Source organism: Bufo gargarizans, chromosome 2 (assembly GCF_014858855.1).
Source record: "Bufo gargarizans isolate SCDJY-AF-19 chromosome 2, ASM1485885v1, whole genome shotgun sequence".
NCBI classification, from domain to species: domain Eukaryota; kingdom Metazoa; phylum Chordata; class Amphibia; order Anura; family Bufonidae; genus Bufo; species Bufo gargarizans.
In genome coordinates this window covers 244,806,173-244,878,261 of record NC_058081.1, presented here as the reverse complement: position 1 = coordinate 244,878,261, position 72,089 = coordinate 244,806,173, and the positions used below count along the sequence as shown (strand labels likewise).

The 72,089-nt window shown below is 44.3% G+C and overlaps 1 protein-coding gene and 1 long non-coding RNA gene across 2 annotated transcripts; both read left to right on the top strand.

Annotated features, from left to right (window-relative positions):
* Nucleotides 1-35,393: 35,393 nt before the first annotated feature.
* Nucleotides 35,394-37,676, top strand: LOC122928391. The gene is made up of 3 exons (XR_006387881.1): nucleotides 35,394-35,488; nucleotides 35,568-35,684; nucleotides 37,656-37,676. It is a non-coding gene; the product is annotated as an uncharacterized LOC122928391 (long non-coding RNA).
* Nucleotides 37,677-37,783: 107 nt separating this feature from the next.
* On the top strand, nucleotides 37,784-41,530 carry LOC122925813 (P2X purinoceptor 7-like). Its single transcript, XM_044277169.1, has 3 exons — nucleotides 37,784-37,811; nucleotides 39,488-39,849; nucleotides 41,341-41,530. Exons 2-3 carry the CDS (start codon nucleotides 39,539-39,541, stop codon nucleotides 41,528-41,530), a joined length of 501 nt encoding a protein of 166 aa, XP_044133104.1. The 5' UTR covers nucleotides 37,784-37,811; nucleotides 39,488-39,538.
* Nucleotides 41,531-72,089: the final 30,559 nt, after the last annotated feature.

Below are 72,089 nucleotides of genomic sequence, written 5' to 3'. Positions count from 1 at the left end.
GATTTTTCATTTTTGCATTTTCGTTTTTCACTCCCCGCCTTCTCATAGTCCTAATTTTTTTATTTTTTCATTCACATAGCCTTATGAGGGCTTATTTTTTGCGGGACAAGTTTTACTTTCTAATGGCACCATTTATGGTTGCATACCATGTAGTAGGAAGCAGAAAAAAAATTCCAAATGGGGTCGAATTGGGAAAAAACGCAATTCTGATAACGGTTTTTATTTAATTTTTTTACACTGTACACTATGCAGTAAACTTGACCTGTTATCTTCATTCTCCAGGTCAGTACGGTTACAACGATACCACACTTGTATCGTTTTTCAGGTCAGTACAGTTACAACGATACCACAATTGTATAATTTTTCTTGCGTTTCAATACAGATTTTTTTTAAACCTTTGAAGAAAAAATAATGTTTTTTTATAACCATATTTTGACCTCTATCACTTTTTTGTGGTTATGTGTACGGGGCTGTGTGAGGGCTAATTTTTTGCAGGACGATCTGTTCTTTTCAATGATACTAATTTGAAGTGTGTGCGACTTTTTGATCACTTTTTATAAAAAAAAATATTAGGTAGTTGAAGTGACAAAAAATGGCAAATTGGCTGTTTTTATTTTTTTCCCGTTACGCCATTTGCTGTATGCCATTAATATTGTTATATTTTAATAGTATGGGAATTTTCGCATGCGGCGATGACCATAATGTTTATTTTTTTATTTTAAGGAAGGGAGGGGATTTGAACTTTTCTTTTTTTTATTTCTTTTTTCTTTACTTTTTTTTATTTTTTTGTCCTTGGGTGACAATAGCTGGCAATCAGTAGATTGCCTATTGTGTTCATTGATGTCTACATAGACAACATTGAACACTTCATTTGCACTATACCAATACAATGCTGCCACCTAGTGGCCTGTATGGGTATAGTCATCTAATAGGCACCGAAGCCTGCTTGAGGCCTATTAGATCAATGTAACAGGTTCCCCGATCTCAGCTGGGGAACGCTGTTACTGGAGCGGAAGTGAGCGACTTCCGCTTCCGGACTGCGCAGATCCCGTAGTCACATTTGACCACAGCATCTGAAAGGGAAAACGTATGCGATCAGCCTTAAGGCTGATCACATACATGTGCCATGGGCGCCATGTTTGGGGACCGGACTTCCGCCTTACATGTATGGCGGAGGTCCTTAAAGGGTTAAGTTATACATGCAAAGCCTATTTAGATATAATATTAATGCATTATATTGGAGATATTCCAATGGACATGTCCAGACCTGTCTGGACGCACTCAGGCTGATGTCAGCAGTAAGTATATAAGGCAAGCAGGGCAGATTTTTGATAAAGTGATCTGTTGAAGTGCTATCAGTTTTGAAACTTAAGATGGATAAATGCAAATGTGTTAATGATCCAGACAATTTCTGCAACATATGTGGCAAATACACTACTTATGATCAGCGCAAGAATCTGACAAAGCGAGTGCATCTTGCAACTTGGGATGCATTTGTGCTTGTAGTGCAGAACTTCCTTGGGAACAGACAAGCTGCAAACTATGCAGAATTAGTAGACAACATGCTTACAGCATATGAACAACTTGGCTGCCGAATGTCATTGAAAGTGCATGTCTTACATTCCCATTTTGACTTTTTCACACCTAATTTGGGACATGTAAGTGACGAACATGAAGAGCGGTTCCATAAAGACATTTCTATAATAGAGAACAGGTATCAAGGCCGCTGGAATCCCAACATGATGGGGGACTACTGCTGGTTTTTGCAACGGGAAAATATGACGGTTCATAAACGCAAAAGCAGATGCCTGAAGCACTTTTAACAGTACTAGGCCTTGCTCAAGTAAGACTTTTAAACTGAAAAACAAGACTTTTTGAAATTTTGTTATTACTTTGTTATTACTTTTTCATACACTGTTTACTACACAAACTTTGATGTAGATCAGGTAATTGTTGGAGTAAATCTTGTTCTGTTCAAAATTATTCAATGCTTTCCAAGTGCTTAATTATTCTGCAACAATCTTAGCTCTGCTATGCTGTAGCTTTCTCAGCTCTGCTATGTTAGCTGGGTTAAATAGGAACCTTTCGTCTTCTGCTGGAACTTAGTTTAGCTGTAGTCTGTCTCTTACTTTATCTTTGGTCCTAGGAACTTCTTCCTAGCTTCAAGCTCTCTTAGCTTGAGGTTAAGGCAATGCAAGCCAAGGAGGGGACAAGCAAGCGTGTAGACTTCAGAGGCTGGGCCTCGGGGCCTAACAGAGCAGACAGTGCTCTGATAGCCAACACGCAACCTTTCCCCAGGAGTGGGTAGGCTAAACTCACCAACTCTCCCTTCGGAGGGTAGATTAGACTGACTCACTAACACTAAAACTCCTCCCTCTCTAGAGAGGGCTGGAAGGAACTAGAAGGTTTTTCTCCAGGAAAACTATCTCTGCATATATCGCTGCCACCTGCTGGTAGACCAGGCACATTACACCTCAACATAACAAGTTTCATAGGTGCCAAAGAGTGGTAATGGCGCTCTGGGTTGTTACATGTACACATACATATTGTAGATCATACTTGTTAACTCTCCAGAAAGGTCAGGGATGGTTGTTCTGAAGTAGAGAAAAAAGGCTGCTTTATTTTACAATATGGTGCAGCTATGAGCTGGAATACCACACACAACCTATAGACAGGTGTGGACAGCCCCTTTAAGAAGAGGCAGTTAGGTACTTTAAAAGTCTCTCTTGAAGTAAATGCAGCTGAGCTGCAAAACCACACATAACGTGTGGACAAGCGTGCCACTATATTTTGGAAGTATTTAAAAAAAAACACGGCACTCTATAGATGCTTTTAAGCTTCTTATTTTATTTTACTTCATTAGTCTTATTCTTATCCATCGATGAAAATTCATAATTAGCCACTTTGTTCACGGCCTGGTGCATAAATAGGCAAAAATCAGAATAAGGCCTCATGCACACGACAGTATTTTTTCACTGTCCGCAAAACGGGGTTCCGTTGGTCCGTGATCCGTGACCGTTTTTTCGTCCGTGGGTCTTCCTTGATTTTTGGAGGATCCACGGACATGAAAAAAAAGTCGTTTTGGTGTCCGCCTGGCCGTGCGGAGCCAAACGGATCCGTCTTGAATTACAATGCAAGTCAATAGGGACGGATCCGTTTGACGTTGACACAATATGGTGCCATTTCAAACGGATCCGTCCCCATTGACTTTCAATGTAAAGTCTGGAGTTCTTTTATACCATCGGATTGGAGTTTTCTCCAATCCGATGGTATATTTTAACTTGAAGCGTCCCCATCACCATGGGACGCCTCTATGTTAGAATATACTGTCGGATATGAGCTACATCGTGAAACTCAGATCCGACAGTATATTCTAACACAGAGGCGTTCCCATGGTGATGGGGATGCTTCAGGTTAGAATATACAAAAAAACTGTGTACATGACTGCCCCCTGCTGCCTGGCAGGTGCTGCCAGGCAGCAGGGGGAAGACCCCCCCCCCCTGTTTTTAACTCATTGGTGGCCAGTGGGCCCCTCCCCTCCCTCTTTTGTAATAATAGCATTGGTGGCAGTGTGCGCCCCCCCTCCCTCCCTCTATTGTAATAATAGCATTGGTGGCAGTGTGCGCCCCCGCCCCCCCCCCCTCCCTCCCTCTATTGTAATAGCATTGGTGGCAGTGTGCGCCCCCCCCCTGCCTCTATTGTAATAATAGCATTGGTGGCAGTGTGCGCCCCCCCCCCTCCCTCCCTCTATTGTAATAATAGCATTGGTGGCAGTGTGCGCCCCCCCTCCCTCCCTCTATTGTAATGATAGCATTGGTGGCAGTGTGCGCCCCCCCCCCCTCCCTCCCTCTATTGTAATAATAGCATTGGTGGCAGTGGAGTAGAAGCATCATACTTACCTGGCTGCTGGCTGCTGCGATCTCTGTGTCCGGCCGGGAGCTCCTCCTACTGGTAAGTGACAGGGCTGTGCGGCGCATTGCTGTCACTTACCAGTAGGAGGAGCTCCCGGCCGGACGCAGACATCGCAGCAGCCAGCAGGTAAGTATGAATCTTCTACTATTGCTAAGGCTAAGTAACCATGGCAAGCAGGACTGCAGTAGCGTCCTGGTTGCCATGGTTACCGATTGGAGCCCCAGCGATTAAACTGGGACTCCGATCGGAACTCCGCTGCCACCAATGATCTGGGTGGGGGGGGGAGAGAGGGGAGGCCGCACACTGCCACCAATGTAATAAAACAATAGAGGGAGGAAGGCGGGGGGGGGCGCACACTGCCACCAATGTATTAAAACAATAGAGGGAGGAGGGGGGGGCGCACACTGCTACCAATGTTAATGCAATAGAGGGAGGGAGGGGGGGGCCGCACACTGTGCCACCAATGCTATTATTACAATAGAGGGAGGGGGGGGGGGGCGCACTGGCCATCAATGAAATTTAAACTGGGGAGGGAGGGGGGTCTGCCCCCTGCTGCCTGTCAGCCCGGATCTCTTACAGGGGGTTATGATAGCACAATTAACCCCTTCAGGTGCAGCACCTGAGGGGTTAATTGTACGGATCACGGCCCCCTGTAAGAGATCGGGTGCTGCCAGGCAGCAGGGGGCAGTCATGGGAACGCCTCTGTGTTAGAATATACTGTCGGATCTGAGTTTTCACGAAGTGAAAACTCAGCTATGAAAAAGCTTTTATGCAGACGGATCTTCGGATCCGTCTGTATGAAAGTAACCTACGGCCACGGATTACGGACATGGATGCTAATCTTGTGTGCATCCGTGTTCTTTCACGGACCCATTGACTTGAATGGGTCCGTGAACCGTTGTCCGTCAAAAAAATAGGACAGGTCATATTTTTTTGACGGACAGGATACACGGATCATGGTCTCGGCTGCAAAACGGAGCATTTTCCGATTTTTCCACGGACCCATTGAAAGTCAATGGGTCCGCGAAAAAAAACGGAAAACGGCACAACGGCCACGGATGCACACATCGGTCGTGTGCATGAGGCCTAAGGCTACTTTCACACTCGTGTTTTGTGCGGATCCGTCTTGTATATGCACAGACGGATCCGCACCAATAATGCAAACGCTTGTATCCTTTAATAACAGATCCGTTTGCATTATTCATAAAAAAAAAGTCTAAGTCTAAACGGATCCGTCTTGACTTACAATGGGTGAGGTTATATACAGTATATTAATCCCTGAAGCTGATACAGGATCAACAAGTTGTTAATAATTCTGATCCTGTATCAGCTTCAGGGATTAATATACTGTATATAACCTCACCCATTGTTGGATGTTTTCTTTATACTTTGGCGATGCAGCAACATACTGATATATACATATATATGCATGTCACAACCCCGATCATGCCTACACCCCTTTATGCATTCTTGCCCTTATGATAAGACCATTCCCGTTATTCTTACCTAATATCTTACTGTTTGGATCCCACAGATGTCTTGCCCTACCTCAACCATTTTCACCAGGGATGACCCCCACCATCTTACTCCTCATTGCCATATTATTTTTATCATGTATCATCTGATTATGCTAATCATGTACCGCCAGACTATTTGAATTTGTAATCATGTATACTCTTGAATTATTAATTATGTATTCTCTGGAAACATGTATTCTCTGCGATCATATCATGATATCATGTTATACTCCCTACAATATATAATGACACCTATTATGTACCCCCCTCTTTGTATATATTATTCTGATTTTTGCCTATTTATGCACCATGCCGTGAACAAAGTCTAGGATTAGACCGAAACGTTGGCCAGTGGTTAATTATGAATTTTCATGGATGGATAAGAAAAAGAATAAGACTAATAAAGTAAAATAAAATAGGAAGCTTAAAAGCATCTATAGAGTGCCGTGTTTTTTTTAAATATTGACATGTCATTTACCACTAAGCACTGCCTATTCTCTAAAGGAGTGCCGTTCAATTCTTTCCTCAACTATATTTTGGAAGAACCCCAGCCGATCAGCTTTTTTGGGACAGCTCTCAGATCCGATACACAATAGACTTGTTTACATGATCAGTAGAGTTGAGCGAACACCTGGATGTTCGGGTTCGAGAAGTTCGGCCGAACATCCCGGAAATGTTCGGGTTCGGGATCCGAACCCGATCCGAACTTCGTCCCGAACCCGAACCCCATTGAAGTCAATGGGGACCCGAACTTTTCGGCACTAAAACGGCTGTAAAACAGCCCAGGAAAGGGCTAGAGGGCTGCAAAAGGCAGCAACATGTAGGTAAATCCCCTGCAAACAAATGTGGATAGGGAAATGAATTAAAATAAAAATTAAATAAATAAAAATTAACCAAAATCAATTGGAGAGAGGTTCCATAGCAGAGAATCAGGCTTCACGTCAGCCACCACTGCAACAGTCCATTGTCATAAATTTAGGCCCAGCACCCAGGCAGAGGAGAGAGGTCCCGTAACAGAGGATCTGGCTTCATGTCAGCAGAGAATCAGTCTGCATGTCATAGCAGAGAATCAGGCTTCACGTCAGCCACCACTGCAACAGTCCATTGGCATATATTTAGGCCTAGCACCCAGGCAGAGGAGAGAGGTCCCGTAACAGACAATCTGGCTTCATGTCAGCAGAGAATCAGTCTGCATGTCATAGCAGAGAATCAGGCTTCACGTCAGCCACCACTGCAACAATCCATTGGCATATATTTAGGCCTAGCACACAGGCAGAGGAGAGAGGTCCCGTAACAGACAATCTGGCTTCATGTCAGCAGAGAATTAGTCTGCATGTCATAGCAGAGAATGAGGCTTCACGTCACCCACCACTGCAACAGTCCATTGGCATATATTTAGGCCTAGCACACAGGCAGAGCAGAGAGGTCCCGTAACAGACAATCTGGCTTCATGACAGCAGAGAATCAGTCTGCATGTCATAGCAGAGAATGAGGCTTCACGTCACCCACCACTGCAACAGTCCATTGGCATATATTTAGGCCTAGCACACAGGCAGAGGAGAGAGGTCCCGTAACAGAGAATCTGTCTTCATGTCAGCAGAGAATCAGTCTGCATGTCATAGCAGAGAATGAGGCTTCACGTCAGCCACCACTGCAACAGTCCATTGGCATATATTTAGGCCCAGCACCCAGGCAGAGGAGGGAGGTCCCGTAACAGAGAATCTGTCTTCATGTCAGCAGAGAATTAGTCTGCATGTCATAGCAGAGAATGAGGCTTCACGTCAGCCACCACTGCAACAGTCCATTGGCATATATTTAGGCCCAGCACACACACAGGCAGAGGAGAGAGGTCCCGTAACAGAGAATCTGGCTTCATGTCAGCAGAGAATCAGTCTGCATGTCATAGCAGAGAATGAGGCTTCACGTCACCCACCACTGCAACAGTCCATTGGCATATATTTAGGCCTAGCACACAGGCAGAGCAGAGAGGTCCCGTAACAGACGATCTGGCTTCATGTCAGCAGAGAATCAGTCTGCATGTCATAGCAGAGAATCAGGCTTCACGTCAGCCACCACTGCAACAGTCCATTGTCATAAATTTAGGCCCAGCACCCAGGCAGAGGAGAGAGGTCCCGTAACAGACAATCTGGCTTCATGTCAGCAGAGAATTAGTCTGCATGTCATAGCAGAGAATCAGGCTTCATGTCAGCCACCACTGCAACAGTCCATTGGCATATATTTAGGCCTAGCACACAGGCAGAGGAGAGGTTCATTCAACTTTGGGTAGCATCGCAATATAATGGTAAAATGAAAATAAAAATAGGATTGAATGAGGAAGTGCCCTGGAGTCCAATAATATATGGTTATGGGGAGGTAGTTAATGTCTAATCTGGACAAGGGACGGACAGGTCCTGTGGGATCCATGCCTGGTTCATTTTTATGAACGTCAGCTTGTCCACATTGGCTGTAGACAGGCGGCTGCGTTTGTCTGTAATGACGCCCCCTGCCGTGCTGAATACACGTTCAGACAAAACGCTGGCTGCCGGGCAGGCCAGCACCTCCAAGGCATAAAAGGCTAGCTCTGGCCACGTGGACAATTTAGAGACCCAGAAGTTGAATGGGGCCGAACCATCAGTCAGTACGTGGAGGGGTGTGCACACGTACTGTTCCACCATGTTAGTGAAATGTTGCCTCCTGCTAACACGTTGCGTATCAGGTGGTGGTGCAGTTAGCTGTGGCGTGTTGACAAAAGTTTTCCACATCTCTGCCATGCTAACCCTGCCCTCAGAGGAGCTGGCCGTGACACAGCTGCCTTGGCGACCTCTTGCTCCTCCTCTGCCTTGGCCTTGGGCTTCCACTTGTTCCCCTGTGACATTTGGGAATGCTCTCAGTAGCGCGTCTACCAACGTGCGCTTGTACTCGCGCATCTTCCTATCACGCTCCAGTGCAGGAAGTAAGGTGGGCACATTGTCTTTGTAGCGTGGATCCAGCAGGGTGGCAACCCAGTAGTCCGCACAGGTTAAAATGTGGGCAACTCTGCTGTCGTTGCGCAGGCACTGCAGCATGTAGTCGCTCATGTGTGCCAGGCTGCCCAGGGGTAAGGACAAGCTGTCCTCTGTGGGAGGCGTATCGTCATCGTCCTGCCTTTCCCCCCAGCCACGCACCAGTGATGGACCCGAGCTGCGTTGGGTGCCACCCCGCTGTGACCATGCTTCATCCTCATCCTCCTCCACCTCCTCCTCATCCTCGTCCTCCTCGTCCTCCAGTAGTGGGCCCTGGCTGGCCACATTTGTACCTGGCCTCTGCTGTTGCAAAAAACCTCCCTCTGAGTCACTTCGAAGAGACTGGCCTGAAAGTGCTAAAAATGACCCCTCTTCCTCATCCTCCTCCTCCTCCTCCTGGGCCACCTCCTGTTCCATCATCGCCCTAAGTGTTTTCTCAAGGAGACATAGAAGTGGTATTGTAACGCTGATAACGGTGTCATCGCCACTGGCCATGTTGGTGGAGTACTCGAAACAGCGCAACAGGGCACACAGGTCTCGCATGGAGGCCCAGTCATTGGTGGTGAAGTGGTGCTGTTCTGTAGTGCGACTGACCCGTGCGTGCTGCAGCTGAAACTCCACTATGGCCTGCTGCTGCTCGCACAGTCTGTCCAGCATGTGCAAGGTGGAGTTCCACCTGGTGGGCACGTCGCATATGAGGCGGTGAGCGGGAAGGCCGAAGTTACGCTGTAGCGCAGACAGGCGAGCAGCGGCAGGATGTGAACGCCGGAAGCGCGAACAGACGGCCCGCACTTTATGCAGCAGCTCTGACATGTCGGGGTAGTTGTGAATGAACTTCTGCACCACCAAATTCAGCACATGCGCCAAGCAAGGGATGTGCGTCAAATTGGCTAGTCCCAGAGCTGCAACGAGATTTCGCCCATTATCACACACCACCAGGCCGGGCTTGAGGCTCACCGGCAGCAACCACTCGTCGGTCTGTTGTTCAATACCCCGCCACAACTCCTGTGCGGTGTGGGGCCTGTCCCCCAAACATATGAGTTTCAGAATGGCCTGCTGACGTTTACCCCGGGCTGTGCTGAAGTTGGTGGTGAAGGTGTGTGGCTGACTGGATGAGCAGGTGGAAGAAGAGGAGGAGGAAGCCGAGAAGGAGGAGGTGGCAACAGGAGGCAAAGAATGTTGCCCTGCGATCCTTGGCGGCGGCAGGACGTGCGCCAAACAGCTCTCCGCCTGGGGCCCAGCTGCCACTACATTTACCCAGTGTGCAGTTAGGGAGATATAGCGTCCCTGGCCGTGCTTACTGGTCCACGTATCTGTGGTTAGGTGGACCTTGCTACAGATGGCGTTGCGCAGTGCACACTTGATTTTATCGGATACTTGGTTGTGCAGGGAAGGCACGGCTCTCTTGGAGAAGTAGTGCCGGCTGGGAACAACATACTGTGGGACAGCAAGCGACATGAGCTGTTTGAAGCTGTCTGTGTCCACCAGCCTAAATGACAGCATTTCATAGGCCAGTAGTTTAGAAATGCTGGCATTCAGGGCCAGGGATCGAGGGTGGCTAGGTGGGAATTTACGCTTTCTATCAAATGTTTGTGAGATGGAGAGCTGAACGCTGGCGTGTGACATGGTTGAGACGCTTGGTGACGGAGGTGGTGGTGGTGGTGTTGGTGGTACATCCCCTGTTTGCTGGGCGGCAGGTGCCAACGTTCCTCCAGAGGCGGAGGAAGAGGCCGAGGCGGCAGCAGCAGAATAGGCCGAGGCGGCAGCAGCAGAAGAGGTAGCAGGGGGAGCCTGAGTGACTTCCTTGGTTTTAAGGTGTTTACTCCACTGCAGTTCATGCTTTGCATGCAGGTGCCTGGTCATGCAGGTTGTGCTCAGGTTCAGAACGTTAATGCCTCGCTTCAGACTCTGATGGCACAGCGTGCAAACCACTCGGGTCTTGTCGTCAGCACATTGTTTGAAGAAGTGCCATGCCAGGGAACTCCTTGAAGCTGCCTTTGGGGTGCTCGGTCCCAGATGGCGGCGGTCAGTAGCAGGCGGAGTCTCTTGGCGGCGGGTGTTCTGCTTTTGCCCACTGCTCCCTCTTTTGCTACGCTGTTGGCTCGGTCTCACCACTGCCTCTTCCTCCGAACTGTGAAAGTCAGTGGCACGACCTTCATTCCATGTGGGGTCTAGGACCTCATCGTCCCCTGCATCGTCTTCCACCCAGTCTTGATCCCTGACCTCCTGTTCAGTCTGCACACTGCAGAAAGACGCAGCAGTTGGCACCTGTGTTTCGTCATCATCAGAGACATGCTGAGGTGGTATTCCCATGTCCTCATCATCAGGAAACATAAGTGGTTGTGCGTCAGTGCAGTCTATGTCTTTCACCGCTGGGGAAGGGCTAGGTGGATGCCCTTGGGAAACCCTGCCAGCGGAGTCTTCAAACAGCATAAGAGACTGCTGCATAACTTGAGGCTGAGACAGTTTCCCTGGTATGCATGGGGGTGATGTGACAGACTGATGGGGTTGGTTTTCAGGCGCCATCTGTGCGCTTTCTGCAGAAGACTGGGTGGGAGATAATGTGAACGTGCTGGATCCACTGTCGGCCACCCAATTGACTAATGCCTGTACCTGCTCAGGCCTTACCATCCTTAGAACGGCATTGGGCCCCACCATATATCGCTGTAAATTCTGGCGGCTACTGGGACCTGAGGTAGTTGGTACACTAGGACGTGTGGATGTGGCAGAACGGCCACGTCCTCTCCCAGCACCAGAGGGTCCACTAACACCACCACGACCATGTCCACGTCCGCGTCCCTTACTAGATGTTTTTCTCATTGTTATGGTTCACCACAACAACAAATATATTATTTGGCCCAATGTATTGTATTCAAATTCAGCGGGATATAAATTTGAGGCCTAGTATTTAGGCGCTGGGTGACCGGTATGGATTTAGTGACAGAATTAGACTTGGAAATGCACAGAAGCGTGTGTGTGAAGTTATTCTGAATGACCCAATGTGCACCTTGAATATTATATACCCTTTTTGGGATAGATTTCAAATAGCTCTGATATAGCAGGAACCACTAAATTATGAAATTGCTAAATTGGGAATTGTACTTCAACCCAGAACAAAAAATGTGCTTTGACGGGCACTAAATAACTTTCCCAGCTACAACAGTACAGCGGTAACGAGAGATTTAGAGGGATTTAAATTTGAGGCCTAGTATTTAGGCGCTGGGTGACAGGTATGGGTTTAGTGACAGAATTAGACTTGGAAATACACAGTAGCGGGTGTGTGTGAAGTTATTCTGAATGACCCAATGTGCACCTTCAATATTATATACCCTTTTTGGGATAGATTTCAAATAGCTCTGATATAGCAGGAACCACTAAATTATGAAATTGCTAAATTGGGAATTGTACTTCAACCCAGAACAAAAAATGTGCTTTGACGGACACTAAATATCTTGCCTAGCAACAACAGTACAGCGGTGGGTAACGAGAGATTTAGAGGGATTTAAATTTGAGGCCTAGTATTTAGGCGCTGGGTCACCGGTATGGATTTAGTGACAGAATTAGACTTGGAAATGCACAGAAGCGTGTGTGTGAAGTTATTCTGAATGACCCTATGTGCACCTTCAATATTATATACCCTTTTAGGCCCCATGCACACGGCCGTTGTTCACAGCCGTGTGCGGGCCGTGGAACCGCGGCCTGGATCCCTCCTGAGAGCAGGAGCGCACGGCGTCACTGGTTGCTATGACGCCGTGCGCTCCCTGCTGCCGCCGCAATACAGTAATACACTGGTATAATCTATACCAGTGTATTACTGTACTGTGCCGGCAGCAGGGGGCGCACGGCGTCATAGCAACCAGTGACGCCGTGCGCTCCTGCTCTCAGGAGGGATCCAGGCCGCGGTTCCACGGCCCGCACACGGCTGTGAACAACGGCCGTGTGCATGGGGCCTTAGGGATAGATTTCAAATAGCTCTGATATAGCAGAAACCACTAAATTATGAAATTGCTAAATTGGGAATTGTACTTCAACCCAGAACAAAAAATGTGCTTTGACGGACACTAAATATCTTGCCCAGCAACAACAGTACAGCGGTGGGTAACGAGAGATTTAGAGGGATTTAAATTTGAGGCCTAGTATTTAGGCGCTGGGTGACAGGTATGGGTTTAGTGACAGAATTAGACTTGGAAATACACAGTAGCGGGTGTGTGTGAAGTTATTCTGAATGACCCAATGTGCACCTTCAATATTATATACCCTTTTTGGGATAGATTTCAAATAGCTCTGATATAGCAGGAACCACTAAATTATGAAATTGCTAAATTGGGAATTGTACTTCAACCCAGAACAAAAAATGTGCTTTGACGGACACTAAATATCTTGCCCAGCAACAACAGTACAGTGGTGGGTAACGAGAGATTTAGAGGGATTTAAATTTGAGGCCTAGTATTTAGGCGCTGGGTCACCGGTATGGATTTAGTGACAGAATTAGACTTGGAAATGCACAGAAGCGTGTGTGTGAAGTTATTCTGAATGACCCTATGTGCACCTTCAATATTATATACCCTTTTAGGGATAGATTTCAAATAGCTCTGATATAGCAGAAACCACTAAATTATGAAATTGCTAAATTGGGAATTGTACTTCAACCCAGAACAAAAAATGTGCTTTGACGGACACTAAATATCTTGCCCAGCAACAACAGTACAGCGGTGGGTAACGAGAGATTTAGAGGGATTTAAATTTGAGGCCTAGTATTTAGGCGCTGGGTCACCGGTATGGATTTAGTGACAGAATTAGACTTGGAAATGCACAGAAGCGTGTGTGTGAAGTTATTCTGAATGACCCTATGTGCACCTTCAATATTATATACCCTTTTAGGGATAGATTTCAAATAGCTCTGATATAGCAGAAACCACTAAATTATGAAATTGCTAAATTGGGAATTGTACTTCAACCCAGAACAAAAAATGTGCTTTGACGGACACTAAATATCTTGCCCAGCAACAACAGTACAGCGGTGGGTAACGAGAGATTTAGAGGGATTTAAATTTGAGGCCTAGTATTTAGGCGCTGGGTGACAGGTATGGGTTTAGTGACAGAATTAGACTTGGAAATACACAGTAGCGGGTGTGTGTGAAGTTATTCTGAATGACCCAATGTGCACCTTCAATATTATATACCCTTTTTGGGATAGATTTCAAATAGCTCTGATATAGCAGGAACCACTAAATTATGAAATTGCTAAATTGGGAATTGTACTTCAACCCAGAACAAAAAATGTGCTTTGACGGACACTAAATATCTTGCCCAGCAACAACAGTACAGCGGTGGGTAACGAGAGATTTAGAGGGATTTAAATTTGAGGCCTAGTATTTAGGCGCTGGGTCACCGGTATGGATTTAGTGACAGAATTAGACTTGGAAATGCACAGAAGCGTGTGTGTGAAGTTATTCTGAATGACCCTATGTGCACCTTCAATATTATATACCCTTTTAGGGATAGATTTCAAATAGCTCTGATATAGCAGAAACCACTAAATTATGAAATTGCTAAATTGGGAATTGTACTTCAACCCAGAACAAAAAATGTGCTTTGACGGACACTAAATATCTTGCCCAGCAACAACAGTACAGCGGTGGGTAACGAGAGATTTAGAGGGATTTAAATTTGAGGCCTAGTATTTAGGCGCTGGGTCACCGGTATGGATTTAGTGACAGAATTAGACTTGGAAATGCACAGAAGCGTGTGTGTGAAGTTATTATGAATGACCCTATGTGCACCTTCAATATTATATACCCTTTTAGGGATAGATTTCAAATAGCTCTGATATAGCAGAAACCACTAAATTATGAAATTGCTAAATTGGGAATTGTACTTCAACCCAGAACAAAAAATGTGCTTTGACGGACACTAAATATCTTGCCCAGCAACAACAGTACAGCGGTGGGTAACGAGAGATTTAGAGGGATTTAAATTTGAGGCCTAGTATTTAGGCGCTGGGTCACCGGTATGGATTTAGTGACAGAATTAGACTTGGAAATGCACAGAAGCGTGTGTGTGAAGTTATTCTGAATGACCCTATGTGCACCTTCAATATTATATACCCTTTTAGGGATAGATTTCAAATAGCTCTGATATAGCAGAAACCACTAAATTATGAAATTGCTAAATTGGGAATTGTACTTCAACCCAGAACAAAAAATGTGCTTTGACGGACACTAAATATCTTGCCCAGCAACAACAGTACAGCGGTGGGTAACGAGAGATTTAGAGGGATTTAAATTTGAGGCCTAGTATTTAGGCGCTGGGTGACAGGTATGGGTTTAGTGACAGAATTAGACTTGGAAATACACAGTAGCGGGTGTGTGTGAAGTTATTCTGAATGACCCAATGTGCACCTTCAATATTATATACCCTTTTTGGGATAGATTTCAAATAGCTCTGATATAGCAGGAACCACTAAATTATGAAATTGCTAAATTGGGAATTGTATTTCAACCCAGAACAAGAAATGTGCTTGAACGGACACTAAATAACTCGCCCAGCTACAGCACTAGGGACAGATTTAGCTGGATAAATGCACTTGGTGTGACAGCTTCACCCTGATGTAGGCTTTAGCCAAAAAACAACCACACCATTGAGGGTTAAATGCACTTGGTGACAGGCGCAGCTTGCCCCTGATTTTGTATATGGCCAAAAAATGAACAGACTATTGCTGGTTAAATGCACTTGGTGTGACAGCTTCACCCTGATGTAGGCTTTAGCCAAAAAACAACCACACCATTGAGGGTTAAATGCACTTGGTGACAGGCGCAGCTTGCCCCTGATTTTGTATATGGCCAAAAAATGAACAGACTATTGCTGGTTAAATGCACTTGGTGTGACAGCTTCACCCTGATGTAGGCTTTAGCCAAAAAACAACCACACCATTGAGGGTTAAATGCACTTGGTGACAGGCGCAGCTTGCCCCTGATTTTGTATATGGCCAAAAAATGAACAGACTATTGCTGGTTAAATGCACTTGGTGTGACAGCTTCACCCTGATGTAGGCTTTAGCCAAAAAACAACCACACCATTGAGGGTTAAATGCACTTGGTCGCAGCTTGTGCTGGCGCACCACAAGACACAAAATGGCCGCCGATCACCCCAGAAAAATGAGACTGACAAACGGTCTGTGCAGCCTAAAAACAGTGAGCAATTGAGGATCAGCAGCTCAATGATCCACAGCTGCAGATCGATCAGTTAATCAAGTCCTTTGGAGGAGTTAATCTGCCTAATCTCGCCCTACTGTCGCAGCCGCAACCTCTCCCTACGCTAATCAGAGCAGAGTGACGGGCGGCGCTATGTGACTCCAGCTTAAATAGAGGCTGGGTCACATGGTGCTCTGGCCAATCACAGCCATGCCAATAGTAGGCATGGCTGTGATGGCCTCTTGGGGCAAGTAGTATGACGCTTGTTGATTGGCTGCTTTGCAGCCTTTCAAAAAGCGCCAAGAAAGCGTCACAAAAGCGCGAAGAAAGCGACGAACACCGAACCCGAACCCGGACTTTTACGAAAATGTCCGGGTTCGGGTCCGTGTCACGGACACCCCAAAATTCGGTACGAACCCGAACTATACAGTTCGAGTTCGCTCATCCCTAATGATCAGCTGTTTTCCAAAGGGAAATAAGTAACATAATTAGCACCAAAATCCTCTCATTTGGAGTAGATTTAGGCTGCGTCTACACAACGACATTTGTCATGCGACAATAAGTAGCACGACAGATAGGGCACAACTACACTGCAACATTTGTAGTGCAACATTTTGTTGCACCAATGTCGCGCGACAATTTTTATAATCGCAGTCTATGGTGTCGCACTGCAACATGCTGTGACTGCGACGCAACAGTCGCAGAAAAATCCATCTCAAATGGATTTTCTGCGACTGTTGCGTCGCAGTCGCAGCATGTTGCATGTTGCAGTGCGACACCATAGACTGCGATTATAAAAATTGCCGCGTGACATTGGTGCAACAAAATGTCACGTGACAAATGTCGTTGTGTAGACGTAGCCTTAGACTTTAGGAGTCTGGGAACTGATAATAAGTGCCTTATTGCTAATGGTCTCACTACTGGAACCACAACTGAACTGAATGTGTTGCTTAACAATGGCCCTTAGGCACAATAGGCATTATATCAGTTATTTAAATAACTGACATAATACACTGGAATACAGTAGTATTCCAGTGTATTATATGAATGATCACAAGATCGCACTTTAAGCCACCTAGTGGGACATAGAAAAAAGTTAATAAGTGTTTGGAAAATAAAAAATTTTATGCAAACATGTTTATGTAAAAATCTACAAAAAAACTATACATAATTGTATCGCTGCATCCATAATGACCCATACAATAAAATTATTACATTTTTATCCTGTACAGTAAACAGTGTTGAATTTTTCGATTTTCTCGACATCTTATCCAAAAATCATGGAAAGTCACTATCGTTTAAAGACAAACTGAAAAACCATAATGAATTATAACATTTATAAGTGACACATTTTTATAGCTTAATATACTCATATAATTCCATTAGCAGCCTTGAAGAAGTTAATTACAACCACAATGACCTGCTCAAGTACCACTAGCCTCAAAAGAAATAATAGACACTTTTATTTTTTTTCCAGGTACACTGGAAAAAGCTCCCTATTTCTATGGATTGTTCAGGATTTTCTGGTGGGTTGGCAACCCTGAGAGTGAACAGAGTATGGTGTAGGAAGGCGCAAGGGTCCGTCATTGACGGAAAGTATGTGTCACTGAGGTTCCTGGCCTCGGTAAGGTAAGAGGCGGTAGTTTGAAGTGTCAGCGGCAGTTAGTGCTGATTGACACTGTTTTCTGTTTAGTATGGCTGCAAAGCCGATACGGGACTGCTCTTACTGGGAGTAGCCAAAGTGCTGGGTGGGTGGCTTCTCCCCACGCTCCAGGCCGGGCCTTGATGTGGTATATAAAAGCACAGGCAGCACTGTGAGGTGGTGTGGATTTTGTTTGTGTGAATAAACACTGAACTGTTTAAGTTAAAGATTTTGTTTTTGCTTCTGTACTGCGTCTGCCAATCTGCCTACCAGAGAGAATCCCCACAAAGGCTACATGCACACTGTCAGTTTTTCATTGCCATTTTTCATGGCCGTTAGATTTGGCCATGAAAAATAAATGAATTTAATTGGCTTTTTTAAATAACAGCCTGCAGTGCTCTCAGTACACAGTTAGGTAAACAGCCATTACACTGACATTTTTAATTGTCATGTGCATGTACCGTAAGTAATAAAAAAATAAAAAATATATATCAGTAATGAAAATTAAAACTCATGTAAAAAAAAAGCCCTCATACAGCTCCAGCAATAGAAAAATAAAAATGTCATGGGTCTTTGAATGCAGCAACACAAGAAAAATAATTTTGCGATTTTCACGCAACGCACAGGTGATGCGTGAAAATCACTGCTCGTGTGCACAGCCCCATAGAAATAAATTGGTCCGGATTCAGTGCGGGTGCAATGCGTTCACGTCATGCATTGCACCCGCGTGGAAAACTTGCTCGTGTGAAAGGGGCCTAAGTCCGCCTAAAAGGTTCCCACTGACATCATAATACACAGTGCAATATATAAGCAATAAAAGAATCACATGTCAAAGTCCACTTGTTGGACTAATAAATTGTTAAAATAAGAATGAAATAAAGTTTTAGTAAAAAAATAATAATCTCAGTTACAAAAATGTGTGATATTTGGTATCACTGCATCCGTAACCACCTGCACTATACAATTATCATGTAATTTATACCACACATTGAACACCGTATAAAAAAAAACTCCAAAACCCCAGAATAGCAGTTTTTTGCTTCTTCACCACAAAAATTGAATAAAAAGCAATCAAAAAGCGTTATGTACCCCAAAATAGTAACAATGAAAATTACAAGTCGCTCTGCAAAAATCAAGCCCTCACACAGCTTTAGGCCTCATGCACACGGACGTTTTTTTTGCGGTCCGCAAAAACGGTTTCCGTTGTTCCGTGATCCGTGTCTGTTTTTTCTTCCGTGGGTCTTCCTTGATTTTTGGAGGATCCACGGACATGAAAAATGAAAAAAAAATCTAAGTCAAGTTTGCCTTTGAAATGATAGGAAAAAACGGATCACGGACACGGATGCGGATGACAATCTTGTGTGCATCCGTGATTTTTCACGGACCCATTGACTTAAATGGGTCCGTGAACCGTTGTCTGTGAAAAAAATAGGACAGGTCATATTTTTTTCACGGACTGGAAACACGGATCACAGACGCGGATGCCAAACGGTGCATTCTCCGATTTTTCCACGGACCCATTGAAAGTCAATGGGTCAGCGAAAAAAAAAAACGGAGAACGGAATAACGGCCGCGGATGCACACAACGGTCGTGTGCATGAGGCCTTATAGAAAGAAACAGAAAAATGTCTTGGGATTTAGTGAAGCAAAAGCATTTTTTTTAGTATAACGTCAAAAAATATATGTATTTGGCATAGCAGCAATCAGACTGACCAAGAGAATAAAGTTATATATATTATGTTATTTATACTACAAAGTGTATGGTGCAAAATTTAACATGCAATAACTCAATGGCGGTATTGCAGTTTTTTTTTCCCCATCCATGAAGCGTTAATAAAAGTTAGGACTCGTGCACACGACCGTATGTATTTTGCGGTCCGCAAACAATACGGATGACATCCGTGTGCATTCCGTATTTTGCAGAACAGCTGGCCCCTAATAGAACAGTACTATCCCTCTTAGGCACCAGGATCCAAGTGTAACTGCTACCTCTATATAAATATATATATTAGTTAAAATAACTTATGTCACTTTGAAGCAATTAATCTTGAGAACTGACAGATTCATCATGACAGAATGTTGTTATCTGCTCAAGTTTACTTCACAAATGCAAATAACTGAATACCAAATGTAATAAAATACATTAAAGACATACACCCAGATTAGTCACTAGTATTATCAGGACATCACCACAGATGTTTCATCACAATTACCCTAAACGCTTTAACATAAGACTTAATATTGAAGAATCCCTAGATTATACGTGTTTGACTATTTTTTTTTTTTCTAACCAAACTAGACACTTTTAAAGGGATCTCCAAGGCTCTGAACCCTTTTTGATGTGTGCAGGCAGTGTCGAGGATCGATCCTCAGGGACAACCTCCATCTAAACAAAAATATCACATGTTCAGTTTTTAATAATCAGTTTCTGAACTGAGTTCTTGATGCTCCCTGAAGCGCCATTTTCTTTCTACGCTGCTCATATTTCATGTTGCTAAATGAGCACAGAATGATAGGCCGAATGTATATGTATGGTGTAAATATTCTCTCTGGTAGTTAGGACTAGTGGATGCAGTATAGAGGCAAAGTACACAGTTCTTGAATCAAACAGCGGTGTTTATTCACATTGATGTATAACAAAATGCAGATAAGGTGTATCACAAAACGCAGGTGGCTTGGCTTGGTGTTTGTTCACACACAAGGGAAGTCCATAAACAATTAGGCCTCGTTCACACTTCAGTGTTTAGTCAGTGATTTCCATCAGTGATTTGTGAGCCAAAACCAGGTGCAACTCTAAACACAGAACAGGAGCAGATCTTTCCCTTCTACCTCATGTCTGTGGAGGCTCCACTTCTGGTTTTGGCTCACAAATCACTGATGGAAATCACTGACCAAACACTGAAGTGTGAACGAGGCCTAAAAGTCACCTTTTCTCCTGGGTGTTAATTCACACCCTGTTAGCAGTTCAGCCTCATTAAGTCCATAGGCGGTCTGAGTCCTCCAGCCCATCTCAAACCTCAAATCCCAGCACAACCCTCAGTTCACAGAACACAGACTCCTGAGCTCCACTGTCAGAGGGAGGTAAATCCACCACACCTGGCAGTGCTTGCTGGCTTTAATGCCTGGCAAAACCCGGCCTGGAACATGGGGAGTAGTGACCCACCCAGCACTTTGACTACTCCCAGTAAGAGCCGTCCCGTATCAGCTATGACAGCTATGCTAAATCTCAAGGTGTCAATTAGCAATAGCTGCTGCTGACACATAAAATACCGACTCTTCACCGAGGCCAGGAACCTCGGTGACACATACCTTCGATCCACGATGATTCCAGGTACCTTTTTACAATGGTTATAACTGGAATTGTTTGATTACTGGTTTATGAGCAGTGCAGAAGGAGAATGGAGACTTGCAGAAGACTAACATAGTGTGAAACAAATCGCACTGCAAACATGTCATACAGTGCGCATATAATAGGACAAATAACAGAACCAAACCAGCAGTGCCAAATATATTGTACACACAAATAATACAGCTATACACTTTACATATACTGTCACCATACTGAAAGAATCCATATGGCCACATTCACCTGTTGGAAGCCAAGAAGTGTTTTTGGTGTATGGTAAGTTGATTGGGTCTCCTGATATATTCCTCCTAATTAGATCAATGCAAGTAAAACATTTTCTAAGGGCTCATGCACACAAACGTATTTTCTTTCCGCTTCTGTTCCATTTTTTTTGCGAACCGTATGTGGAACCATTCACTTCAATGGGGCTGTAGAAAATACAGAAGTTACTCCGTGTGCATTCCGTTTCCGTTTGTCCGCATGGCCGTTCCACAAAAGAGTAGTCCATGTGCTATTATTGTCCGCAAATCAAGGTCCGAGGCCCCATTCAAGTCAATGGGTCCACCAAAAAATACGGAACACATCCGTATGTCATCCGTATTTTGCGGATCCATGCTGTAGAAATGCGATGCCCAGCCCATATTGCTCATGTATTTGGTGATTAATAAGTTACTGTTTCTGATCTGCAAAAAACTGATCAAATACATAAACCATACAGATATGTTTTGCGCAATAACGGAACGGAAGAGGACTTAAATCAGAGAAATAAAAACCCCAGATACAGAGCAACGGATCAGTGAAAAACGGACCGCAAAACAACAACGGTTGTTAAACTCATGATACACACCTTAGCTGCTGGAGAGCATCATAACACACACCTCAGCTGCTGCAGAGCATCATAATACACACCTCAGCTGCTGCAGAACCTCATTATACACACCTCAGCTGCTGCAGAGCAACATACTACACACCTCAGCTGCTGCAGAGCATCATAGTACACACCTCAGCTGCTGCAGAGCATCATAATACACACCTCAGCTGCTGCAGAACCTCATAATACACACCTCAGCTGCTGCAGAACCTCATAATACACAACTCAGCTGCTGCAGGACCTCATAAAACACACCTCAGTTGCTGCAGAGCATCATAATACACACCTCTGCTGCAGAACCTCATAATACACACCTCAGCTGCTGCAAAACCTCATAATACACAAATCAGCTGCTGTAGAGCATCATAATACACACCTCAGCTGCTGTAGAGCATCATAATACACACCTCAGCTGCTGCAGAGCATCTTAATACACACTTCAGCTGCTGCAGAACCTCATAAAACACACCTCCGATGCTGCAGAACCTCATCATACACACCTCAATATTACACAAAAGAATACAACAGTCTAAAATCAGCTCATGCTTTGCAGTACAGTCCAGCATAAGCAATAATACTGCATTTGTTGTTCTTGCTGGATTTTATGAAAGTTGTTCAATATAGCCCAAAGATTTTATTACTGTACTTTCTCTTCAGCAATACATGCGAGTATACACGTCACATGAGCATATTTACTATGAGGAACATTTAGGTTTGGACTATATAGCGATCGTGATCGCAGAATAGCGAGAATTCAAACCTTGCTGAATTTTTTTCAAAATTGTTGGGTCGCAACAATTTACAAATCGTGCTGAAACCCTATTTATTTGTATGGCTGCACTGCCATACTGCAATCCTTGGTTGCGCAACAGTTGTGTAGCCAAAGCCTTATTAAGACTGGTGATTAGTGCACCAGTCTTAATCTCTGCCTTAGGTCCCTTTCACACGGGCGAGTATTCCGCGCGGGTGCAATGCGTGATGTGAACGCATTGCAGCCGCACTGAATCTGGACCCATTCACTTCTATGGGGCTGTGCACACGAGCGGTGATTTTCACACATCACTTATGCGTTGCGTGAAAATCGCAGTATGTTCTATATTGTGCGTTGCGGTGCGATAATCCACGCAACGCAGGCCCCATAGAAGTGAATGGGGCTGCGTGAAAATCGCAAGCATCCGCAAGCAAGTGCGGATGCGGTGCGATTTTCACGCACGGTTGCTAGGAGACGATCGGGATGGAGACCCGATCATTTTATTATTTTCCCTTATAACATGGTTATAAGGGAAAATAATAGCATTCTGAATACAGAATGCATAGTACAATAGCGCTGGAGGGGTTAAAATTTTTTTAAAACATTTAACTCACCTTTATCCCCTTGCTCGCGTAGCCGGCATCTCTTCTGTCTCTTTCTTTGCTGATTGCAGTCAAAGGACCTGTGGTGACGTCACTCCGGTCATCAAATGATCCATCACATGATCCATCACCATGGTAAAAGATCATGTGACGGACCATGTGATGATCGAGTGACTTCACCACAGGTCCTTAGACTGCAATCAGCAAAGAAAGAGACAGGAGAGATGCCGGCTACGCGAGCAAGTGGATTAAGGTTAATTTTTTTTAATATTTTTTTTTTAACCCCTCCAGCGCTATTGTACTATGCATTCTGTATTCAGAATGCTATTATTTTCCCTTATAACCATGTTATAGGGGAAAATAATACAATCTACAGAACACCGATCCCAAACCTGAACTTCTGTGAAGAAGTTCGGGTTTGGGTACCAAACATGCCGATTTTTCTCACGTGCGTGCAAAACGCATTACAATCTTTTGCACTCGCGCAGAAAAGTCGCGCATGTTCACGCAACGCACCCGCACCTTTTCCCGCAACGCCCGTGTGAAACCAGCCTTAGGCCTCATGCACAAGGCCGTCGCCCGGCCGTTGCTGTATTGCGGCCCGCAAACAGCGGGTCCACAATATGCGGGCACCGGCTGTGTGCTCCCGCATCATGGATACGGACCCATTTACTTGAATGGGTCCGCAATCCAGAGCTGCTGTGCGGAACTGAGGCACAGAACCCCACGGAAGCACTACGGAGTGCTTCCGTGGTGTTTCTGCTGTGCCTCTGCATAGAACTTGTTCTATTTTTTTTCAGTGCGGACGGATCACGGACCCATTCAAGTTGAATGGCAAATTGTGGTCTCCAATGCACGGGCAACATCCGTGCGGCGGCCGTGTGCATGAGGCTTTACTAATGGGAGGTGGCCCACAATTATTAAGAGGTGCATGCCTCCAAAAATTGTGGCGCAGCCCAGCAGGTCCATGCATATTATGGCAGCAAGGAACTGGTATAGATTTAAAAAAATCTAGTATACTAGTATGATAAATGTGGGCCAATATTTACACATGTTTACTTATCTTTCCTGTAGATGTTGTTGCAGCTGACAGGGATCTCTGATATGCAGACAGCCTGAAGAAGAAGAAGAAGCCATTATCCCCTAGTCCCATCCCAGATCATCAGTAGGATAGGAGCTAGTGTAAGGATGTGGGGCAAGGGACCTTAAATGTATAAGCCTCATGCACACGACCGTTGTTTCATTCCGTGTCCGTTGTTCCGTTTTTCGTGATTTTCTGTGGACCCATTGACTTTCAATGGGTCCGTTGAAAACTCGGCTAATGCACTATCCGCGTCCGTGATCCGTGGATCCAGTCCATCAAAAAAATATAGCCTGTCCTATTTTTTTCACGGAAGACGGTTCGCGGACCCGTTCAAGTCAATGGGTCCGTAAAAAAATGCTGAGGCACACAAGATTGTCATCCGCGTCCGCGTTTTTTTCCTATCATTTGCATGGCAAACTTGACTTAGACTTTTTTTTTACTTTCCTTCATGTCTGGAGATCCTCCAAAAATAAAGGAAGACACACGGAAACAAAAACAGAAACGGATCACGGAACAACAGAACCCCATTTTGCAGAACGGAACACAACAACGGTTGTGTGCATGAGGCCTTACTCTGCTATGTTGTAAATTGTATAATTACTGCAACATCTCACTCACTGGTCAGTAGATGGCAGCAAAATATACAATGATAAAAGTTTACATTGGAGCTGCCTATCAGAGGAATACTAATAAACTATTTAGTTTGCAAAGTTTGAAAATAGCTCATTTATGGGCTGTTTTGGACCCTTACAAGTGTGATAGCAAACTGAATATGCAGGTTTGACACTGCACTTAGCAAATGACTTATTGCATCATACTCTCCCTGTGTAAGGGGAGGAGGTTCCTCTAGAAGCAGAAAGGGAGCAAACGGAGACTGTGCTTGGTGCTGCTGGAAACCAGAAGGATTTATCTGTGCTCAATCTGGAAGGGAATGGACCGGCTCATGGTGGAGACTGGCGACAGCACGAAGAGGAGATTTGCAGCGACGACCCCAGGAGTGTCGTGTCTGTAGGATCCAGTTCTGGAGTGGACCAGGAAATAAGAAAAAGCACCAAGAACCTGCTCAAGGAACTGTAAGTGCGGCTTTGCCGCGTCACAATGCACCAGACTGTTGAAGTGGCATTTGGACATACAATAATGCTCCAAGTACAGTTACATTGCAGTGTACGGGCTGCAAGCTAATGCATAGCCTTAAGGGACTCATACCTTCCTATCTCTCTGGCTGCTCATAGGGTGTTATATGCTGGAAGCTGGAGTAAGGATTAAAGTTACAAGAGACATACATCATTTCCCTGTGAATTACAAATAGTATTGCGCAATACTTAGGGTTCGCCCCCAACGAGAAACTCGCCCAGGAACATACAAGTGCAGTTAGGCTACTTAATGGACTTTGGGGAAAACGTCACATTTACCGGTTTATTGTTAGACAGTGTTACATTTACTGTTGGTTTATTCTCTGTGTACCAATCTGTTATATATATTATCAGCTTTTTGTTCACTACATTGTTCAGTAAACTAAGGCTACTTTCACACTTGCGTCTGGTGCCGATCCGTCATGGATCTGCTCAGACGGATCCGTTCAGATAATAGAACCGTCTGCATCCGTTCAGAACGGATCCATTTGTATTATCTGTAACATAACCAATACGGATTCGTCTTGTTCACCATTGAAAGTCAATGAAGGACGGATCCGTTTTCTATTGTGCCAGATTGTGCAAGCAGCGTTTTGGTGTCCGCCTCCAAAGCAGAATGGAGACGGAACGGAGGCGGATGCTAATCCATTCAGAATGCATTAGGGCAAAACTGATCCGTTTTGGACCGCTTGTGAGAGCCCTGAATGGATCTCACAAACGGAAACCAAAACGCCAATGTGAAAGTAGCCTTAGCTGCTGGGAAAGAACTGTTGTCTGTGTCTATGTGGTATTGTGTACCCTCTATACCTGTGGACCAAGCTCTCGGTTTTCTTTCACTAGCAGTTGGGAGTTCCAGAGGACAGGATATAGCAGCTGGGGAGAAGGGGGGCAGAGGACCAACAATGGTAGCTGGGGAGGGGGCACCGATTACTGAAAATGGGGGTGCCCAGGGAACTGGAGCTGACTGCTGAGGAGAGAAGCGAGGACTGGAGCTGGTTGCTGTAAACAGGAGGGGGGACTCCATTCCCTCTCTTGTCAGTGCAGTACACCAGAGCAGGGGGTACTTGCAAATTGTTTGCTGCTCAATGCTTTTCATGTTATTTATTGTCATGTTATGCTCTATATACACTCTATGATTATGGATGGAAGTGATGGAGTTAATCAACTCTGGACAGCCCCTACAGGAAGCATGGATGTGGATCCTGGATCTGACCCTGGCTAAGTCTAGAGAGTTCTAGCATGTAGTTAACAAAGTGAGGAAGCAACTCCATGTATTCCATTCCTCAGAAGATTAGACTAAAGCTACAGAGACTCACCAATCTCTGGATGATCTATAGAAAGTATGAAAGAGACAAGAAGCTGAGCATCGGAGTCAGGAAGCTATCCTGCTACTTAAGCTATTTAAACTTTACTGTAGTGGTGGGATTACTGTTTAAGGGGTTTTCCTTAACAGCTGCTGTGCTATATTCACTTCAATGGGGCTGAGCATGATACCAAGCACAGCTGCTATACAATGTACACCACTGTACTTGGTAAGCACGGAGAAGGCCTCATCGTTCACAGGAGCACCGGTGCCTTCTCAAACAGCTGATCAGCGGGAGTCCCGGGTGTCAGACCCCATCGATCAAATACTTATGACCTATCCTGAGAAAAAGTCATCAGTATAAAAACTCAGAAAACCCCTTTATAAGACCCTTCACACTTAGACACAACTTGGCCAGTCATATATCTAAAACCTGTGATCCTCAGTTATGAATTACAGGCAGCAACTAGAAATGACTAGACCGCCAAGCAAATTTTTGAACTGGATCTCCCCACCCAGCAATTTCTTCACAATCCCCACTCCTGTGACTACTCAAGATCGCTCTCTCAGACGAGGCCGTTTCCTACATATATTTACTGTATGTCATGTAACTGTATATAATGTCATTGTATAATACTGTTGAGGGGGCCCTGATGTCACCGGCAGTATTGTCAGAAGGTCTGGCAGACGTCCTTCTCTACCTCTTGCATAATGTTCTTTGTTTTGGTTTCACTTTCTCATATCTTTTCCTTCTCCCAGGTGTCACCTATTTAGACTAATCCTATTCCTTTATATTCCCTCCCATACTGCCTCACTTTGCGGTTTATATTACTTCCTGGATTTAGTGTTCACTGCTGGAGGCTGCTGCTGCTGTTTGTTCAGATAAGTCCTTTCATGTATTGCGTTTCCTTGCTGGCTTGATTCTAGGTGACCCTGACTCCCTCCGTATTAAGTGCAGGGAGCCGGTGGTCGTGTCCCCTCACTATTATAGGGTTTTCAGGTGTCATACAGTCTTAGGTACGTGGGCATACAATTGTCTACCTTAGAGACCCTTGTATGTGCTTAGCGGTCAGGGAGAACTCTAGGGGTTTTATAGGGGTCACCTATATGCTCCTTAGTTTGGGATCAAGCCAGTCGGACTTTTATTCTTAACTTCCAGCTATCTGCAACATTATCAGTGACAGCAAGTCACAGTTAACATGTGTCTGTTGCCTTTTGATGAGGTTGTTACTGGTCTGATGAAGTCAATTTGGATGTCTGACCATGGCATGGACATCCCCCTTTTCATCAGCGGCGCTCGATGAGTCGGTGTCTGTGGCTGAAATTGAGGGCAGATTAGACATCCTTGACAATACGTGCAAACATCTTGCAACATATGTGGCCAATAAGTGTAGCCCCATAACAATTCATACGTCAACTTCTCACCTCAGTGACCAGCTGTCGGGGCATCATGGGCGTGTTGTAGCATCAAATCTCGGTATGTTGTGGGTACTACCCATTGTGTGATACCATTATTCGAGGTCCTAATCAACAATCCATCCTGTAACGAAAATTGGAACTTAACCTTCATCAAAATCCGTAACTCCTCTTTGCCATCGCAATCTTCCGTATTTATGGGACAATTCTGTGGATCTTCAATGTGTTTATAAAAAGTACCAATAATCGGATCTCCCTTTTGGCTCGCGATGAGATCCTCACTAGTGGAATCTTGACTCCATTGCAACACTTTGGCTTCAGTTCCTTTTTGGGCCTACTTGTTGTTGCATCCACTTGGACAATTCCCATGAGATCATCCAAAACTTCTCCATTGATGGCTGCTTGTTTAGCGAGGGAGTCTGCTATATAATTTCCTTCCTTGTCCATACCTGGATACTTTGAATGACCCTTTACCTTCTTCCAGTAAATGGTAAGACTGTGGGTAATAACTATTTCATCGACTTTACAAAACATCTTACCATGCTTGACTGGCTTGTTATTGCTTCTCATCATGTTGGATCTTTTCCATCCGGGGAAATACCCACAAAGCTATTACGAATATAATCAGAATCTGTGATTATGGAAAACTCTTTAATATCATATTCAATAGCCATTTGTACGGCTTTGTACACAGCGGTGAGTTCTGCAACTTAGCTACTTTTGGGGCCAGTTTTATATCCGACGGATATGTCCGGGAATATATTATTCCATACAATTCCGACACCTGCAACCAGTGTACGCTCATTTCCTACATCTGTATGGAAAGAACAGCCGTCCACATATACATATGGTAATGATTTGCAGTACTACTCTTCATAAAATTTATATGGGGATGATGATTGTTCCTCCAAGAAATCATTTTCTGTTGACTTACCTCCCTGTTCCGTATTGGAACAATCATGCAGTTCAGCTAATCCTTGAGCAACTGGGTTCTTATTATTTTGTTTATACCTGATCTCCAATGGCCATCCCATTAAGGACATCGTCCAGGCGGTTATCCTGCTGTTTGACAGATTTCCATCCTTGATCCTGTCACTTTGCAAATATTGCAGAGGTCGATGTGCAGTTTCTACAATGATATTTTCACCTTGAATAAAGCGCCTGAAATATTGCAAAGCCCACACTGTTGACAGTAATGCTTTCTCACAACTGTTGAATTTTACCTCAACTGATAAGGATTTGCTGGCATAGGCGATGATCTTGTTCAGGTTTTCCTTTTTCTGGAAAAGGACTGCACTCATGCTTTTGTCAGTGAAACCTGTTTCCACGAAGAAAGGTTTTCCACCCTCTGAATATGCTTGGCCTTGAGATCATTCACAGCTTGCTCATGACACTCACTCCACTCCCATTTCACTCCTTTCTTCAGCAACTGCAAAAGAGGTTTTGTAATTTAGGCATAATTATCTATAAACTTACGGGAATAGTTCATCATGCCCAATAAAGATCTCAACTCCTTGAGATTTGTAGGTGACTTGGTGTTGATCACTGCTTCCACCTTCTTCTTCTGCAGGTTGATTCCATTAGCAGTGATTTTGTGACCTAAGAAATTAACCTTGGCACGACACCATTGAGCCTTCTGCAAAGAAAGTTTCACACCAGCTTTTCTCAGTTGGGTTAGTACATACCTCAGTTCTACAATGTGTTCCTCAAAAGTCGTGCTTTTGACTATGATGTCATCCACATAGGATAAGGTACCTCGTTCAGTGGCATCAGGCATTGCCTTATGCATGAACACAGCAAATTCATAGCCCGCATTTATGTACTCGAAGGGTAGGCGGGTCCATGCATATTCTGTCTTTCCAAATGTAAAGGCCAGTTTCTACTGATCCCTTTCGTCCACTTTAATCGTCCAATATCCTTGTGCACAGTCAATGGCGGTGAAAATTTTGGATCCTTGAATTTGCGCCAACAATGTATGGCATGGGCCATCCGGACATGTTTAATTCTCTTAGGTCCGAGCACAGATGAAATTGACCGTTGGGTTTGAGGACTCCAAGTATAGGATGGTTGAATGAGCGATGTATCGGACGGATGATGCCCCTTCTCTCCAGGTTTTTGACGATTTCCGATAGGGACTCGTAAGCAGCCAGTGGAAGTCGGTATTGTTTGACAAAGACAGGGGGTGCATCAGGATCTGTCTGGATTCTTGTGACATGCAGGTCTGTTTCCCCACAATCATAAGAATCCTTGGCAAACATGTCCTGGAATTCTGTGAAGAGCTCCTGTAGCTGTTGACGCTCTGACTCATTGGAGCACGTGTTAGCTATAGATATTTGCTCTTCTACCCGTTCCTGAAATTCTGGAAAGATTTCAGGCTGACAACTCGTAAGTTTCTTCAAGCTCACTGGTTAAATCATTTTGGGTGTAGCGTACCTTATCCTTTACTTGTTGGTATGACTCGTACTCCTTTTCATCGATCTCCTGGTTGAAAACCAATGATGACTCTTCGATGTGGCATGTACCTTCTTCAGAACTGAAAAGGTAAACAGAGTGGATATTGAATAATCCCTCAGATGTTGAAGAAAAACATTGTTCCACTACTTGCTATTTACATCCTTCAGGGATTTTAACCTCCTCAGCAACCTTGATACTCACGGCATAGGGTTGTCCCCATCTCAAGGCTTGCTTCACATCCTGGAATCCCTCTGGGTCTCCCGGTAATCTGGACCAGAGGGTATTATTTACCAGATCAATCTGCATGGAAAATCGGTGCAGAAGGTCATTACCCATATACATCTGATGTCGTGGTTCATTTAATACGATGAAAACATGTTCTGTAGTCTTATTTACTATGGAGATAGACAAAATACATTTTGCAACCACATTATGACTCTGGGAATCTCCATCCAGATCATGAACCCATTGTTCCTGTGGAGAAGATTTTTTTTTATCATTTTAGGATTGGTGACCTGTTTTAAGAGTCCTAAGCTTATGTAGCTGGCTTCGGGTTTCAGATTCAACTTGGCATATTTCACCCGGGCTATACTGTTCACCTGTATGGGAATCAATAAATTGTCATTGACCTTTTCAATCCGTACCAGGGATTGAGTATACTTGGCCAGGTCCACGACTTTGTGACTTCCCCCTTCAAGGGAAATAATCAATACATCCTCATCCAGGGTTATCTTCTCGATTCTGTCCTTCTGGATGGTAATGATATGAGCGGCACCGTTGACAGCTTCCTCTGGCTTACCATTTTTCAGGATAGTGACATCTGGCGTTTGACTGTTCCTAAAATGAACTTCAACAGAGTTAGGCCTCTCTTCAATCACATGACAACTACGTTGGGCTTGTGCATTGCAAGAATAATCATAGGCAATGGGTGACTTTATCTGAGTCCAAACTGCTTCATTAATTAAGTCTATTATGGAACTCAACCTTTTCAGAAGGTCAATTCCTATGATCAGATGATCATATTGAAGGTCCACAATCGGTGTGGGGTGTTTAATTGTCTTCTTGACAATTTTGAATGTCAACTATGATGTACCTTTTACCTACAAAGTGTCTACACCTACACTTATCAGGGAGCCATCAAACGATTTCAATCTCGGTCTATTTGCTGTTATATCCAGAACCTGTTGGAAATAACTATGTGATAAGATAGTTGCCTGTGATCCTGTATCAATTAAACCCCTGATCTGCCTGATATGCTCATCTTGAAGATAAGAGTCCACGAAATATCGGCCTTTGACCTGAAACAAATCACATAGGAAATTAGGGTGAGTGTTCTTTTCCTGTTTTCTGAGAGATGACCTATCTGCAGCGTTGCGACCTCTGGTGAATCCTTCACATTCCTGCTGCAGGGAACAGGAGTGGTAGCCCCTACCTTAGGGGAAAGCTGGACTAAGTCACAGTTTACAGACGGTTCACAGCCTGACGCTGATACGATAGGATCACTTGTTGGAGAAGACACAGGATTGTATGGATCGACAAGATTAGTCTGCAAAATAGATAACATATTAGACACCTCCTCCCTGGCCCCAACTTTAGGGTCAGGAGCACTGCAAGGCAAAATATGATTAGAAATCAATTTAGATTATTTTTTAACCATCTTGATAACCTTGCGTTGGCCTGAGCTCTGACCCTGCCCTATTTGCTTTATGGGGCTGAGCTGGGACCTGGAGTTGCCCCTAAAAAAGGTTCAGGCTGTTTTCCTTGGGACCCCTGGGACAACTTACTTACAATGTCATACAGCTGGGTCATTTGTTCAGCCAGTTGATCAAACCTGTTTGGTTTGCGCACATTTTGATTTTGTGGGGCGGTCTGGTTATTGGTGGGTGACCTACTCCTAGGTGAATTTAAGGGGTTCCTGCCTATCTTCCCTTTGTTGTCTGGGCCTGTTGTTCCAGTTCCTGTATCCCTGGGAACTCCTATTGTTAAAGGGCCTATATCCCTGGGACCCCTATTGTAATAGGGACCGTAGTTAGACCTTTCAGCACCAGAATTATCTCCCTCTGACCCATTGAGGTTTTTGGGTTTTATCTGTTTGGGTCCTACCTGTTGTCGCTGGGTTTGTTGGACAGGTCCTGTAGATTGAGGGTATTTACGTGGCTGCGTTTCAAATCCCAAGCTAGGGTTTACCTTAGCTTCATCTACATTTTGCTCTGGGGACTTTTCGAACCTCCTTTCACCTGTAGCATGGCACTCGCTGATATTATACAGTGTGGTGGCAGTCGTCACCAACCTATCCAAGGGAGCTTCAATATCAAGATCTCTAGCTAGGCTAAGTTTGATTTGAGTTGGCATTGCATCATAGAACAGCTGCTTAAACTCTTCAGATTCCCAATTTGAGGACCTATATGCTAACCCATAGGCATTTTTAAGGACAGAGAGGGGGACCCTGATTGGGCCTACATGTAAGCTTATATATCTCACGTTTTGCAGCAGTAATGGTTTGGTAAGGTCCGAATTCTAGTTTAATTTCATGCAAAACATCTTGCCAATTTTGAATTCCTCTATCCCTAAAGGAAATAAAATAATGACGGTAACAATCATCAAATGCCCATGGTAGGAATCTGATCCTGTCAACATCAGAGTACAACTTTAAAGAATCCATAGTGGACTCATACAGTTCTAAGTGGTTTGCTATTTGAGGAGAACCTTTCTTAGAGAACTTTGGCACAGTGGCATTCAGAAACTTAAAGGGATTCTGTCACCTCCCCTAAGGCAAAAAACGATTTAAAAGCAGCCATGCAGCACAGCTTACCTGGATTAGGCTGTGCTGTTCTATCTTGAAATCCGTCCAGCAGTTACTTCAAAAAACGAGTTTGATCAATAAGGAAATGCGTCCTGAAGGTGCCCAGAGGGGCGTTTTTTTCTTCTGAGAGAGCCCAGTACCGCCCCTTTTTCAGTGCCCAGCCCGCCTTCCTTTACTTCCTAACCGCCGCCCCCAGCCTGCCACAGCCTCCCCTCCCTCTCCTCCCCCTCCCTCACGCCGAACGAAGTCTCGCACAGGCGCAGTACCCACTGAGGGCTGCGCCTGTGCGATCATCAGGAGACTGAGGGCGGCAGCTTCATCTTCGTCACTGGGCATGCGCCGAGCCCAGTGACGTCCGATGTTAGCTCTTTCCCTCAGTCAGTCTTGTAGGAAGCGCAGAGGATTGCCGATCGCTGCTGCACCCTGCGCTTTCTCCAGTCTGCCTGCCACAGTGAGGACGGCCAGCGATTTCTTTCCCCACCCTCCCTTCAGGAAAGAAATAACTATTTGTTGGGGCGAATTAGGTATTATTATATTAAGTTAAGGTTTACTGAATTTATATATTTTCACTGAGCAAAATGTAGGATATAAAGATAAGAAATGAATGTTATGTGAGCAGCTAGTTCTGCACCCTTAGGAATAATATGTCTGCCACACTCAGTATATCTGTATGTATCCCCTCCACCATCTATGCCCTCCTCAAAGCCTGCACACCCATCATAGTCAGGACCTCCTGCCCCAATATGTCACCCCCTCCATGGCAGGAACACACACACAATTGCCCCCCCCCCCCTCCCCCAAATGCTGGAACCAACATATGTGTCCCCTTTCAAACGCAGCATACCTCATTTGGCCTCTCCACCACCCCCTCCCCCAAATGCAGCCAACCCCTCCCTTATGTGTCACCACCACTGCTATCAGTCACAGATATTACGCCACCACTGCTGTCAGTCAGATGTTACGCCACCACTGCTGTCAGTCAGATGTTACGCCACCACTGCTGTCAGTCAGATGTTACGCCACCACTGCTGTCAGTCATAGATGTTACGCCACCACTGCTATCAGTCAGATGTTACGCCACCACTGCTGTCAGTCATAGATGTTACGCCACCACTGCTATCAGTCAGATGTTACGCCACCACTGCTGTCAGTCAGATGTTACGCCACCACTGCTGTCAGTCAGATGTTACGCCACCACTGCTGTCAGTCATAGATGTTACGCCACCACTGCTATCAGTCAGATGTTACGCCACCACTGCTGTCAGTCATAGATGTTACGCCACCACTGCTATCAGTCAGATGTTACGCCACCACTGCTGTCAGTCAGATGTTACGCCACCACTGCTGTCAGTCATACAAGTTACGCCACCACTGCTGTCAGTCAGATGTTACGCCACCACTGCTGTCAGTCATACATGTTACGCCACCACTGCTGTCAGTCAGATGTTACACCACCACTGCTGTCAGTCATACATGTTACGCCACCACTGCTGTCAGTCAGATGTTACGCCACCACTGCTGTCAGTCATAGATGTTACGCCACCACTGCTATCAGTCAGATGTTACGCCACCACTGCTGTCAGTCATACATGTTACGCCACCACTGCTGTCAGTCAGATGTTACGCCACCCCTGCTATCAGTCAGATGTTATACCACCAGTGCTGTCAGTCATAGATGTTACGCCACCACTGCTGTCAGTCAGATGTTACACCACCACTGCTGTCAGTCAGATGTTACACCACCACTGCTGTCAGTCAGATGTTACGCCACCACTGCTGTCAGTCAGATGTTACGCCACCACTGCTGTCAGTCATACATGTTACGCCACCACTGCTATCAGTCAGATGTTACGCCACCACTGCTATCAGTCAGATGTTACGCCACCACTGCTATCAGTCAGATGTTACGCCACCACTGCTGTCAGTCATACATGTTACGCCACCACTGCTGTCTGTCAGATGTTATACCACCAGTGCTGTCAGTCATAGATGTTACGCCACCACTGCTGTCAGTCAGATGTTACACCACCACTGCTGTCAGTCATAGATGTTACGCCACCCCTGCTATCAGTCAGATGTTACGCCACCACTGCTGTCAGTCAGATGTTACGCCACCACTGCTTTCAGTCATACATGTTACGCCACCACTGCTGTCAGTCAGATGTTACACCACCACTGCTGTCAGTCATACATGTTACGCCACCACTGCTGTCAGTCAGATGTTACACCACCACTGCTGTCAGTCAGATGTTACGCCACCACTGTTCACAGTGACAGATGTTACACCATGATTCCTGATACTGAACACTTTTTATATTATTTTAATTTCTATGTTTTAATTTGTTTAAATGTAACACTTATTTTATAAGATTTGTACCACTATGACGTCAAGTGAATGTGACGACATTTCGGATACAGTAAATGAAAATCAAAATATTGATTCCTCGACGACAAACATTGTGAGTATACAGGATATTATTAACGCTTTAATATTAAAATATAAATACTTAGATATGTAACTAATTATTTATATTATAGGTAACTAATTCAATGGAGTTGGATATACTAAATTCTTCAAATACTTGTACTATCTATCTGGATTATCCATATCAATTGGAGGCTTGTTATGTGGATGATGAAATTGTCAACCTTGAGGTAATTTAAAAGTATACTCCAAATAATATATGTTTTTTTTTTTTTTTACAATGGTAATCTGTCGACAAGAATTTTTATATTGAAAGGTACAATAAAATAAGTTTTTTCGTGCAGTAGTTCATGCTATGATAATTTTTTATTATGTCACGTTGTCGAATTTATAGTTATGCAAAGGAATCTCGAAGGAGGTAAGACTGGCGTTTTCGTCCACCTTTGCAGCCCAATAACTCCCCCCTGCAGTGCCCAGCCGTTCAACCGTGATGTTCACGGATATTTTAAGAAGTGGTCGGGTGCTTTGGCTCGAAATTAATGTGTGCTGGGCACTGCAGGGGCCATAATTTGGATGCAAAGAGGAAAGGTAACACTCCTTGGGCACTTCGGAGGTTCATTTGTGTCGCGAAACCAACCTCGCCACTGTGTTTTGGAGGGTGCTGTTTAAAAGCCTCTTGCCTCAGGATTATGGCCCATTCTAACTTTTAAACACCTGAACCTATTGCAGGTAATTTTGGATAGGTTTGTTCACCAAGTTATACTGTTTAAATTGATGTAAGTTTTATGTATGTACAATGTAACCTCGCAAAGTTGTAATAATTTATAATAAGTGTAACTTGTCAGCTTTGGAGGAATATGCTGGGTGTGGTTCTATTGTCCCATTGTGTGTTTAAATGGTGATTTCTGTCCTGTTGTCTCCGCATGTGCATTGGCGATCTCCCCTTTGTCCTGAGAGATAATTGGATTGCCCTGTGTTGTCTCTGGGACAGAGAGGAGGAAACTATGATGCATTGTGGGGATGTGTTGTATCTGTCCTGTGTTGCAGTCTGCCTTCTGCTCCTCTGGGAACGTGAACGTTTGGTTGCTGTATTTACATTTTATGTGTTGTAAATAACTGATTGGTTGTATTTCAAAACACTGTGGGCGGACCTGTATTTGCAACAACTGTAATAAAAACCAGGATGGGTGTGCCAGCACATCAGACGACTGCTTGACCCTCAAGACGGAGCCTTGTCTCGTTATTGGGGGGATTCCCTATATGCTGTTAGAGACTGTTTTCCATGAGTGTAAGCGAATTGTATGCTTTTCCTGTTCGTCTGCCGGCATCTATTAGCAAGGTTCCATTTTGGAGCGCTAATTTGTATCCAGTTGGGAGTTTGGTGTTATGCAGTAGCTGGGCCTGTCTCGCAGAAAGGGGCATATCGCCTAAACGGATTTTAACCCCTTGTCTGCTGAAACGGTCCGTTACAGTTTGGATAACTTAAAAAAGGAAATTTTATTATAAAATTCCACCGTGACATAAAAAAAATAATATCACAGCAGGAAAGAAGGTAGTTTATTGTATCTGGCAATGGTGGAAGATTAAGGTAACATTGTAATTACTGACATTGTGGGCATATCGCAAAGATATGCCCCCATTCTCTGATCATTGCGGGTCCCACCGCCAGGACCAGCAATTATATTGAGAACGGGGCCCAAGAAGTGAAGGAGGGTGTACCGCCCATGTGCGACCGCCATCCATTCATTTCTATGGTGCCGCTGACAATAGCCGAGCTGGCTCCGCCATATCAGTGGCCTCTATAGCAGTGAATGGGAGCGCAATGCGCATGCCGGGCCCATGCTCCCATTCACCTCTATGGGGGAGTCTGGGAGAAGTGATGGGTGGTTGAAGGACCACATGAAATATGTGGTCCCCCTAGCCAGAACTCTCCCTGCTCCATTTTCAATATATGTGCTGGTTGCACCTATAAGACAATAGGGACATATCCTAGCGCTATGCACCCATTGTCTGAAATGAGAAAACACCTTTTTTATGTTTAAATCGGATGACAATTTCACTTTCAAATAACTAATTTAATCTAAATTATTCTAATAAATTGAAAACTATATTTGTGAATTATGATATAAATTTATTTTAAATTATTTAACCTTATGAACATGATATTTTTTTACAAATATATTTTATACTTTTTAAAACAGAGTCTATTTGAAGGAGAAGGACAGCTATTAGATCAAATAATCGAAGAATCAAGCGAGGTGGCTATAATTATAAAATCAGAAGAGTCCTCCACATTAAATTCAAGAGACAGTGTGAATACGACTAACAATGTTGGTAATGCAAAGGGAAACACAGAGGTATATAAATAATAAACATTTTGATAACTTAATTATTTATAATTGAAGACTCAGATATGATGTCACCATGTTTTAGCATATTAAGCTGTCACCGTTGCAGTGTACATTAAACAACCTTTTTTCCTTTTGCGGTCTTATTTTTTCATGACATGATGTAATTTTTATAAAGCAGCGATTTTAGTGCTGTGCAAATCAACCTGCAAGGTGCACAGAGGGCCGTTACCTTTCTTCTCTGGAACAAGTAACGCCCATCTGCTGTGTTCAGTCGTTCAACTTGGCTATAGGAGGATCTTCCTTGAGAAGAGGTGGGTTGGGAACTGACGGGTGCGTTACTGGTCTCCATAGAAGAAAGGTAACTACCCTCTGGACACCTTACAGGTTGATTAGCATAGCATTAAATGCACTGTTTTATAAAAATTACTTCATGACATGAAAAAATAAGAGCACAGCAGAAAAGAACGTTGTTTAATATACACCGCATTGGTGACTGCTTAACATGCTGAAAGGGGGTGACATATTCCGTATAAAATATTATATACATTGGTAGTTTATATCAATGTTTCTGATATTATATTCATTACTGTATTTTCCAGCGTATAACACGACTGGGCGCATAAGACAACCCACAACTTTTCGATTTGAAATATATGGTTTGGGCTATACTCGCCGTATAAGACTACCACTCTTCCAACGCGCACTAAATAAAAATTTTAATCACCCAATTTGAATTAAATATGGTAATTTTAATTGAAATGCCCAGCCCTCCCTGTCTCAAAAACAATCTTCTCCAGTGTAGGGAATTGACCGTGGCAGCCAGGGCTTTACTAGCATCCTGGCTGCCATGGTAACAGATCGGAGCCCAGCAATTACACTTGGTTAAAAAAGAGTTACCCGGAATCTCATTGTTGTAATAAAAAACATACTGTACTTTTGTTAACCCCACCTGTGGTTTACAGTATTTATTTCCAAAAAGCAATTTTATATATATGCAAATTTCCAGTACCGTTGTGCCAAGGGGCGTTTCCTCCGCCGTTTTGTGCCCAGCCGCGCTCCGAATCTTGGATCCCAGCGCTGCCACTATGTTAATTTATTCACTGCACTTTTTTTTTTTTTCTTCTAAAGCTGCTCGTATTGTAGCGCATGCGCAGTTAGTTGGCGCGGTCTCCTCTATTCCCTCTGACCTCACAGCAAGAATGAGCGAGTGATCCAACTAACTTCGCATGCGCGAGATTACGAGCGGCTTCAAAAGATAAAAAACGGAACTGCAGTGAATAAATTAAGAGAGGTGCGGCACTGGGATCCAGTATTCGGTGCGCGGCTGGGCACAAAACGGCAACAGCCCCTTGGGCACATAGGTACCGGTCCTGATAATTTGTATTTATAGAAAAAAAATTTTTTTTGCAAAAAAAACAAAAAAAAAATAACACATGTCCCTCCTCCGCCCCTCTCTCATCATTGGTGTCAACGGGCAGCACAGGGGGGAGGGAGGTACTGCTTCCTTCTCCCCTGTGCTGCCTAATACCCGGCGTATAAGACAATCCCCGACTTTAAACAATGATTTCCGGTGTTAGAAACTCGTCTTATATCCCTGAAAAGACGGCATTTTAAACTGCCATCTAAACTTAAGTAAACTTTTTAATTAATAACAATGATATATTTATATTATTATTTAACAGATTACTGCACTTCTTTCGGAATTACGACTAAAATACACTCAACATTCAAACATGGAATGCTTCCCTCACAATCCAACTAGAAGAGGAAACGAACAATTTATAGAGTTTGATGAAGAGCCGGAGGATACCCGAGTTGGAAACACCAATTGGTGTACATGTTCAAAATGTCATATAATGCCAACTTATGTTGAGTCCATCTGTTGCCAAGAAATCCAAAATGCTGAACCGTTCATTTTGGACTGTTCATGTATAACACTTCATGAGTATTTTAATTTATACTGCCAACGAGAAGAGCTTTTGAATATAAATTTACGTGCCCTTGGACAAGTTCGGACACCACCTGCGGATAGAGATCTCAACCGGTAATTTGTTCATCAAATAGAATTATTCTAGTTGTAAATAGTTTGCATTTTTTATCTCTCGGACGCCAGTGCCATGTGAATAAAAACTCCGGGCCACAGGGCATGGACACAGAGTTTCGAAGCCGCAAGGGAATCTAAGCCCCATTCCGTGATCCCTCCATTTCCCCCCCCCCCTCCCAAAAAAAAATAAGACTGTTTTTTCGTTGAGCAAGTGTGGAACTGAACCTCTGAAAGCAATCTGTATTGACCCCCGCAGATCAGCTGTTTGAAAAGGCAGCGGCGCTGGCAGTAGCACCACAGCCTTCTCTCTGTTTACCGCAGGCCCAGTGACGTCATGACTTGTATCACTGGCCTGTGTGGAGCAAAACTTCATTTCTAGTGAACCGAGCTTTACTCCGCCAAGGCCAGTGATACTAGTTGTGACGTCACTGCCCCGGTGGTAAACAGCGAGAGGGCCTCGGCACTACTGCCATTGCGGCTGCCCTATCAAACAGTTGATTGGCGGGGTTCCCTGGTGTCAGACCCCTGCCGATCAGATGCTGATGATCTATCTAGAGGATAGATCATCAGTTTAAATAAGCTGCAGGAGTCCTTTAACTAACGCCAGTTCTCTTTATCCCCCTCTTGTCATTTCCCCCCCCCCCCTTTTAATTCACTTCACCCAACTTTGTTATTCTCTTTACCTTTTGTGTCACTCTCCCACCCCCCATCCTTGTTATTCTTTTTACTCCCCTTCTTATTTTCTATCCATCTTGTGTCATTCCCCCCTCCCCCGTCATTCTCTTTATCACCCCTGTCATTCTTGTCGACCTTGTCATTGTTCCCCTCCCCTTGTCATTCTCTCCCCCCCCCCCCCCCGCTACCTCAATTGTAGCGTGCCCGAGCACTGTATGCTCCACGGGTACTGGAGCTTTAGTTTCCTGTACCCGCGTAGACTGACAGGAAGTGCATACTGTGTGCACACTTGATGTTGGTCCGGCAGGGTACAGGAGACAGATCCTCCCTGTACCCTTGCACCATAAAGGGCTTGGCCACGCTACAATGAGGGACTGACAGGAGGGAGCGCCGAGCGCTTTCCTCCTGTCAGTCACTTTCTTCATGCTGTGCCGGGGCGGGGCCCACTCATGGACGCGCCAGACGGGGCAGTGCAGCAGCCGCCGAAGGCTCTATATAGAGCGCTTGGGCGGCTGCAGCATGAGGGGTGCCCAAAGCTCCCAAGGGGCACTCTACGCGGCTGCCTAGTCAGCCTATAGGACGCACTATCCCTGCTTTCAGGGCACTGCAGATTCCCTATTCCCATTATTACTTTAGTTGCCCTCCTCTGGACCCTCTCCAGCTCTGCTATGTCTGCCTTGTTCACAGGAGCCCAGAACTGTACACAGTACTCCATGTGTGGTCTGACTAGTGATTTGTAAAGTTGTAAGATTATGTTCACATCAAGGTATGCTATTAAATATCACTAATAATAATTTTTTGCTAATTTTTTAATAGGATACGGCGTAAGACGGCATATCGTTTTTTCACAACTTGGGTACATGGATACCTTGGTGTTGGAAACCGCAAACCTATACCCTCTTGTGCAGTCTATCTTATCCGAAATACCTTTCCAGATCCAGAGGACCACTACATGGGTTTCAAAGAAAGTTCTAATTACCCTGCTGAGTTTTTAGCTTTGGAATAAATACATTTTTATAGATAGAAATGTGATTTTTCAAAGTCTATTGTGACGGCTTTTATACTTTTTCTGTTTATAAACAGTAAACCTTACTCATAGAATGTTTTATAAGAGTGTTATTTTGTTTTTGCTGTGGCATGCATGACAAATAAATAAAAAAAATCGTTGTTATTGGTGTTAGAGATAATGGGGGTATATTACTAGAATATGCTCCGATTGTCTGTTATGTTAGGGTCCCACCAGTGGTACGCACACCTATATCAAGAACATGGCCACTTTAAGTGAATGAGACCACACTCCGCATGTGCGATCCAGGCTCCAATTCACCTATATGTAGCCAACGGCAGTAGGCCAGTAAACGCGCTTGGCTATTGTCTGTTGTCTCCTAGGAAAGTGAAGGAGGGTGTCCGTGCATAAGCAGTACGCCCTCCTTCACTTACGGGGCCATTTTCTCGATATAGGTGTCCGTACAAGCGGTGGTACCTGAAACTAACAGACAATGGGGGCATATCCTAGCAATATGACCCCATTGTCATTAATCGGAATAAACTTGTAATATTTAAATTTTATACACATTTGTTATTCAAAAACTTGTAATTTTTTAATCTTGAATTCTATATTATTAAACAGATGTGTGAACAAACAACAGATAATATTTGTCAAAAGTAAATTGTATTTTATTTTCATATTTTTGAAAAATAAAAATTATTTAACGATGTATTTTTTTGGTAAACAAAATTTAAGACAATAGCAAGACAATAGCGGTAACTTAACAAATAATCACTATACACATTTTATTAAGAATACTTTATATAGAATAGTAAAAGTAATACTAAATAATCAAATTATACTATATAAAAAAATTCCTCTCCTCGAAATACACAGAGAAATCTATAATGAAATTGGAAGATGATGGAATTCTTTTTAAAATTTTTGTACTTGATTATAATTTCTTAAGATTATTTTTTAATTTTTAAACAAACATATATAACATTTGAACTAAACAGTGGTAGAAATTTTCAAAAACTTTGATTTCTTCTTCTTGTAGTCTTTTTTTTTTTTACTTTTATAATCTGGGATGCGTTGAAATTAGGATTTAAAAATTCCTCTTGTCCAAATGAGTCTTTGTTTTTTTATATCCTCCTTGCTGGGTCTCTCCATGTTACTAATATTAGGAGGAAGTGAAGGAGCTCTTGAAGTCCAGTCTGAATCCAATTCTCCATTAGCAATTTTGAGAACATCATTGCACAATTTCTCCAGATAATTTACGGACATTTTCTCATAGATGTTCCTTGCTATCCAACGGCTATTGCCTTTTGGTAACACAATGTTGGTTCTTCGTGTGCCTAAAGGCTCTGTTTTTTTCTTTTCAACAGTTACAACTGCCTGAGTTCTACCGACATTGTTATTATGTGTTAAGACGGCCAATTTAGTCCGCGCTTCCATACCGTCAATGGAGAAGTGTATCCTCTTTGTGCGATACTTTAATGCAAGGTTATGGAAATTCTCTAAAGCCCCTGTATGGCAGTTGTGTACCAGATGTTGAAGATCATTCTCTAGGTGCCGGCTATTTACAATCTTTTGAATGTGGAGATAAGGTGGTTTATCTTTTTGTAGCCAAAAAATTTTATCATCATTTTCAACAACAATTTCGCCATGTGAACATTCGGAATACAACTCTCCATCCCACTGGTGTTGATCAATTAGATGTTGTAATAGCGATAGCCATTTTTCTTTCAAAAGGTCATTGTTGTCATCGCAAGTTTGTATGCTCCACCAAAAATGCCGGATTATTTTTGGAATCCAAGGTGTTATCTCCTTACATAACTTTAATCTGCTTGCAGAAGTAAGCTTCTTTTTGAGTGACTTGGCATAATGCCATACATCAAACTGGTGTTTGATATTGCTATATTCCTGTCTCATTTTCTTTCTGATTCCGACATGCCGATCAGATGCAAATATTTTTATGTTGTATTTTTCATTTATTATTCGATCGAGAACAATCCCGAAGCCATGCTTCTCCATAGCAACAGAAGAAGAACATTGAGTTCTTTGCACGACTTCAAAGTCTAATATTTTCATTGTGACGGTGTCCATCATTGTGTACACGCAATATTTTGCATTATGTCCAGGGCTATCACACTGCCCGTCGCCTGCAATGCACAAATCTTTATGCAGAATTTCTTCTTTGGTAGATTTTTTATCTAGTTGCCAGGCCAAATCAATAGCAGGGAAAAGAAACTTACTTTGGTAACGGTAAAAACTTTTTTCAGAAAAACTCAACAGGCCAAATATATTAAAAAGTTCTTTTACCTTATGAAAATTCAGTCCACTAAACAAGATTGCTGCAGCGAGAAGTAAATTGCCCGCGCCATAATTTTTAATTTTTGGTTGGTTTTCAAAAACTTTAAATTTGTGACCTATACCACAAGTTGCATTCACTGACATATAGGTTCCTTCAATATTCTTTTTAAAACTTTTAATAAGAAATGGACAGTCAACATCAAATTGACATTTTACCTTATACAAGAGATTGTCCAGGCATGATTCAAAAACTAGAAGTTTATTTTCCAACACCAAGTCTTTTTCTTCTGTAAAGTTGACCAATGGTGTTTGTTGTTTTTGGATATTAGAAAATGTATTGAATGAATTTAAGGTTTCGTTATCGTCAGATGTCAAGCTTTGATCATGTGGAATGTAAGTTTCATCCTTTTTCGAATTGTCTAACTCTTCTTCCGTAACACTAATGGATAAATTCATTAAATCATCTTCTATTGTTTTTTCTTGTGTCTCTTGGAGAAGTATTTCTAAGTCTTCAGTAACTGGATCGATCTCATTAGGAAAAAATTCTTTTTCCAAATTTCGCCTTTTCCTTAAAGGAGATGCAACTTCTTCTGTATGGTATTTTCTTGTTGAATTTATTATGGAATGTGGAGTCGAAGAGGTTATTGGTAACCCGAAAACCCTATTAGTAAAGTTTGGATTGGAGACAGTAGTGCATTCATACTCCTCCTTGAATGTGATGACACAATTACTGAAAGTGTAGTTGGTCTGTGTACTAGCATCTTTAAATTTACTGGACACTTGTGTCTCTTCATTAATTAACTCTTCCACTATTGTACTCGATTCTGAAGGTTCATTCAAAGCTAACATTTGTTTGCAGTCTCTCCTTCTTTTATACTGTTTTTTTTGAAAGGATTCCGATATTATGCTTCCACCATCTTCAATTATTGGAAAAATTGTTGGTAACGCATCTTTTTTAAGATATTTTTGGTGGTTAATCACTTCGTAGCAATCGTGTGTAAAATGACAAGAGCAGATTCTAAATTTGTCCTTTTTCCTACCCTCCAGTATTTTGGTAACCATGCTGTTAATATCGTTGAACTTTTGTCCAGTCTGCTCTAGCCATGTTTTAATTCTTTGAAAATCTGGAGGAAAACGATGAAGGATAATGTTTTCACTTTGTCCTTTGCGACCTGTTTTGCTGAAACATTCATTTACAATGCAGGACGGCATTTTCTTGACTAAACAATTCACACAATCCTAGGATAAAACAAAAATTTTGAATAAAAAATTATTTTATTTTATAGGCTATTGTATAATAACAAAACATAAGTCACATCAATTAGAAGGCATCATTTTACTCATACCTGTTAGTCAATACGCCTCCAATGTTGACCAGGTTTACTATGTTGATTTTTATGAAATGAAAGATCACAGATGTTCAATGAAATCACCAGAATGACGTACTTTTTTGACGTTGGATAAAAGTTTTTCTGATTATGGATGACCTATACAGAATAAAAAAGATATATAATTGGTATAACTCCTTCATCAGACACTAACATTCACTTCTCTGAATAAACTTACCTGTTACTGTTTCAATTTCATCCACGAATAAAAATGGACTACTAAACTACTAGTAGTTGTTTTCTAAAAACATTATAAAGATAAAAAAAAATTAGTTCTATTTGGTACATACGTAATGTCAAACATATAAGAATGTAATATAATGTACTTTGCTGTAAGTCAAAAATTTAATTTGCAGTCTGGAAATTGTATAATTGCTATATAGGTGCACAACTATAAATAATTAACGTTCTTGCCTAACATCTGTGAGTGTCAGCAGTGGTGGCGAAACATCTGACTGATAGCAGTGGTGGCGTAACATCTGACTGATAGCAGTGGTGGCGTAACATCTATGACTGACAGCAGTGGTGGAGTAACATCTGACTGATAGCAGGGGTGGCGTAACATCTGACTGACAGCAGTGGTGGCGTAACATGTATGACTGACAGCAGTGGTGGCGTAACATCTGACTGATAGCAGTGGTGGCGTAACATCTATGACTGACAGCAGTGGTGGCGTAACATCTGACTGACAGCAGTGGTGGCGTAACATCTATGACTGACAGCAGTGGTGGCGTAACATCTGACTGATAGCAGTGGTGGCGTAACATCTATGACTGACAGCAGTGGTGGCGTAACATCTGACTGACAGCAGTGGTGGCGTAACATCTGACTGATAGCAGTTGTGGCGTAACATCTGACTGACAGCAGTGGTGGCGTAACATCTGACTGATAGCAGTGGTGGCGTAACATCTGACTGATAGCAGTGGTGGCGTAACATCTATGCTGACAGCAGTGGTGGCGTAACATCTGACTGACAGCATTGGTGGCGTAACATGTATGACTGACAGCAGTGGTGGCGTAACATCTGACTGACAGCAGTGGTGGCGTAACAGTATGACTGATAGGCAGTGGTGGCGTAACATCTATGACTGACAGCAGTGGTGGCGTAACATGTCTGACTGACAGCAGTGGTGGCGTAACATCTGACTGACAGCAGTGGTGGCGTACATGTATGACTGACAGCAGTGGTGGCGTAACATCTGACTGATAGCAGTGGTGGCGTAACATGTTACTGACGCAGTGGTGGCGTAAACATGCTGACTGACAGCAGTGGTGGTAACATCTATGACTGACAGCAGTGGTGGTGCGTAACATGTATGACTGACAGCAGTGGTGGCGTAACATCTGACTGACAGCAGTGGTGGCGTAACATTATGACTGAAGCAGTGGTGGCGTAACATCTGACTGAACAGCAGTGGTGGCGTAACATCTGACTGACAGCAGTGGTGGCGTAACATCTGACTGACAGCAGTGGTGGCGTAACATCTATGACTGACAGCAGTGGTGGCGTAACATCTGACTGACAGCAGTGGTGGCGTAACATCTGACTGATAGCAGTGGTGGCGTAACATCTTGACTGACAGCAGTGGTGGCGTAACATCTGACTGACAGCAGTGGTGGCGTAACATCTGACTGATAGCAGTGGTGGCGTAACATCTGACTGACAGCAGTGGTGGCGTAACATCTGACTGATAGCAGTGGTGGCGTAACATCTATGACTGACAGCAGTGGTGGCGTAACATCTGACTGATAGCAGTGGTGGCGTAACATCTGACTGATAGCAGTGGTGGCGTAACATCTATGACTGACAGCAGTGGTGGTGTAACATCTGACAGACAGCAGTGGTGGCGTAACATGTATGACTGACAGCAGTGGTGGCGTAACATCTGACTGACAGCAGTGGTGGCGTAACATCTGACTGATAGCAGTGGTGGCGTAACATCTATGACTGACAGCAGTGGTGGCGTAACATCTATGACTGACAGCAGTGGTGGCGTAACATCTGACTGACAGCAGTGGTGGCGTAACATGTCTGACTGACAGCAGTGGTGGCGTAACATCTGACTGACAGCAGTGGTGGCGTAACATCTGACTGATAGCAGTGGTGGCGTAACATCTGACTGACAGCAGTGGTGGCGTAACATCTGACTGATAGCAGTGGTGGCGTAACATCTTGACTGACCGCAGTGGTGGCGTAACATCTGACTGATAGCAGTGGTGGCGTAACATCTGACTGATAGCAGTGGTGGCGTAACATCTATGACTGACAGCAGTGGTGGCGTAACATCTGACTGACAGCAGTGGTGGCGTAACAGTCTGACTGACAGCAGTGGTGGCGTAACATCTGACTGATAGCAGTGGTGGCGTAACATCTATGACTGACAGCAGTGGTGGCGTAACATCTATGACTGACAGCAGTGGTGGCGTAACATCTGACTGACAGCAGTGGTGGCGTAACATGTATGACTGACAGCAGTGGTGGCGTAACATCTGACTGACAGCAGTGGTGGCGTAACATCTGACTGATAGCAGTGGTGGCGTAACATCTGACTGACAGCAGTGGTGGCGTAACATCTGACTGATAGCAGTGGTGGCGTAACATCTATGACTGACAGCAGTGGTGGCGTAACATCTGACTGATAGCAGTGGTGGCGTAACATCTGACCTGATAGCAGTGGTGGCGTAACATCTGTGACTGACAGCAGTGGTGGTGGTAACATCTGACAGACAGCAGTGGTGGCGTAACATGTATGAATGACAGCAGTGGTGGCGTAACATCTGACTGACAGCAGTGGTGGCGTAACATCTGACTGATAGCAGTGGTGGCGTAACATCTATGACTGACAGCAGTGGTGGCGTAACATCTATGACTGACAGCAGTGGTGGCGTAACATGTATGACTGACAGCAGTGGTGGCGTAACATCTGACTGATAGCAGTGGTGGCGTAACATGTATGACTGACAGCAGTGGTGGCGTAACATTGTATGACATCTGACTGACAGCAGTGGTGCGTAACATCTGACTGACAGCAGTGGTGTGTAACATTGACAGACAGCAGTGGTGGCGTAACATGTATGACTGACAGCAGTGGTGTCGTAACATCTGACTGACAGCAGTGGTGGCGTAACATCTGACTGATAGCAGTGGTGGCGTAACATCTATGACTGACAGCAGTGGTGGCGTAACATCTATGACTGACAGCAGTGGTGGCGTAACATCTGACTGACAGCAGTGGTGGCGTAACTTGTATGACTGACAGCAGTGGTGGCGTAACATCTGACTGACAGCAGTGGTGGCGTAACATCTGACTGATAGCAGTGGTGGCGTAACATCTATGACTGACAGCAGTGGTGGCGTAACATCTGACTGATAGCAGTGGTGGCGTAACATCTATGACTGACAGCAGTGGTGGCGTAACATCTGACTGACAGCAGTGGTGGCGTAACATCTGACTGACAGCAGTGGTGGCGTAACATCTGACTGATAGCAGTGGTGGCGTAACATCTATGACTGACAGCAGTGGTGGCGTAACATCTGACTGATAGCAGTGGTGGCGTAACATCTATGACTGACAGCAGTGGTGGCGTAACATCTGACTGACAGCAGTGGTGGCGTAACATCTGACTGACAGCAGTGGTGGCGTAACATCTGACTGACAGCAGTGGTGGCGTAATATCTGTGACTGATAGCAGTGGTGGTGACACATAAGGGAGGGGTTGGCTGCATTTGGGGGAGGGGGTGGTGGAGAGGCCAAATGAGGTATGCTGCGTTTGAAAGGGGACACATATGTTGGTTCCAGCATTTGGGGGAGGGGGGGGGGGGCAATTGTGTGTGTGTTCCTGCCATGGAGGGGGTGACATATTGGGGCAGGAGGTCCTGACTATGATGGGTGTGCAGGCTTTGAGGAGGGCATAGATGGTGGAGGGGATACATACAGATGTACTGAGGGTGGCAGACATAGTATTCCTAAGGCTGCAGAACTAGCTGCTCACATAACATTCATTTCTTATCTTTATATCCTACATTTTGCTCAGTGAAAATATATAAATTCAGTAAACCTTAACTTAATATAATAATACCTAATTCGCCCCAACAAATAGTTATTTCTTTCCTGAAGGGAGGGTGGGGAAAGAAATCGCTGGCCGTCCTCACTGTGGCAGGCAGACTGGAGAAAGCGCAGGGTGCAGCAGCGATCGGCAATCCTCTGCGCTTCCTACAAGACTGACTGAGGGAAAGAGCTAACATCGGACGTCACTGGGCTCGGCGCATGCCCAGTGACGAAGATGAAGCTGCCGCCCTCAGTCTCCTGATGATCGCACAGGCGCAGCCCTCAGTGGGTACTGCGCCTGTGCGAGACTTCGTTCGGCGTGAGGGAGGGGGAGGAGAGGGAGGGGAGGCTGTGGCAGGCTGGGGGCGGCGGTTAGAAAGTACTAGGAAGGCGGGCTGGGCACTGAAAGAGGGGCGGTACTGGGCTCTCTCAGAAGAAAAAAACGCCCCTCTGGGCACCTTCAGGACGCATTTCCTTATTGATCAAACTCGTTTTTTGAAGTAACTGCTGGACGGATTTCAAGATTGAACAGCACAGCCTAATCCAGGTAAGCTGTGCTGCATGGCTGCTTTTAAATCGTTTTTTGCCTTAGGGGAGGTGACAGAATCCCTTTAATGATGCTTGAGGAACTCTGATCCTTTTCTGAATACTGAGGATTTTTCTTACTAGACACCACTTCAGCATATGTTGGTCGCCTGGGACCCTGATCTTTCTTATGGGCAAACTCATGCCTGTGTGGTAGGGAATAAGACACACATTTTCCCGCATCACTGTCAGAATCACATGCACTTTGATCACTTCCATAAGACACATATGGCGCAGGGGATTTAACCCTTGCATCTCTCTCCAGGGGAATGTGTGGAGAGACACTTCTAGGGGCTTCTGTGTTGTTGGCACCTAGTAAGGTGGTTACAGTTTGGAATGCCCGACTTAATTGGGTTAATGCCTTCTGTGTAATCATGCCATCATTTCTGGGTGGTTTGTGTTTTGGAATGGAGTTTGCTTTAAGAGTATGTGATGACATGGCTAGATGTTGGGGCGTAAGATTTGGGGGGTTTGGAAATCCCTCAGTATCAGACGGATCTTGATCAATATCAATTATAGTATGGCTTGATTTGCCTGTCTGCTGAATTTTAGAATGCCAGAGATGTAACTCCTCTAAGTCACTTTTTGCCCTTTGATATGCATCATGGCTGTGATCAAGGTTGTATTTTAAGTCCTTAATCTCGGCCTGTGCGACTCTGAGATCTGCTTCTAGCTGGGCTATATACAGTGGGATGCGAAAGTTTGGGCAACCTTGTTAATCGTCATGATTTTCCTGTATAAATCGTTGGTTGTTACGATAATTAATGTCAGTTAAATATATCATATAGGAGACACACACAGTGATATTTGAGAAGTGAAATGAAGTTTATTGGATTTACAGAAAGTGTGCTATAATTGTTTAAACAAAATTAGGCAGGTGCATAAATGTGGGCACTGTTGTCATTTTATTGATTCCAAAACCTTTAGAACTAATTATTGGAACTCAAATTGGCTTGGTAAGCTCAGTGACCCCTGACCTACATACACAGGTGAATCCAATTATGAGAAAGAGTATTTAAGGGGGTCAATTGTAAGTTTCCCTCCTCTTTTAATTTTCTCTGAAGAGTAGCAACATGGGGGTCTCAAAACAACTCTCAAATGACCTAAAGACAAAGATTGTTCACTATCATGGTTTAGGGGACGGATACAGAAAGCTGTCTCAGAGATTTCAGCTGTCTGTTTCCACAGTTACATATTGAGGAAATGGAAGACCACAGGCTCAGTTCAAGTTAAGGCTCGAAGTGGCAGACCAAGAAAAATCTCAGATAGACAGAAGCGGCGAATGGTGAGGACAGTCAGAGTCAACCCACAGACCAGCACCAAAGACCTACAACATCATCTTGCTGCAGATGGAGTCACTGTGCATCGTTCAACCATTCGGCACACTTTACACAAGGAGATGCTGTATGCGAGAGTGATGCAGAGGAAGCCTTTTCTCCGCCCACAGCACAAAAAGTGCCGCTTGAGGTGGGCTAAAGCACATTTGGACAAGCCAGCTTCATTTTGGAATAAGGTGCTGTGGACTGATGAAACTAAAATTGAGTTATTTGGCCATAACAAGGGGCGTTATGCATGGAGGAAAGAGAACACAGCATTCCAAGAAAAACAACTGCTACCTACAGTAAAATATGGCGGTGGTTCCATCATGCTGTGGGGCTGTGGCCAGTGCAGGGACTGGGAATCTTGTCAAAGTTGAGGGACGCATGGATTCCACTCAGTATCAGCAGATTCTGGAGACCAATGTCCAGGAATCAGTGACAAAGCTCAAGCTGCGCCGGGGCTGGATCTTTCAACAAGACAACGACCCTAAACACTGCTCAAAATCCACTAAGGCATTTATGCAGAGGAACAAGTACAACGTTCTGGAATGGCCATCTCAGTCCCCAGACCTGAATATAATTGAAAATCTGTGGTGTGACTTAAAGAGAGCTGTCCATGCTCGGAAGCCATCAAACCTGAATGAACTAAAGATGTTTTGTAAAGAGGAATGGTCCAAAATACCTTCAACCAGAATCCAGACTCTCATTGGAACCTACAGAAAACGTTTAGAGGCTGTAATTTCTGCAAAAGGAGGATCTACTAAATATTGATTTCATTTCTTTCTTGTGGTGCCCAAATTTATGCACCTGCCTAATTTTGTTTAAAGAATTATAGCACACTTTCTGTAAATCCAATAAACTTCATTTCACTTCTCAAATATCACTGTGTGTGTCTCCTATATGATATATTTAACTGACATTTTTTATCATAACAACCAACGATTTATACAGGAAAATCATGACGATTAACAAGGTTGCCCAAACTTTCGCATCCCACTGTAGATCTCCATTCCCTGCACAGATTCACATCTCTTTTGTGAAAGACTACTGACCGCCAGTAATGCATACAAAACAGGTGGCAATGTGCATAAAAGGTGTTGGTCCTTTTTGTTTTTATCTTGTAACACATCAATATATGTCAGGTATCTTTCTACCATGCCACCTAACTGCCATATCTCCCCACGTTCTATCTTGGCTTTTTCCTGCAGCTCATTAATCCATTCATTTATATCTTTATCAATTTTATTCCGTGAGTGTATATATTCAACAACATTATGGATCAGCTGCGTTGGGCTAGGTGCACTGCCTGCTGTAGCATAGCCACTACCCAGGTCGCCTGTAGCACTCATCTTTCTGATCACTAATCAATACACAGATGTAACACCACACTGGCTAGCCAAGAAGAAATGTAGAACCTTTCACTATTTGCACAATCAATTAAAGAATTACTCGATCTCGGTGCGGACCTCCATTTATGTCATATATCTTCTATATAAAAAGAATCTTCATGTAAAAGAGAGGATAAAAAAACATAAAAATTATATTATCCTTTTGGCGAAGTTTTTTTATCGAATATTTTAATTTGATTTGTGCAAGCAGTGAAACAAAGGGACAATTGTATATGCAAAAATATATAATCGTTTATTATAAAACAAAGAATATAAAAATCAATACAATTGAAAAACAAATGATGAAGTTACAAAATAATACCCAAAATGTTCCACACGGTGGTGTTAACACACCCCTATCTGATCAGCACAGTATGATTTAGTGATTTATGACGACCAGTGTCATACTTTTAACAAACAGACTCATATACCAAAAGAAACTTAGGATCTTAGTTTATCAAACAGGCTATAACAATAAAACACGGATTATACAGGAAAATAACTGTTATCCCTTGACTCTGTTTTCCTATGACCAATCAAAAATATATGATATTAATATGATAAAATATTCAGCTCGCCAATCAGACTATGGAAAATAACTTCCCAAGGGTTTTAGTCCTCTTTTCAAATAATGTCAGATCTTCCATTAACAATATGCATCTTTGCTAAGAGAATAATCAGCATTATGGAGGCGCCTAACACTATATATTCCCAAAGTATGGGAACTCTTGGCTATATACCGAGATAAATATCTTATTAATATCACGAGTAGTAAACACAAATATACGTTACCGGGTCAAAGGTAGGCAGAGTTCAGATGGGACCAGTTATGAAGAACTTTCCTAGTAATCCAAAAAAATAATCCAAGTTTCTTCTGGTAAAGTTTTCTTTTTGATTGAATGGATGGATGGATGAATCTATGGCTTAATATAGATCTCTATGGATTTCTCTTGCTGCTCCGCACACAAGTAATTATTCCCCCCCCCCCCCTTATCTAAGAATCATCCCCTTTAGATTAGGGATTCCCAATCAGGTAAGGTGGGTGTATTTGCATGCTAATAACACCATGATGTCATATTAACTCCTAATATGGTATAGAAAAAATAATGAAATAATATAATATTGTCCATCTGCCTCCACTGCAGATGAACATCACAACTTTTAAGCATTAAAACTAAATATCTAATAATACGTTCACATGACCTCCTTGACCTTCTTAATATACATCATTGAGGAAGGCCTTTTCCTGACACTTTTAATTACCTATATTCTGAACTTATTGGAGTTGGCTGTCTTCTCCTATCTTTGGCCTCATGCCCACAACCGTTTTTTTTTAAGGTCCGCAAAAACAGGGTCCGTAGGTCCGTGATCCGTGTCAGTTTTTTCCTTGATTTTTGGAGGATCCACGGACATGAAGAAAAAATCGTTTTGGTGTCCGCCTGGCCGTGCGGACCCAAACGGATCCATCCTGACTTACAATGAAAGTCAATGGGGACAGATCCGTTTGACGTTGACACAATATGGTGCAATTGCAAACGGATCCGTCCCCCATTGACTTTCAATGTAAAGTCAGGAGTCCCTATTATACCATCGGATCAGAGTTTTCTCCAATCCGATGGTATATTTTAACTTGAAGCGCCCCCATCACCATGGGAACACCTCTATGTTAGAATATACTGTCGAATATGAGTTAGATCGTGAAACTCAGATCCGACAGTATATTCTAACACAGAGGTGTTCCCATGGTGATGCGGACGCTTCAAGTTAGAATATACTAAGAACTGTGTACATGACTGCCCCCTGCTGCCTTGCAGTACTCGATCTCTCACAGGGGGCTGTGATCAGCACAATTAACCCCTCAGGTGCCCTAAGAGATCAGGGGCTGCCAGGCAGTAGGAGGCAGACCCCCCTCCCTCCCCAGTTTTAATTTCATTGGTGGCCAGTGCGGCCCCCCCGGTCCCCCCTCCCTCTATTGTATTAGTTTCATTGGTGGCCAGTGTGCGGCCACCCAGCCCCCCCTTTCTCCCTCTATTGTATTAATTTCATTGGTGGCCAGTGTGCAGCCCTCCCGGCCCCCCCTCCCTCCCTCTATTGTATTAGTTTCATTGGTGGCCAGTGTGCGGCCTCCCCTCTCCCCCCCCCCCCCCGATCATTGGTGGCAGCGGAGAGTTCCGATCGGAGTCCCAGTTTAATCGCTGGGGCTCCAATCGGTAACCATGGCAACCAGGATGCTACTGCAGTCCTGGTTGCCATGGTTGCTTAGCAATATTAGAAGCATCATACTTACCTGCTGCGCTGTCTGTGACCGGCCGGGAGCTCCTCCTACTGGTAAGTGACAGGTCTGTGCGGCGCATTTCTTAATGATCTGTCACCAGTAGGAGGAGCGCCTGGCCGGTCACAGACAGCGCAGCAGGTAAGTATGATGCTTCTAATATTGCTAAGTAACCATGGCAACCAGGACTGCAGTAGCGATTAAACTAGGACTCCGATCGGAACTCTCCGCTGCCACCAATGATCGGGGGGGGGGGGGGAGAGGGGAGGCCGCACACTTGCTGCCAATTAAACTAATACAATAGAGGGAGGGAGGCCTCACACTGGCCACCAATGAAATTAATACAATAGAGGGAGGGAGGGGGGGCCGCACTGGCCACCAATGAAATTAAAACTGGGGATGGAGGGGGGTCTGCCCCCTGCTGCCTGGCAGCCTCTGATCTCTTATAGGGGTCTATGATATGCACAATTAACCTCTCAGGTGCGGCACCTGAGGGGTTAATTGTATGGATCACAGCCCCCTGTTAGAGATCGGGTGCTGCCAGGCAGCAGGGGGCAGTCATGTACACAGTTCATAGTATATTCTAATGGACAGGAAACACGGATCACGGCCGCTGATGAACTTCCCGAGTTTTCAACGGGCCCATTAAAAGTCAATGGGTCCGCAGAAAATCACGGAAAACGGAACAACGGCCACGGATGCACACAACGGTCGTGTGCATAAGGCCTTTTTGAAATATAGATTGACTTGATGAAAATTTTATATGACGGCTTTGATGCTTGGCATCGGAACTTGCACATTTCACTTATCTACATCCATGAAAAAACTATTGGTTTTGAAATAACATTTACTCTTCTCAAAAATCCAATTAACATAAACTTACTTAAATGTTTCTGTACCTTCTACAATACCTTCAAAATGATAAATACATGGTATAATATCTATATAAATCAATACATTGTTACACATAGATAACATATTACAAACCGGATTCCCAAAAAGTTGGGGCACTAAACAAATTGTGAATAAAAACTGAATGCAATGATGTGGAGGTGCCAACTTCTAATATTTTATTCAGAATAGAACATAAATCACGGAACAAAAGTTTAAACTGAGAAAATGTACCATTTTAAGGGAAAAATATGTTGAATCAGAATTTCATGGTGTCAACAAATCCCCAAAAAGTTGGGACAAGGCCATTTTCACCACTGTGTGGCATCTCCCCTTCTTCTTACAACACTCAACAGACGTCTGGGTACCGAGGAGACCAGTTTCTCAAGTTTAGAAATAGGAATGCTCTCCCATTCTTGTCTAATACAGGCCTCTAACTGTTCAATCGTCTTGGGCCTTCTTTGTTGCACCTTCCTCTTTATGATGCGCCAAATGTTCTCTATAGGTGAAAGATCTGGACTGCAGACTTGCCATTTCAGTACCCGGATCCTTCTCCTACGCAGCCATGATGTTGTGATTGATGCAGAATGTGGTCTGGCATTATCTTGTTGAAAAATGCAGGGTCTTCCCTGAAAGAGATGACGTCTGGATTGGAGCATATGTTGTTCTAGAACCTGAATATATTTTTCTGCATTGATGGTGCCTTTCCAGACATGCAAGCTGCCCATGCCACATGCACTCATGCAACCCCATACCATCAGAGATGCGAGCTTCTGAACTGAGCGTAGATAACAACTTGGGTTGTCCTTGTCCTCTTTGGTCCGGATGACATGGCGTCCCAGAGTTCCAAAAAGAACTTCGAATCGTGACTCGTCTGACCACAGAACAGTCTTCCATTTTGCCACACTCCATTTTAAATGATCCCTGGCCCAGTGAAAACACCTGAGCTTGTGGATCTTGCTTAGAAATGGCTTCTTCTTTGCACTGTAGAGTTTCAGCTGGCAACGGCGGATGGCACGGTGGATTGTGGTTACTGACAATGGTTTCTGGAAGTATTCCTGAGCCCATTCTGTGATTTCCTTTACAGTAGCATTCCTGTTTGTGGTGCAGTGTTGTTTAAGGGCCCGGAGATCACGGGCATCCAGTATGGTTTTACGGCCTTGACCCTTACGCACAGAGATTGTTCCAGATTCTCTGAATCTTCGGATGATGTTATGCACAGTTGATGATGATAGATGCAAAGTCTTTGCAATTTTTCGCTGGGTAACACCTTTCTGATATTGCTCCACTATCTTTCTGCGCAACATTGTGGGAATTGGTGATCTTCTACCCATCTTGGCTTCTGAGAGACACTGCCACTCTGAGCAACTCTTTTTATACCCAATCATGTTGCCAATTGACCTAATTAGTGTTAATTGGTCTTCCAGCTCTTCATTATGCTCAAATTTACTTTTTCCAGCCTCTTATTGCTACTTGTCCCAACTTTTTGGGGATTTGTTGACACAGTGAAAATTTGAATCAACGTATTTTTCCTTTAAAATGATACATTTACTTGGATTAAACGTTTGATCTGTCATCTACGTTCTATTACAAATAAAATATTGACATTTGCCATCTCCACATCATTGCATTCAGTTTTTATTCACAATTTGTTTAGTGTCCCAACTTTTTTGGAATCCGGTTTGTATATGAATTATTGATTAACATATGTTGTAAACTAAATATACCATACAGAGATATATATATAATATAATTATGAATATATAAATTGAACCTCATACAGCAGGTGTGCCTCAAGGATATGAACCCTTATCACGTCATGGCTTATCCTTGAAACAACCTTGTTCCCTCCAGACAGACATGTCTTAGGGAGTTGGTATACTCCCCATAGATAAACCCATATCCTTAGCAATAACTTTTAAATACAATGTCCGTTTATGTTCACAATTATTTTTATATATAAACTGGACCTGCCATGAACTCATCTTGGCTTCCTCAGCCACATAATAGAACTTTGGTTCAGGCTGATTTTACTCTTAAAGAGGACCTTTCACTAGTATACAAACTAAAAACTAACTCTATCAGTGGGCAGAGCGGTGCCCAGGGGTCCCCCTGCACTTACTAGTATGCCTGGGCGCCGCTCCGTTCGCCCGGTATAGGCTCCGGTGTCTCAGCTCCGTCTGTTGTACTGGACTGATTTTTTGTAGGAGGCGTGTCCCTTGCTGCAGTGCTGGCCAATCGCAGCGCACAGCTCATAGTTTGGCCAGTGCTGCAGCAAGGGACACGCCTCCTACAAAAAATCAGTCCAGTACAACAGACGGAGCTGAGACACCGGAGCCTATACCGGGCGAACGGAGCGGCGCCCAGACATACTAGTAAGTGCAGGGGGACTCCTGGGCGCCGCTCTGCCCACTGATAGAGTTAGTTTTTAGTTTGTATACTAGTGAAAGGTCCTCTTTAAAGGCAATGAGATGAGCATTCATTTTGATTATAATGTCATTAAATAATATTGTATATGTATGAAAATGCACAACACCACGCTGCAGGTCGGGTCTTTTTGGGCTATATAAAACACAGCCAGCAGTCTCAGCTGGGTGTGGTTTATCCTCCATCTGACAGAGAAGCTGCGGAGCCTCTGTGATTTGGGACCTGTGAACTTGTGCCGTGCTAAAGGGCTGAGAGCCGCATGCCGGGAAACAGGCCCCTACAGCCTGCTGTGGACTGCGGGTGGAAAACTACTAAGCAGGTGAAGATTTTGTTCTATGGACATTGCATGGCGTGAACAAACACCAAACACTGTGAACGGTCATTTTGTTTTTCCTTATGTGTGAATAAACACCAAACTGTTTAAGTTAAAGACTTTGTGATTTCCTCTATAGTGCGTCTGCTAGCCTGTCTATCAGAGCACAGCCCCACACTATGAATATGACAACAATTAAATACTAACTTTCTAATAACAGTTCTGTGTGATAGAGTGCCTGTTCTATCACAAACATATCCAATTTTACCTTTTGAAAGGACTGTGGGGAAGTCCTGGAACATGAGCACCTAGGTCCACTAGTTGACTGGGGTGAGCCGCTATCTATTAAATATATTGTCCACATACTTATACCAGCAGCCCACCCAACCTGGCTACACACTCTGGCCCTACGGGGTAAACACAATAGTGGCACTGCAAGGGTTAATATACGATACAGGGGACACAATGCAGGCCAGGGGTGAATAGGGGTAAATCAGGGCAGAGGTATTAGGGGTACCTCATGGGTTAATATTGGTGGCAGTCGTAAAGGGGTTACTGCAATGCTGGAGGGAAAGGGTTGATTGCACACACAGGGTATGCAGGGGGGAAAGGGTTACTCGGCCATCTCCAGGGGCACGTGGGGCTGCTCTGCCTCTCTTCATGGCCTCTCTTCCTTCATGGAGTTGCTCAGTTCATCTCTTTCTCTACCATGTGTGTCTCGGTTTGTGGTCCAGTCCCAAGAAAAAGAGTCTTTGTCCTGGCTTGGGCTAATATAATCCCAAAAGCAGCCCACCTCCCCCATCCTCAACCTAAGGTGCAGGGATATGACATCATCATGTGCATGTGACGGAATGCATGCACTCAGACTGTAACAGATGACTGCCAGTTGGCCCCCTGAGGCTCAGGATCTGTACAGACAAAGGAATCAAAGGAATTCCTGCCCAAGGTATAAATGAGAGCATCCTCCGCATATACACCATGGCACCACACACACACACACACCCATGTAAGGTGGGGGAGAGCATGATAACTAGGCTGATATATATGGCTTACACAACCTGGGGATTATATAAGTATATGTACAGTACAGACCAAAAGTTTGGACACACCTTCTCATTCAAAGAGTTTTCTTTATTTTCATGACTATGAAAATTGTAGATTCACACTGAAGGCATCAAAACTATGAATTAACACATGTGGAATTATATACTTATCAAAAAAGTATGAAACAACTGAAAATATGTCATATTCTAGGTTCTTCAAAGTAGCCACCTTTTGCTTTGATTACTGCTTTGCACACTCTTGGCATTCTCTTGATGAGCTTCAAGAGGTAGTCACCTGAAATGGTTTTCACTTCACTGGTGTGCCCTGTCAGGTTTAATAAGTGGGATTTCTTGCCTTATAAATGGGGTTGGGACCATCAGTTGCATTGTGGAGAAGTCAGGTGGATACACAGCTGATAGTCCTACTGAATAGACTGTTAGAATTTGTATTATGGCAAGAAAAAAGCAGCTAAGTAAAGAAAAACGAGTGGCCATCATTACTTTAAGAAATTAAGGTCAGTCAGTCCGAAAAATTGGGAAAACTTTAAAAGTGTCCCCAAGTGCAGTCACAAAAACCATCAAGCGCTACAAAGAAACTGGCTCACATGCGGACTGCCCCATGAAAGGAAGACCAAGAGTCACCTCTGCTGCGGAGGATAAGTTCATCCGAGTCACCAGCCTCAGAAATCGCAGGTTAACAGCAGCTCAGATTAGAGACCAGGTCAATGCCACACAGAGTTCTAGCAGCAGAACTCTAGAACAACTGTTAAGAGGAGACTGTGTGAATCAGGCCTTCATGGTAGAATATCTGCTAGGAAACCACTGCTAAGGACAGGCAACAAGCAGAAGAGACTTTTTTGGGCTAAAGAACACAAGGAATGGACATTAGACCAGTGGAAATCTGTGCTTTGGTCTGAGGAGTCCAAATTTGAGATCTTTGGTTCCAACCACCGTGTCTTTGTGCGACGCAGAAAAGGTGAACGGATGGACTCTACATGCCTGGTTCCCACCGTGAAGCATGGAGGAGGAGGTGTGATGGTGTGGGGGTGCTTTGCTGGTGACACTGTTGGGGATTTATTCAAAATTTGAAGGCATACTGAACCAGCATGGCTACCACAGCATCTTGCAGCGGCATGCTATTCCATCCAGTTTGCGTTTAGTTGGACCATCATTTATTTTTCAACAGGATAATGACCCCAAACACACCTCCATGCTGTGTAAGGGCTATTTGACCATGAAGGAGAGTGATGGGGTGCTGCGCCAGATGACCTGGCCTCCACAGTCACCGGACCTGAACCCAATCGAGCAGAGTGAAGGAAAAAGGGCCAACAAGTGCTAAGCATCTCTGGGAACTCCTTCAAGACTGTTGGAAGACCATTTCAGGTGACTACCTCTTGAAGCTCATCAAGAGAATGCCAAGAGTGTGCAAAGCAGTAATCAAAGCAAAAGGTGGCTACTTTGAAGAACCTAGAATATGACATATTTTCAGTTTCACACTTTTTTGTTATGTATATAATTCCACATGTGTTAATTCATAGTTTTGATGCCTTCAGTGTGAATCTACAATTTTCATAGTCATGAAAATAAAGAAAACTCTTTGAATGAGAAGGTGTGTCCAAACTTTTGGTCTGTTACTGAGAGAGTAGTGGATGCATGGAATAGCCTTCCTGCAGAAGTGGTAGCTGCAAATACAGTGAAGGAGTTTAAGCATGCATGGGATAGGCATAAGGCTATCCTTCATATAAGATAGGGCCAGGGACTATTCATAGGATTCAGATATATTGGGCAGACTAGATGGGCCAAATAGTTCTTATCTGCTGACACATTCTATGTTTCTATGTTTCTGTACTGTATATATATATATATATATATATATATATATATATATACAGTGGGATGCAAAAGTTTGGGCAACCTTGTTAATCGTCATGATTTTCCTTTATAAATCGTTGGTTGTTACGATAAAAAAAATGTCAGTTAAAAATATCATATAGGAGACACACACAGTGATATTTGAGAAGTGAAATTAGGTTTATTGGATTTACAGAAAGTGTGCTATAATTGTTTAAACAAAATTAGGCAGGTGCATAAATTTGGGTACTGTTGTCATTTTATTGATTCCAAAACCTTTAGAACTAATTATTGGAATTAAAATTGGCTTGGTAAGCTCAGTGACCCCTGACCTACATACACAGGTGAATCCAATTATGAGAAAGAGTATTTAAGGGGGTCAATTGTAAGTTTCCCTCCTCTTAATTTTCTCTGAAGAGTAGCAACATGGGGGTCTCAAAACAACTCTCAAATGACCTGAAGACACAGATTGTTCACCATCATGGTTTAGGGGAAGGATACAGAAAGCTGTCTCAGAGATTTCAGCTGTCTGTTTCCACAGTTACATATTGAGGAAATGGAAGACCACAGGCTCAGTTCAAGTTAAGGCTCGAAGTGGCAGACCAAGAAAAATCTCGGATGGACGGAAGCGACGAATGGTGAGAACAGTCAGAGTCAACCCACAGACCAGCACCAAAGACCTACAACATCATCTTGCTGCAGATGGAGTCACTGTGCATCGTTCAACCATTTGGTGCACTTTACACAAGGAGATGCTGTATGCAAGAGTGATGCAGAGGAAGCCTTTTCTCCGCCCACAGCACAAAAAGTGCCGCTTGAGGTGGGCTAAAGGACATTTGGACAAGCCAGCTTCATTTTGGAATAAGGTGCTGTGGACTGATGAAACTAAAATTGAGTTATTTGGCCATAACAAGGGGCGTTATGCATGGAGGAAAGAGAACACAGCATTCCAAGAAAAACACCTGCTACCTACAGTAAAATATGGTGGTGGTTCCATCATGCAGTGGGGCTGTGTGGCCAGTGCAGGGACTGGGAATCTTGTCAAAGTTGAGGGACGCATGGATTCCACTCAGTATCAGCAGATTCTGGAGACCAATGTCCAGGAATCAGTGACCAAGCTGAAGCTGCGCCGGGGCTGGATCTTTCAACAAGACAACAACCCTAAACACTGCTCAAAATCCACTAAGGCATTTATGCAGAGGAACAAGTACAACGTACTGGAATGGCCATCTCAGTCCCCAGACCTGAATATAATTGAAAATCTGTGGTGTGACTTAAAGAGAGCTGTCCATGCTCGGAAGCCATCAAACCTGAATGAACTAAAGATGTTTTGTAAAGAGGAATGGTCCAAAATACCTTCAACCAGAATCCAGACTCTCATTGGAACCTACAGGAAGCGTTTAGAGGCTGTAATTTCTGCAAAAGGAGGATCTACTAAATATTGATTTCATTTCTTTTTTGTGGTGCCCAAATTTATGCACCTGCCTAAAATTGTTTAAACAATTATAGCACACTTTCTGTAAATCCAATAAACTTCATTTCACTTCTCAAATATCTCCTATATGATATGTTTAACTGACATTTTTTATCGTAACAACCAACCATTTATACAGGAAAATCATGACGATTAACAAGGTTGCCCAAACTTTCGCATCCCACTGCATATATATATATATATATATACACATCCAGGAATAGCAAAAAAACATTCAGCTCCTTCTCCTTAAAAACCAATGCTTTATTCTTTCACATATTCATTTAAAATCCATGTGTACAAACGGAGAAACTGTAACACAATATGACGCGTTTCGGGCCAGATATGTACAACTGACTAAAAACAACATTTTTATATACCACAATGCACCCTCTCCTGATTTGGTGATCTACATCACCCACAGAGGTGGATGCAGTGTGGGGGAGGATAGATCACCAAATCAGGCAACAGGTGATTGTTTCTCTGAGTAAACATAGTGGTGTATGGTCTACTAGAAATGTGCAATACTATGTTATATGATCTAATCAATGAACATGGGTTTTCTTTCAAAAACAAGCTTGCAAAAAATTGTCATTTATATTGTAAAGTGAGGTCGTGTTTCCTATTTAAACCTTTTGGTATACATGTATCTAAGCACAACATCCAGTAGGTTTCCCTACTTAGTAATTTCTGCCTACGATCCCCACCTCTTATAGGCATACAAATCCTTTCTAGTCCTTGCACTGTAAACAATGAAGTATCCCCGCTGTGAACTGTTGCAAAATGCAAAGACGCACAATACATTTCGTGTCAAAGCATGTGGAGATGTTTTCTTATCCTGACCTTTAATGCATTTGTTGTGCACCCCACATATTGAAGTTCACAACTTTGGCATGTGATTATATATACTACATATATTACAATTGATATACTGTTTCATAGTATATATATTCTTATTTGCTGTTGACATGATGTTATTACCTAGCAGCACATAGCGGCAGCAAATACATTGCTTTGACACGAAATGTATCCGCTGCTATGGTCTGGGGTTGCTGCAGTTGATAGGTCTAGGTTCAGCAACAGTATGTGCTCCAAGAATGAGGTCCGCTGACTACCTGAACATACTGAATGACCAGGTTATTCCATCAATGGATTTTTTCTTCCCTGATGGCTCGGGCATATTCCAAGATGACAATGCCAGGATTCATCGGGCTCAAATTGTGAAAGAGGGGTTCAGGGAGCATGAGACATGGATTGGCCACCACAGAGTCCAGACTATAACCCCATTGAGAATCTTTGGGGTGTGCTGGAGAAGGCTTTGCGCAGCAGTCAGACTTAACCATCATCAATGCAAGATCTTGGTGAAAAGTTAATGCAACACTGGATGGAAATAAATCTTGTGACATTGCAGAAGCTTATCGAAACAATGCCACAGCGAAGGGAAGGGTAGAGGGGGTTAGGGTATTACAGTCCATAAGGGTGTGGAGGATATAAGGGACAGTATGGGGGGTTGGGATATACAGTCCATAGGGGAGGGGGGGGGGGTATAGGTGGCAGTATAAGGGGTATACAGTCCATGGGGTATCATGTTCCTCTCCATTGGTGGCAGGTAGTGACATATCGTGCGGCTATTTGCACGGTTGTTTCCTCTTCCCCTAGTAGGATGTAGAGTTTATTTTCCTCATCTGTGGAGGTGAAATCCGGGATGCGGGCGGAGAGTTTCTGGAAGTGGGCAGTTCTCACGGGTGTGTATTTGCTGCAGTGTAGCAGGAAGTGGGCCCCCTGGTCACAATGTCTACACAGTCACTCCTTCCAGGGCTTCCATGTCTGTCTGTGCCACCCTGTCTCTATCTCCAGGCGGTGGGTGCTCAGACGGTACAGGCTTAGGGTCTGTCTGTCTTTGTGGTGGTGTAGACTCTCCAGATAAGGGGCCATTGTGTACTCCCTCTGCAGTGCTTGGTAGACGGTGAGTTTCTGGGAGTTCTTTATGTCACTCCTATATTTGGGCTTTTGGTGGTAAGTGCTGGGGTTGCTGTTCTGTATGTGCGCCCAGTATGAGAGTGCCCTCTGCTGGATACTCAGCCATACCGGGAATCTGCCTATCTCTGCCCAGCATGCTGAGTTCGAGGTGCTGCGACTGACTTGGAGAAGACTTCTGTTGGGCTGGAGTCATTTTAATTTGGTCAGGGTAGGTGAACGGGCCCCATACCTCACTGCTATAGAGCAGGATTGGGGTGATGATGCTGTGGAATATTTTTGCCTACACTCTCACTGGTGGTTTTAGGTGGTAAAAGGTGGTTAAAGGTTCTGCAGGCTTTTTCTTTCAGGGCCTCTACTGCTGGCTTAAAGCTCCCTGACTGGTTAATCTCCAGTCCCAGGTAGGTGTAACTGTTGGTGGTCACCAGTGTGGAGCAGAAACTCTCCAGTACTGCCAGGCTATCCTGTAGGCCCCTCTCTGTTGGGGAGAGCAGCAGGAGGTCATCTGCATACTGCAGGAATTTCACCTTGCAGTCATGCAGGAGGAGGCCTGGTGCTGAGGAGGATTCCAGGGTACAGCCAGTTGGTTAATGTATATGTTACAGAGTGTTGGGCTTAGACTGCAGCCCTGCCTGACTCCTCGACCATGTTTCAAGAACGCGCTTCTCTCCCCATCCACTTTCACACTGCATTGGTTCCCGGTATATGCACTCTTGATGAGATGGTAGGTTCTTCCTCCTTTTCCGCTCTCTAAGAGTTTTAGGAAAAAGCCTGGGTGCCACACCGGGTCAAATGCCTTTTTAAAATCCACAAAGCAAGCGTGTATTTTGCCTCGTGAGCTGTGAACATGGGTCTTGATAAGGCTGTGTAGTGTGTAGATGTGGTCGGTGGTAAGGTGGTTTCGCATGAACCCAGCTTTGCTTTTGCTGAGTAGGTCCTGCTGTGTGAGGATGGAGAGGATCCTTTTATTGATGATGCTGTTAAACAGTTTCCCCAGTGTGCTGCTGACAAAGATTCCTCTGTAGTTTGCTGGGTCATATCGGTCCCCATTCTTGTAGATGGGTGTTATGAGGCCTTCACTCCAGGCCTGGGTAAAGGAGCCCGCCCTCAGGATGAGGTGGAATAGTTTTATGAGTGCCTCATGTATGTCTGGGGGGCTGTATTTGATCATCTCTGGCAGGATGGCATCGGTACCGCTGGCCTTCTTACATTTTATCAGCTTTATTCTTTCTCTTATTTCCTGCACCATGATCAGTGTATCCAGAGGGTTTTGAAAGTTCTTAATTGTCTCATCCATGTGCTTCAGTTTTGCGGCTATTTGTTTCTGTTCCAGGGTTTGGGCATTTTCTGGGATGTTTTTGTAGGGGTCCCTGAAGTAGTGGAGCCAGATGTGGCCATTTTGGATGTGAAGAGGGCTTTTCTTGGGCTTTGTGCTGATATGGTTCCAGGTTTCCCAGAATGAGTTGTCCTGGAGGGAGTCTTCCAGCTGTTGGAGTTTGTGGCTCTGTTTTTTCCATCTGAGGGTGTCTTCGTATTGCCTCTGTAGGTGGTCACGGGTTTCCCTTAGATCCCGGTTGTTGGGGTCTCTGTGCTTTTGGTTAGAGGCTGCCCTTAGAGCATTACGTAGAGCCTTGCATTCACTGTCGAACCATTTTTGGGACTCTTTATTGGTGGATCTCTTGGAGTTGGTCTGCATGAGGCCAGCTAGTACTGCCATGGTATGTAAGATGTTGCTGAAGTCCTTCGCTGCACGGTTGACACATTGTTGGTTTAGTTCATATGCGTTGGTATGAAGGTTTGTCAGCAGTTCTTAGATTTTGGCTGTGTTGGTCATGTTGGTGTATTCGGTGGCAGACTGTTTGGGCCATTTGAAGCACGGTGGCAGTTTGTAGAGACCGGTCTGGTGAAGTTGCTGTGTGGTTGGCTTATCGGTGGATTTCAGGTACAGCAATATTTGGTTGTGGTCTGACAGGTGTGTTTCAGGGGTGACTATGAGAGCATTGATGTTTATGGGGTCTGTGTCTGTGATGGCATAGTCTACCACATTGCTGCCTACATGGGAGTTCATAGTAAATCTCCCAAGGGAGTCACCCCTGGTTCGCCCATCCATTATGTACAGGCTGAGGCTCCGGCACAGGTTTAATTGGGTTTTCCCACTTTTGTTTGTTTCTTGTTGTAGCTGTTTCTTGCTGTCTGCATTGGTTCCTGGTAATAGCTCTCTCCTCCAAGTATGTATGTGTTCCCCTCAGAGGTCAGATAGTCCTTCTCTGTGTCTGTTCTGGCGTTGAGGTCTCCATAGATGAGCACTCTGCCCTGAAACTGGAAGTGGCTGGCTTCTCTTTCTCTATCTTTGCAGTTAAAGCAGCCTGGCAAGCCGCTATGGCTGTAATGATCCTGTCAGTTTGTGGCGTGTCAGCAGATTGAGCTGCCAGAGTCTTATCCCCCTCAGTATGGCACATATAATCCATTAGTCTTTTATATACCAGCATGCAGTAGAATAATATCAAAAAGTCTGTGAGGACCTTCGTCGCCCCCAGGTTCAGATGCATCCTCTTCAACTGTTATTTAAAAGCAAGGATCAGATACAGTCCCAAGTCACAAGGTCTTTCACCAGGGCTTTGGAGCAAAAAAAACAGCAAAACATCAATGTGATCTATTTGATCTGCCCAAAGATCGTATGCCTGCTTATTAATGTCATACAGTCTGTAAGTATTCCTGAGGTCTCAGTATGGTTCCTCCAGGGCTCAGGCAAATCGTGGCAATGAGTTGATATTCCTCACTCCTCTCTCCCAGGCCCCGGGCTCTGCTGGAATAGCCACGTGGCATTATTGAGAAAATGGCCACCAACCCTCTCTGTATGGACTCCTGCGCCTTTCCATCCTCGTCCAGTCTCTCCCCCCTGCTCTGGTAAAGGGGCACAATGTGGTGTAAACCCAGGTTCTCCCGGGTAACTCACGACCTCTCCGTCTGCTCCCAGGCTGCCCATTAATGCTGTGCTGATTCATCCAGCTATGGCCGCTCTTGGTCTGTCTTCAGGTACGGCAGTAGGCTCAGTTTGCCTCCTCTTATTGTCCCAAATGCTGGTCCTTTGTGAGGTAGGTTTCCCAGGGAGTCCGGCTCTGGGTATTTTACTGGCTCACGGGGCACACCAGTATGAAGGGAATCAGGATATTGCCAGGATTCCGGGGGAGCCTTCCTCGATGCGTCTTCACGCCATGCCTGCCGGGCCACGCCCCCTCCCATATTGCATTTAAGAGAGATGTTTATTCTGCTACATTGTGCCTGGTTATTGACTTCTGCATCATACACTGGCCATTACACTCTACACGTCCTGCCTTACACCCATAAAAACACTTAACATCACAGGCACCCCAAATATCATCAGGCACGAGCCCTAGAACCAGGGTGTACCCCAGGGGAAGAAAGGGTGCCCCTCATTTCACTGCATGGTGCTAGGGAGCAACAGTGTGAGGAAAGCCGCTGTGATTGACTGTAACAGTCAGAGCCACTACCACTCCCATCCTCCGCTCTGGCTCCTCCTGGGATCACTGCAGAAGCTGGGCTGCTCCATTTATTCATTATCTTATATTGGTTTACCATATATACTTTCATCAGACCTCTTCTCTCTGAATTTCGGCCTGTATGTTATATTAGCATCCAGGGCCAGTAAAGCAAATATATGAAAGTAGGACTCCTCTTCACCAGTACTGCCCTGGGTCCTGACAGCATACAGCTACAGGACATAGTGTGCAAAGACCCCCATCAGCCTCAGATCAGACCGCCACCAAACCTCAGTTAGGGTACTTTCACACTAGCTTTATTCTTTTCCAGTATTGAAATCTGGTAAAGGGTCTCAATACCAGGGGGAAAAAAGCATCAGTTTTGTCCTAATGCATTCTGAATGGAAAGCAATCCATTCAGTATGCATCATGATGTCTTCCGTTCCATCCCTTGTAGGGTATTTGACCGGACAAAATACCGCAGCTTGCACTTGCCGGATCCGGCATTAATTTCCACATTGATGTATTAATGACGGATCTGGTACCAAGTGTTCCAGAAATTGCCGCGTTGCCGGATCCTGTTTACCGGTCTGCGCATGCGGCGGGACATAGGAGGAGCTATTCTTGCTTTTGATCTTGGAAAAAAATTAAATACCGGATCGTTTTTTCCGGATGATACCGGATGAAACGGATCTGGTATATCACCAGATCCGTCTAACGAATCCTGAAAAAACATATTTTCGTTTGCATACGGTTTGCCGGCTCTGGCAGGAAGTCCGGGACTGTCTGCCGGATCCGAACAACGCTAGTGTAAAAGTACCCTTAAGATGGAAAAAAAAACTTACCTCGCTTGCTCCGGATGGCACTGCCACTCTGCAGATCCAGGACTCATCGCTCCCCACTCACTGCTTTTTCTGGCCTGTGCTGTGCTGTGCTGTGAACTGACATCGCACAGCATCAGGTCATAGGGCTCGTCTACGTCCACTATGTCCTGACTCTGTACACAGTCAGGACAGAGTGCAGAGCGGGGCCCGGAAGAAGACCAGGGAGGGTTAGTCTTCTGCATGATAATGACTGCTTCTATTATGGATATTAGTATCATTAATACTAATTACAGTCTTGGGGTCTTTTCTAGGTCCCCAGGACTGAGTGCAGAGGGCTTTCCCAGCCTCCAATCAGATCACTGGGTCCCAAACAAAGGGGCAAATCGCCTTTGATCATGCCGTGGTTACTGACTGTGGAAATCAAAGGGATTGGAGCTACCTCTGATCCTGGCTGTAGAGAACTGGAGCTGTTACAGTTGATTCGTAGATTCGTAGGAGTGCTCACAGAACTGCACTGCAACAGAGACACAAGAGACAGAGGGTGGTCCTTAAAGAGTTAATATGTGATATAAAAAAATCTTGATGGTAGTGTCCCTTTAATTATCTCTGAGGTTTTTAATATATGTGCTATGTAAAATAACTCTTAGCACCTTTATAAATATATTGTGTAAATCAGGCCCATGCGTGCTTTGTAAATGGATTATTCGCAGCATTGTTTGGAATATAAATGAGGTTGAATAGTAATATCCTGAAGACATTTGGTTCACACTGAAATGAAATGCTTATTAGATTACTTATTTAATTACATTGGGCACAAGTTGTTGTAACTGAGAATGTTTCCTGATTATGAGTTACAGCCTCATAGAACTGAAAGCATGGCAGCAGGCGTTAGACTGTGCCAGGGAGCTGCCTCTCTACTCGCACAGAGCCTTATTATCCCCGTTAAAGCACAGGTTGTTGAGCTGTCAGTGATCGTTCACATTTCTGGTATCATAATACATTTTGTAATATATTCAGAACAGAAAAAAAAAAAGAATTCATTTCAAATGTCTGATCACAAACAAACGGAGCAGAAACTATTTTTTGGGAAAATGCATCTCTTCTCTGTTCCAGTAAGCCTTCATTTTCCTTTCCCCAGCTCCATCCACTGGCAGCAGCTGATGTTTTTCATGGCATCGGAGGCAATATAATATGTCCACTTGGAAAGGTGACAAACCATTTTTTGGGAAATTTACCATTTTAAGTAGAAACCGTTGGAAAAGTCTATAATAAATACATGAAGTATGAAGAGATGCCATCATAGACTGCCAGTTTGTCAGCAGGGATTCCCAACTAATCATATGCCGTTTTTATTGTTTATAAGAATTCACTAACTTACATAGCCTAGTACTACAAAGGCACCGACCGCACAAACCTCAAACACACAATAACACACAAGCCAGAATCACACAGTGCTCAGGTGGTATCCAAACAAATACGATTTCAGTTGTAGGCTGGGGTCACAAATAAGTTTTTTTTTTTTTTGCATATTTAGTTTTTTTTTGTTTTGTTTTTAGGCAAAATGCCAGTTCCAAATGTTGCATAGAAGTCTGAGAAGTAATAATAGCAGCACAATCATGCATTTTTTGTAGTGGCTGTTTCTTGCCCTCTGAGGTACGTTTTTGGGTAGTTAACTCATTGGTGTCCAGTGGGCCCTCCCTCCGCTGTAGATAACTCATTGTTGGCCAGTGGGCCCTCTCCCCTCCCTCCCCCTCCTAATTAAAATCGCCCCCCCCCTTTCATTGGTGGCAGTGGAGATTACCGATCGGAGTCCCAGTGTAATCGCTGGGGCTCCAATCGGTAACCATGGCAACCGGGACGCTACTGCAGCCCCGGTTGCCATGGTTACTTAGCAATTTGTAGAAGCTTCATACTTACCTGCGAGCAGCGATGTCTGTGACCGGCCGGGAGCTCCTCCTACTGGTAAGTGACAGGTCTGTGCTATAGGCAATGAGCCGCACAGACCTTTCACTTACCAGTAGGAGGAGCTCCCGGCCGGTCACAGACATCGCAGCTCGCAGGTAAGTATGAAGCTTCTACAAATTGCTAAGCAACCATGGCAACCGGGACTGCAGTAGCGTCCCGGTTGCCATGGTTACCGATCGGAGCCCCAGCGATTACACTGGGACTCCGATCGGTACTCTCCACTGCCACCAATCATAGGGGGGGAGATTTTAATTAGGAGGGGGAGGGAGGGGAGAGGGCCCACTGGCCACCAACGAGCAATCTACAGCGGAGGGAGGGGGGGCCCACTGGACACCAATGAGTTAACTACAGGGGAGGGAGGGGGGGCCCACTGGACACCAATGAGTTAACTACAGGGGGGGGAGGGGGGGCCCACTGGACACCAATGAGTTAACTACAGGGGAGGGAGGGGGGCCCACTGGACACCAATGAGTTAACTACAGGGGAGGGAGGGGGGGCGGCCGCACTGGCCACCAATGAGTTAAAAACAGGGGGGGGGGCACCTGCCAGGCAGCAGGGGGCAGTCATGTACACAGTTTTTCAGTATATTCTAACCTGAAGCGTCCCCATCACCATGGGAACACCTCTGTGTTAGAATATACTGTTGGATCTGAGTTTCACGCTCTAGCTCATATCCGACAGTATATTCTAACATAGAGGCGTTCCCATGGTGATGGGGACGCTTCAAGTTAAAATGTTCGGGTGTCCACTTGTGAGCTCCGTTTGAAGGGGCTCACAAGCGGACCCGAACGCTTCCGTCCAGCCCTAATGCATTCTGAGTGGACGCGGATCCGCTCAGAATGCATCAGTCTGGCAGCGTTCAGCCTCCGCTCCGCTCAGCAGGCGGACACCTGAACGCTGCTTGCAGCGTTCGGGTGTCCGCCTGGCCGTGCGGAGGCGTGCGGATCCGTCCAGACTTACAATGTAAGTCAATGGGGACGGATCCGTTTGAAGAT

Bases quoted from the DNA above. Each gene is read 5' to 3' on its own strand.
- LOC122925813 (XM_044277169.1), top strand. From the start codon at position 39,539: ATGGAATGCTTCCCTCACAATCCAACTAGAAGAGGAAACGAACAATTT. The intron at 39,850-41,340 runs GTAATTTGTTCA...ATTTTTTAATAG, and splicing joins GCGGATAGAGATCTCAACCG to GATACGGCGTAAGACGGCAT.